The sequence below is a fragment of the Rutidosis leptorrhynchoides genome, chromosome 5 (genome assembly GCF_046630445.1).
Source record: "Rutidosis leptorrhynchoides isolate AG116_Rl617_1_P2 chromosome 5, CSIRO_AGI_Rlap_v1, whole genome shotgun sequence".
NCBI classification, from domain to species: Eukaryota; Viridiplantae; Streptophyta; class Magnoliopsida; order Asterales; family Asteraceae; genus Rutidosis; species Rutidosis leptorrhynchoides.
In genome coordinates, this window is record NC_092337.1 from 309,342,794 (window position 1) to 309,414,882 (window position 72,089).

Below are 72,089 nucleotides of genomic sequence, written 5' to 3' on the forward strand. Positions count from 1 at the left end.
CAAAATGAAGATCAACTTCAAAGTGTTTTGCTCTTTCATGAAATACAGGTTTTTTTACTTGTTATCACAAAAAACTTTTACATGTAAATCAGTTTTTAACCTTCAAGTTAATTGAAAACTTTTAATACTCAAATAACCTCACAGGTAACAGAAGCAAGAACCCTATATTCTACTTCTGCAGAAGACTTTGAAACAGTAGATTGCTTTTTTTGCTTTTCCATGAAATAAGAGTATTACCATATTTAAACACAATAGCCTGTCTCTAAGCTTCCAAGCATGTTAATTTTAGCATTGTCAGAATCAACATAAGTAGTGACAACAAACTCATTACTTCTTTTAACAGTAATGCCTTTTCCAGGGCATCCTTTTAAATACATCAAAACTCTAAATGCAGCTTTCAGATGTAAATTTGATGGTGCATGCATAAATTGGCTGAGGCAATATGGAGTAAGCAATATCAGGTCTAGTAAGTGTGATGTAAATCAACTTATCTAAAAGATTTTGATATTCACTAACATTTTTCAAAGGAAAATCAGTGTTATTATGATCATTAGTATTAGCAAAAACAATCTCAGACTCCATGAGAGTAACTACTAGCTTGCTACCTAGTAAGCCAAACTTAGATTACATTTCAAGAGAGTATTTTGTTTGAGATAAAACCATATCATTATCATTTTTAAAGAGTTCTATCCCTAAAAATATACTTAAGTTCACCCAAATTTTCAATTTTAAACTTAATTTTCAAAAACGATTTACATTTATCAACATTTTCAATATTACTACCAGTTATAATTACGTAATCAACATATACTAACATATACAAGCATTCGAAACTATTGCACTTAACAAACAAGGAATAACCAATAACAATTTGAATAAAATCATATTCAAACAAAGCATTACAAAACTTTTCATTCCATACTGTTTTAGAAGATTTAGAAAAAAAATTGACTATTGTAAACCTTTTCATATAAAGAAATTACAATCCAAGTAAGAACAACAGAATTACATATTTCCCATTGACCTAACAACACATCATCATCTTCATAACTGAATCTAGGACAAGTGCCGTTAATAAATCCTAAATTATTCTTAGTTTGAAGTGCCAGTTTGATTGCACAACACCATATATTGTAATTATCAGTTCCTTTTAATTTTTGTGTAATTAAAGATTCACCAGATGTGTCATTTGGATGTAGATATAAAGGATCATTAAATTCAAGTTTACTTATCCTAGTTACATGATCAACAGAACTATCATCACCACTAGACATAATGACAAATGCAAACAAATCAACTAAACATACAATAAAAGCAATAACACAATTAGGATGCAGTGGAAGACAGTAAATTCAAATTGCATTCAATTAAAGCAATAAAACAGTTAGCACACAAACATTATTAGTTCACTATTCAAACACCGGGTAAGAAATAACCTACCAACTCCAGCAACTGATTAGTAGTCAGGCACCCTGCAAGGTTAAAGTAGAAAACAAAACAATTGTGTATATAAAAGACTCAAAAGTCAGAATATAGTAATAATGTCAAGAAGGTTGGCCTTCTTGACTACTCAAATGCTTGCAAGAAATCTGGATTGAGGATGTAAGGGCCATAGTTTCACACCAGTCAAGTTAGTAGAATAACTAAACAAGGATGACAACCTCCCAAGATTCTCACAAATATAACTCAGATTCAAGTTGGATAATGAAAGAGTAATTACAGTGGGAGCGTTCTTTTACTAAAGAATAAAGAAATAGAACACCAGAACAGTAGCAACAGCGGAAGAACCAAATTATGTTTGAAGAAACCTTGATTTTATCAGATCTTGGGTTTTAAGAAAGAAACCCTAGATCTAATCATGATGATTCTGAACTATCACCCGCAGATCCTTGTCGAACACAAACATTGTCAAGAACACGATTTAATCAAGTAAACTTGATCGAATCTCAAATCCCTAATTTCTTCAATCATAATCGTGAAGGAATAGAGAGCAAAATGAATCAAAATCAGAATCTACGCTCTGATACCATGAAGAAACACATGATATAAACCTTTTAATCACATGAAGTAAATCTTCAAATCACATGAAGCTAGAAATCGATAACAAAAGATCCATAATCAAAATGATTATGAATCAAAGTACAAAGGTTGACACAGTACACAACTTCACCAACAAGTTCAATGAAATATGAACTTGTTATGCACTCAAGGTTTGCATGAATCAAAGAATGAAGATGAAGAACAACAAACCCTAAATTAGGTAATGAAGCAGATGATAAAAAACCGTGTAGGAACCAGAGGGGGGGGGTGAATAGTTCTAAAAATCGATTTATTAAAACTTTTCCAATTTAGGATATCATACGGTCGACCGTAGATGCGACCTTGGATGTTGTGTTCAACGATGATATTGTTTTCAAGTCCAAGGAACTAGTGTTAGCAAAATAGTATGCTTGTGTTTGTTAGACTATATATGAAATAAAGTAAAATGCATAAACACAAGGATTTATAGTGGTTCAGGTGGATGTTAACTAATCCACCTTAATCCACTCCCCAATTCTATGAATTGAGAGTTTTCTTCACTATGATACCCCAAACCCGGTGGAGTTTCCGGATACAACACTAGCTCCTCGATAAGCCGCTACTTATGAACCCTTACGTCCCTTTGAATAATTCACAATCACCAAAAGCTCTTACCACAAGATCCTAATGCTCTAACCTAGTGAAATCACAACTACCTTCTAGATCCTTTTAAGAAGATAGCTCACAAGTAAACTTATAGCTATGCTTACAATCACCCATAGTTCTTCAATAGGTCACACCAACATTACTTAGATCAAAGTTATCTTTACATTGGACAAGTACTAATTTCCAATGAAATTAATCAATTTCCTAGATCCCTTTAATGAAGTTGAATCATTAAGTAAGATAGATATTTCCTATCACAAGAACCATTTAACTTCCTTAACCCCTCCAAGGAAGTATCTCACAATGTAAACTTAAAGATACAAATGTTAAGCATAAACTTTACATTGCACATTTACTTAGTGTAAGTAGAATCTCTCTTTCTCTCTTGTAATCTCTCCATAGATTTATGCTTGAGACTTGGGAGATTAGTTGATATGACTTTGAAAATATGTTGGAAAGAGGTAGGCTTCAAGTGTCTTCATGCCTTGTTTAAATAGGCAAAATAGAATTGCATGAAGTGGTACACATAGCCGTTGAAACAACTAACCAAAGATTCAAAGTTACTTGTAATGGTCTTGGAAGCATTCTACAAATAAGGATGGCATCTTTTCCTTGGTTTACCATTATCATAAACTTGCTTATCCAAGAGAGGTAAGTATGCATGTGATACTTGACAAATAGCAACCTTCCAAAATTCTTCTTGTAAGACTTATATGCATGTGTCAACATCTAATCTTGTGACAAACTATAATACTCCAACCTTCATATCCCAAGTCTTCAATAATTTGTCAATACATGGATGGAAGTATTAAGCTCCATTGGTTGCTTGCAAATGAGGAAAGCATATTCTCTTGAGACTTTTTTCATTGATTCTAAAAGAGGTAAAAGCCGAATTTTGCTCCATGTCAATTAGAAACCATCCAAACTTCATAACCCATGACTTTAACCATTTGTCTTTTCTTTGATGGAAGTATCTAGCTCTTTAGGACCTTGTTACATCCTAATTGAACTAGTTTGGATCTAGTTGGAACTTAATGATCCGTGTTACAACCTTGATTAGCTTGAACTAATTACATTTACATACATACAATGGTACTTAAAACTAATGGGAGAGCACCTCTTTAATTGGGACGTTAATGACCATTATTAGTATGTTTAAATGACATTATGTAATAGGATAAAAAGATATAACACTTGTGTGTTTAATCTTATTTCAAGTTAGATTGTCATTAAGGTGTCCTTATGTGTGATTAATCAAGATTAACATCTTTTGGTTTAAAACTCTTTTGAAAACAAAAAAGGCAACTATTATAAGTATGTTTAAAACGGTTTTGCAAATTATGGATGCCTCAAAATGGTCTAACTTAAAGTGGATGATTTTGGTAACAGAGAAAACTGCGGTCGAGCTGCGGTCGTCCATGAGGTTAGCCGTAGATTAAAAGTTTTAGAAAAACTTGAATTCGTTGGTACAGGACATACACGGTCAGTTTCACGGTCGACCGTAGTGCAGCCGCGTAACATTTTTACCAAGATAATTACTTATGTATTGGTCTTTTGCTAGAGATAGTTTAGGCTTATGAACCCATGTCATCCTACATATGATTAATAACTTATCTGTTGTGTGTCATCATCAAAACAAAGTGATTAACCTTTGAATATTATGATTGGAATCTTAACCAACATTCTCCCCCTTTTTGATGATGACAAACATATGAGTAAGTGTTAACTATGTAAGCCGGCATAAGTGTTAACATCACTTACCATACACTTTCTCCCCCTTTTATCGAAGCAAAAAGGTTAGTCCCCCTTGCAACTAAGCGCACCCTAGAGTAATGCTCCCCCTTAAATCGTACATAGCAAAAGATAGTATCGCTCCCCCTTGAAACATACATAGTCATAAGATCGAGTGAGGAATGATATGAACTTAAAGAGCTGGATAAACCTTCAATCAAGGGTTAGTGCACACACATAATAATATATAGCCAGCATAAGAATCATTGTGTTTCATAGATAACAAAGATAGTGGAGTGAACACTTTGACCAATACATGTGATCGTTAGAAAGCATGTAAGATCAAAAGTGCATATGAACCACCACATATCAGAGTTAATGAATAGTATAGCATGCGTGTGTGACATAACAGGTAGTGAGCAGAAGCCTTAGTGTAGCATGCAACATTATCATTAAGTACCAACATTACCTTACTAGTTCTTCCAATTTCAGGAATGTATATAAGCAAGTAGGTTTAAGCAAGCATGTAGAACCATATAGCATAGTATGGTATACATATTGCACATAGCACAATGTGAAAACATAAGTGAGAGTAGCATGCAAATACTAATATACATTAGATCAATTGTCAAGCAACCAATCATGCATAACAATCATATTTAAGCTTAGATGCTAGAGCATAAGAGTAAGTTCAAACAAGCATGTTAAAACATAAGCATAACATAGCATGGCAAAAAATTAAGAGCATCACACGTAACCATATCATGCAACACTATAGATACTAACATAGTAGTTTCAACAATCATGTAAGGACACATGCATGGAACATATAACATAGTAGTTTCAACAATCATGTAAGGACACATGCATGGAACATATCATAAGCATAGCATGTCAAGCAATAGTGATCATTAAGGCATATATGATAAGTCGAAACGTTATCCACATGATAAGTTATCACTGAAAAATCATACACTGAGTTTCAAGTTATTCAACTAAGAGCATATGTCTTTGTATACTTAGTGATGAACATATGTATAACCTAAACATATAGAGCATGGTAATATTTTACTTGTAATGATCAAAGGTAAATTGGTGTTCAAATAATCACTTATTAGGTTGACTACTCCAAATTTAGCAAGAGGATGCACACATATATGAGTTTTGGAAGAAGTGGTACCTTAATCGAGAAAAGTTTGTTTCATCCATAAGCCTTGAGCGCATGATATTTCAATTGCTATATACTCGACTTTGATTGTAGAGAGAGAGAGAGCTACAAGTGTTTGTTCCTTTGAGAGCCAAGAGGTTATGCATAAACCAACTAATGCACATACACCACTCTTCTAAATAGTAGCTATCCATCATTATCCAAATCTCCAAGGCACATGATATTTATGATGCATAGAACCCTTTAGATTTCTCTAAAGATCCTTTTAATGGCTTGAAAGTGTGACATATTTGGACTTTCCTTTGCTTGGGTGATGAGCATAACAGTGCGTTTGAAGTCTCACAAGCATTGTTAGAAATATATGCATACATAGAACTCAAGAATAATTATAGTAAACATATATCACATCAAAAACAAGCAATCATACATAATAAGCTCAATTAGAATTCACACTACAAGTTACAATCATGCATAGTAAGCAAGTAATCATGATAATCAAATAGAGGCATGTTCCATAGCATGAATTTTGATGAGCATATTCATAACCTAAATAACAAAACCGAGTAGGCATTTAACTCACAATTGATATCAAAATATGATATATGTTAAATCATTACTTATTTAGTTATCTATTCAAATATAGCCCCAGAGTGTACTTAAATGATATAACATAACAAGCAATCACAGAGTTCATGGCAAACAAGCTAATATCCAATTACTTATCAAGCACTCAAAAATTATGATCTAAGATAATTATCATCATGTCAACATAATGTTATTAACTTGACAATGAATAATGTTAACCGGTTAACATTGTCGATGTATTTTAGTTAACAATTTGGAGTGTTCTATGTTCACAAAAATATCCAAGCATAATTTTTCAACATGTTAATGAATCATAAGCATGTAAGCACATAAGCATGATGAAATATATATAGCATGTTGGATGTAGCAAATATTAAGCACAATGCCCTCACAAATAAAATTCAATTGGCACGTTAAAATTCGAAAGAGATAACTCAAGTTGTCAAGCGTGAAGAACATGTGAGCATGCGAGTATGACAAATAGATTTGCACATATAAGAACATATAAGCATACAAATATGGTAGGTAGATATATCACACACACTTATACAATTAATGAACACATATATGGCACATGTGAGAGATAAAGAGAAAGATTATGCAGTTTACACCTATTGTATAATGAGCGGAAGCCTAGAGTTAAGCCTAGAGTGTAATTCATACAATAAAGCATTCAAGTTTCTCTATCAAGTATATTTCAAACTTATCATCCGTGATTTCAAAGAACTTTTCACAAGAAAAATGGTTAATTGGATCAATAACCAAGTCATGAACATCTATTAACATTTTATTCTTACTTTTCTTAGCAAATAATGTATTTCCAACTTTTATAATTTTACACACATGATCAAGCAAGTATGTCCTAAGTTTATCAAGACATTCAAGACACAAAGATATAACCTTTTCAAGTATGTTCGATTATTCCTTAAGGCTACTCGGACGTCTATTTAGACCTAGTTAGGTTTTTCTTTCTAAATACTATCCTAGAGATGTACACATACACCTTTGAATGATAATCTAGCATTGATTTCCATAAGTGTGTCTAATGCCTTAGAACTTATCTAAAAGGATAGTGAAACTTTTCATTTTACTTGTTTGTTCTAGGTGTTAGTTTGACGCAAACCTAATTCTAGGTTAGAAATTAAGAGCATGAATTATTCTTAAAGCTTTCTAACCTCAAAGATTTAGAATCATCCGTCCTAATATGTCTAAGTGTGTTTTAGACATTTTAACAACTCAACAAACGCTTATGCGTTTAACTAACAATTTTTATTAATGACTACTACTCTAGCAAGTTAGACAAGAATAATATCATTTTCTTTTTGTACTTTAGGTATAAGCCTAGAATGAGTCTTATCATCACGAATATATCTCCTTAAGCATAGATGATGGAAATCATATATAACTCCTTTACTAAGACTACAAAGTTGAACTTTGGAAATCTTTAATATACCTAGAAAACGAAGAACTTAGACTACACACTTCAAATCTAATTTGACTCCTATTGATGTCTCCTAAGATTTGTTTAACATGATTCTATTTGCTATCATTGTTTATCAAATATTAACTTTGTTGAAGCAAACTAATGAGAATGATTTTTTTAACACTTTAGCTCCCTTAGTGATCATCATATATTACTTTTAGGTAGATCGCTAATGATTAGTTTCATGGTCGTGTGATCTAATATTATGTGCCATTTAAAAACATGTATTGATGCAACGCACATATTGACATGTTCTTATCTTTTCACCAATTTCACTTAAAAGCATATAAGACATTCTACCTAATTGTATGCATAACATGTTTCTACTTTCAAATAAGTTGTGACCTAACTAGCATGTTAAGATATATGCACATAGAAAGCTAAAACTCAAGTAGCACATTTACTTGCAAGAGATGTTACCTCTACCGATAATGGTTCTTCAAATATGTCCATTACGTCATCATGTTCTTTGTGATCGAGGTGACATATTTATCATGGACATGTGTTTTGAGTACTTGTGATTACATCTTCTTCCACCTACAACTTGTTAGAAAAACAAAAAGTGGTACCCAATGTTTGTTGGGTCCGGGGTTGTTTGCATTAAATATTCTCACCCTAACCTATTTTAGTACCTTTCTCAAACACTAGAGTTTATCCTTTTAGACATGTTTATATTATAAGATTTGATAAACCAAGTTCATGTCTTGAGTGAGAATAATTTATCGTGTACACTTATAGTTGTTTGGGAATCACTATCATTTATATAAACAAGTGTCATTTGATGACAATAAATAGCTTTACATTTAGCAAATGTTTAGATCTTTTCAATAAACAATGTAAAAGTAATGTTATAACCAATTTACAAAGAATCAACATCTAAAAGTATCAGATCATGGCCGATCTTAAAATTGCAAAAGCACATTTTGATCAGAGCCTATGCGGTCGATCCACGGTTCACCATAGGCTCGACCGCCGACTAATTTGGCACTATTTTGAGTTTTATGAAGTGTGTTTTAAAAAAACATGTGATAGGTTTACTCAAGGTGTCTTTTATAGCCAAGTATTGGTTTATCATTTAGAATCTTTGACTTTAAAAATCACTTTTACTATATCACCACTTTTTATCATTTTTGAAGAAAGGCAATTCTTTTTCTTTTTCAAAATAGTCATAATCTAGTAATTTTTGGTTTCAAGTTATAATTACCTCTAAGTAACTTTTTGTTCGAGAACACTTATATAGATGCTTAGAGTCTAATCTTAGATATTATATATATCACTTAAGGCTCTAAGTTGTGTGACAACCTAAGTATTCTAGCATGTAAGATCAACTAATCAAGCACACATTAAGCAATAACTCATGCAAGGATTCAAGGCACAAGTAATTTCAATTATCCCATACGTTGCATTGACCTAAGTTTCATGGCAAGTTTCTAGGTGCTTCTATTATGTACTTATAGTTGTGATCTTGTCTCAACCCCACATTTTTCTTTACATACTTAAATGGAATCGGGTGTGATTTTACAAAAATTTGAACAGAACAAGATCCCATAGTGGGATGGTTGAGATCCCATAGTGGGATTAATTTTTTTCCTTTTTCTTTTTTAATTAGCTTGTTTATTTAAAGAATATTTCTTTGTTCAAGTTTGTTTCATTTTAATCAATGTTTTGTTAATTATCACAACATTTAGAGTACACAATATTTGTTCACCTATTAATTTATGGATTCTTACTAAACGCAAACAAGCTTACCTCACCATATGAATGGTGGTATTTTTCCTCAATGTAATGGATGTAAGTTTGAGCATTCATGTTCCTTTCTTGACTCTCGCTATCGTGTTGTCATAGAAGGCAAGCTTCATCATATTCACCATCATTCCATGTTGCATTTGTATTTGATGTAGCTTGAGTTGCCATGACACTTTTCCTTTGAGGTTCTTCTTGAGACCCATCTTTAATTTTTCAAACCCATACTTGACCCTTGTCGTGTTGAGAACTTTGTATACACAAACTCCCCATTTCAATAAAGTTCCATGGATCAAGATTCCCCCAAAGTATGAAGAGTTTAGTTCCAAGACCTTTTAGCTCAGGTTTTTGCATAAACTAATTTTTGACACAAGCAAAAACATTTTTAGAGCAAAGGTTCGAGTAACCGCTCTAAAACCAATTGTAGGAACTAGAGGGGGGGTGAATAGTTCCAAAAATCGATTTGTTAAAACTTTTCCGGTTTAGGATATCCTACGGTCGACCGTAGATGAGACCGTGGATGTTGTGTTCAACAATGATATTGTTTTCAAGTCCAAGAAACTAGTTTTAACAAAATAGTATGCTTGTGTTTGTTAGACTATATATGAAATAAAGTAAAATGCACAAACACAAGGATTTATAGTGGTTCGGGTGGATGTTAACGAATCCACCTTAATCCACACCCCAATTCTAAGAATTGAGAGTTTTCTTCACTATGATACCCCAAACCCGGTGGAGTGTCCGGATACAACACTAGCTCCCCGATAAGCCGCTACTTATGAACCCTTACGTCCCTTTGAAGAATTCACAATCACCAAAACCTCTTACTACAAGATCCTAATGCTCTAACCTAGTGAAATCACAACTACCATCTAGATCCTTTTAAGAAGATAGCTCACAAGTAAACTTATAGCTAAGCTTACAATCACCCATAGTTCTTCAATAGGTCACACCAACCTTACTTAGATCAAACTTGTCTTTACATTGGACAAGTACTAATTTCCAAGAAATTAATCAACTTCCTAGATCCCTTTAAGGAAGTTGAATCATTAAGTAAGATAGATGTTTCCTATCACAAGAACCATTTAACTTCCTTAACCCCTCCAAGGAAGTATCTCACAATGTAAACTTAAAGATACAAATGTTAAGCATAAAGTTTACATTACAATTCTACTTAGTATAAGTAGAATCTCTCTTTATTTCTTGTAATCTCTCCATAGATTTGTGCTTAAGGCTTGGGAGATTAGTTGATATGACTTTGAAAGTATGTTGGAAAGAGGTAGTCTTCAAGTATCTTCATGCCTTGTTTAAATAGGCAAAATAGAATTGCATGAAGTGGTACACATAGCCGTTGAAACAACTAACCAAAGATTCAAAGTTACTTGCAATGGTCTTGGAAGCATTCTACAAATAAGGATGGCATATTTTCCTTGGTTTACCATTGTCATAAAATTGTTTATCCAAGAGAGGTAAGTATGCATGTGATACTTGACAAATAGTAACCTTCCAAAATTCTTCTTGTAAGAATTATATGCATGTGTCAACATCTAATCTTGTGACAAACCATAATACTCCAAACTTCATATCCCAAGTCTTCAATAATTTGTCAATACATGGATGGAAGTATTAAGCTCCATTGGTTGCTTGCAAATGAGGAAAGCATATTCTCTTGAGACTTATTTCATTGATTCTAAAAGAGATAAATGCTGAATTTTGCTCCATGTCAATTTGAAACCATCCAAACTTCATAACCCATGACTTTAACCATTTGTCTTTTCTTTGATGGAAGTATCTAGCTCTTTAGAACCTTGTTACATCCTAATTGAACTAGTTTGGATTTAGTTGGAACTTAATGATCCTTGTAACAACCTTGACTAGCTTGAACTAATTACATTTACATACATACAATGGTACTTAAAACTAATGGGAGAGCACCTCTTTAATTAGGACTTTAATGACCATTATTAGTATGTTTAAATGACATTATGTAATAGGATAAAAAGATATAACACTTGTGTGTTTAATCTTATTTCAAGTTAGATTGTCATTAAGGTGTCCTTATGTGTGATTAATCAAGATTAACATCTTTTGCTTCAAAACTCTTTTGAAAACAAAGAAGGCAACTATTATAAGTATGTTAAAAAGGTGTTGCAAATTATGGATGCCTCAAAGTGGTCTAACTTAAAGTGGATGAATTTGGTAACAGAGAAAACTGCGGTTGAGCTGCGGTCATCCGTGAGGTTAGTCGTAGATTGAAAGTTTTAGAAAAACTTGAATTCAGTTCCTTCTCCTAAAGAACATTCTCATGTTCCATGTAATTCTGGAAATTCTTCTAACAATTCTGCATGTGAATCTATAGTTTGAATATTATAACATGTATCATCTGTAGATTGTGGTTGTTGCATGGCTCTATTAACAGAAAAGGTAACACTCTCATCCTCTATACTTAGGGTCAGTTTCTTACCAAACACGTCTATTATTGCTTTAGCAGTATTTAAGAATGGTCTTCCTAATATGAGAGGAACTCGAGAATCTTCTTCCATGTCCAGAATAACAAAATCTACTGGAAATACTAAAATGCCAACTTTAACTAGCATGTTCTCCATTATCCCTCTAGGATATTTTACTGATCGATCGGCTAGTTGTATGCTTATTCGTGTTGGTTTCAATTCTCCAAGGTCTAGTTTAACGTATAATGAATATGGCATTAAATTTATACTAGCACCTAAGTCTGCCAGTGCTTCTATTGAACTAAGATTACCCAGAAAACATAGAATTGTGAAACTTCCTGGATTTGATAATTTTTCTGGTAGTTTATTCAACAGCACTGCAGAACAATTAGCATTCATAGTAACAGCCGAGAGTTCTTCCATTTTTCTTCTATTTGTGATTAGATCTTTTAAGAATTTAGCATATCTTGGCATTCCTGAAATCACATCAATGAAAGGAAGGTTGACATTTATTTGTTTAATCATATCCAAGAATTTGGATTGCTCGGCTTCAAGTCTTTCTTTTCTCATTTTACTCGGGTAAGGAAGTGGTGGTTGGTATGGTTTAACATAAGATTTAGCCTTAACTGTATTATCTTCATTAACCTTTTCAACTACCGGTTCTTTTTCCTTATCTTACTCAGGCTGTGGTGACTGTGTAGTGGGAATAGAGTCATCAGAAATTACAGGTATTTCAGGTGGTTTGAGTGTAATACCACTTCTCGTGGTAATGGCTTTAGCTGTTTCATTTTCGGGGGTTAGCATTTGTATCGCTAGGTAGACTCTCCGGTTTTCTTTCACCTATCATCCTTGCTAGGTTACTTACTTCTTGTTCTAGATTTTGAATAGAAGCTTGTTGATTTCTAAATGCTTGAGCATTTTGTTCATTCGTTTGTTTCTGAGATGTGAAAAACTGCGTTTGAGATTCAACTAGCTTAGACATCATATCTTCTAAATTTGGCTTTTTATCATCGGTTTGTGGTAGTTTATTTGGAAAAAATAGGTCTTTGCTGATTCTAAGTATTGTTAGATACTTGTTGATTGCTAGGACCTTGTTGGTTGTTGTATGGAACATTTCGGTTATAATTCTGATTTTGATTGTAAGTTGGTCTTGGCGGTTGATAATTATTCTGATAATTATTTCCAGGCCTTTGGTTCATGTATGAAATATTCTCTCTTTGTTCCATTGTTTGTTCAATACTGAGACAATCTTTTATCAAATGTAGTCCTCCAAACTGCTCACAACTAATTCGTATTGCGTGAATATCTTTAGTCATCTTTTCCATTCGTCTCTCGAAAGCATCTAACTTTGCGAAAATGGAATCAAATTCATGGCTAGAATCGGCTCTAGCCGCTTTAGATGAACGAAGAATATCTTTTTCCTGGTGCCACTCATGTGAGTGGGAGGCTGTGTTATCAATAATTTTGTAAGCTTCAGTTGCGGTTTTCTTCGTAATAGAACCACCAGCTGCTATGTCGATGTCTTTTCATGTAGTAATGTCGCATCTTTGATAGAATATTTGTACTATTTGATAAGTGTCTAAACCATGTTGAGGACATCCTCTCAACAACTTTCCAAATCTTGTCTACACCTCATATAGAGTTTCATTTGACTTCTGTGTGAACGTAACAATTTCTCCTTGAAGTCTCATGGCTTTAGATGCCGGAAAGAATCTTTTAAGAAATTTCTCAACTAAAACATCCCATGTATCAATCGCCCCTTCAGGTAACGATTCTAACCAATCTTTGGCTTCTCCCTTTAAAGTCCAGGAAAATAACATGAGATAGATCTGTTCATTCTCAACTTCTCTGATTTTGAATAGAGTACAGATCCTATTAAAGGTACGAAGATGTTCGTTTGGATCTTCTTTTGGTGTACCACTAAATTGGCATTAATTAGTTACCATGTGTAGGATTTTTCCCTTGATTTCATAATCTGGCACATTAATGTCTGGTTGAGTAATGGCATGACCTTGGCCAGTGCGTGTAGCTCTCATTCGATCTTCCGTACTTAGATGTTCCTGATTTTCCATGATTGAATTTGTTGAATCTGAATCATTAGAGGATTCTGATTTAATGGTTTCTTCCTCAACAATCCCCGGATGAATGATTTGTGGTTCAGGAGGAATGGTTAGTGGTTCAGGATCTCTGAATTGTCCTTGAATATCCTCCGGGTTCTCAATTGTGAGGTTGGGTTCAAAAAATGGATTATTGAAAATTTGAATCGGAGTACTTGGTCGACTTGATGATGATTCTAAAGAGAAATCAACGGCGACAATGTTGGCTAGATGTCTTGATCTCGTTACGGGAGGTGAACGTATGAAAGGTGGTGAACGTTTTGCTCGGTGCATTCACTGAATATCCTATTAGTTATAAAAATAAAAAAAATTATATAAGTTATCAAATTAATAGACTTTTCTGATTTTGCCCACATTTCGAATAGCCAATAGATGCAGCAGGTAGCCAGGACCCTTTAAATCTGAAGCCCACAACTCGCCACTAACAAATCCAACTTACGAACCAGAAAATTTTGGATGTCTATCAATTTAAGCGCTAAAAATAATTTTTCGTCGAAATTTTGAAGATAAAATCTATGTCCTAAAAACTAGAGCGTAAAAATGAGAAAGAAAAAGAGTGCGTCGAAAAATGTCAAAAAATAAAAGGTCCAAAAATAATAATAAGAAAGTAAACGTCGAAACTTAAAAGTCTAAAAACTAAATATTAAATATTGCGTCTAAAGGAATTAAAGCTTAAAAGGAATTCTATATCCAAAACGGCAATAACTTCATTAGGCACTAAAATCTATTAAAAATTAAAGCGATAAGCGACGTCGTAAAATTCTAAAGCGCCTAAATCTTAATCTAAAGAAAAAGCACTTAAGGGATTTTACGGCAAAGCCTAAAAATCTAGGAATATAAAGGAACTACGGCAAAAAACTAATCTTAAAACTAATTACGAACGATAAAAATACAAATTACGAATTATATGTTTAAAATATACAATTTATAAAAAGAAACAAAAATGATAAAATTACTTATTTTTATAAAAATATTATTTTTATATTATTATTTTATAAAAGTATTAATTTATAATTAATTAAAACTTAAAATACAAACTTAATTTAAAACTAAACTAATATTAAATAAACTAAACCCTAATTAACTAATTAATTAATAATAATAATAATATCCGTAACCCTAATCATACGTCTGAGGTTTCAGACCTGTCACCTCACTCCATGCGATCGCATGGAGTGTAGGTTGTTATGCCATGCGATCGCATGGCCCATAATTCCAGATCAGATGTTGGGCTGCTACAGTTGGTGGCCCGAATTTAGTTTTTTTCTTCTGATTTTTAATAAAATAATTTAAATAAAACTTATAAAAAAATTAATTTACTTATTAGTTTTTATAACTTTTAACTATAAAAATATAAACTTTTTTTTATTTAACTAAACTTTAAAAATATAGATATATATTTTTTTTCTTTTTCTTGTTTTTATATTTTTGTTTTTAATATCTAAAACTTATGTAAATATATTTTTACAAAAATAGCTTAAAAACTAATTTTTTTTATTATAGAGGCATTCTCCGGCAGCAGCGCCAAAAATACTTGATGTGTGCGAGGTGTAGTACGTAATACTATTATTTTTGCTACAAAATACTATTAAATACGATACAATTTTACACAACTTATTTATTTATTTATAGAATGGGAGATACCTAAACCTTGCTGCAACACTTATAGGTAGTGTACCTAATCATAGAGTAGTGTAGTTTTTAGTAAGTCCTGTTCGATCCACAGGGAGCTAGCTGAGTTTAACGCTATATATATTTTAAACTATATTTTTATAAATATATATATATATATATATATATATATATATATATATATATATATATATATATATATATATATATATATATATATATAAGTAGTATTATTATTATTATAAAGGGGGATTTTTTACCGTTTATTGACCGGTTTGTTGATTTTACACTTAAGTCACAATTAAAACCTAATGTAAAATATTAAATATAAAAATAACTTAATTTAAAGCGTAAAGTAAATGACGATAAATAAAAGTGCGATAAATAAAATTGCAGTAATTTAAAATACGATAAATAAAAAGACGGTAAATAAAAGTATGATGAGATATAAATTAAAGAAATTATGTTTATTTAAACTTCCGTAATCATGATGTTTGACGTGTTGATTTTAATTTACTACCATGGGTTAATTGTCCTTTATCCTGGATTATTCGATATGTCCATCTGGTTTTTGTCCATAATAGTCCATCGGTCATAAATATAAAGTGCGAGTGTCCTCGTCAAATTACCCTTATACCCGAAGTCAAATATTCCAACTAATTGAGGACTTAAACTGTAACAAGGTTTTAATACGTTGTTAACAATTACACCAAGTGCCCTTGTATGTAATCCACCCCTGTTTTAATGAGTCCATGGACTATTAATCCATTCCCGTGTCTGGTTAAATGAACGATTATTAGTATTTATAAATATCTCGCCCATCGTGTCCGATCGAGTGTATGTGGTTATTTATAATTACCTCAAATTGTAAATCTTTATATTAAATTAACGAACTATCATTCAGTTAAATAAATATAAAGCCCATTAATAGCCCATAGTCCAATTTCCACAAGTGTCGGGCTTTTGTCCAAACCCCAATTATGGTCCAAAGCCCAATAACCCCGTCTTAATATTTATTCCAACATCACGATTACTTCGGCTTAAATAAACATAATAATAACTTAGCTACGAGACATTAATTTAAGAAGGTTGAACATAACTTACAATGAGTATTAATCGCGTAGTGTTACACGGACATAATTTCTACTTACAAACTTAAAACATTCGCCACTATAACCTTATTATTATTAACTTAATATTAAAATTAAAATTATAATTAAAATATAAATATATATTGAGGGAGAGCAGAGAGTAATTGATGAAGGTGTGTTAAACTCGTCTCCCAAACTTGCAATTTATAGGACCTGACCAAGTTTTTGAGGCCATGCGATCGCATGGGATATGTGCCTTCTGGCCATGCGATCGCATGGATATCTGGGACAGCTCACATTACTTTGTTTTTTTGTTTGCCGACACATTTAAATAATAAAATATAATATATATAATTTTATATAATTATATATATATTATATTATATTCATGTGCATAGTTGACTTGTAATTTTAGGCCCTGTGCGTCGCGCGTTGATAGTTGGTTCAGGTCCCAGTTCTGGTTTTTCGAACGTCCTTTCGTACGATTTAATATCTTGTACTTTGCGTTTCACGGCTTGTACTCTTGTAATTTCTAGACGTTTCTCATCAATAATTTGAACCACTTGGATTGTACTTTGTACTTTTTAGCTTTTTGGTCGTTTGCGTCTTCAAATCGTCGAATCTGTCGTTTGCCTTCACCTTTTATTATTTAAACGAATATCACTTGTAAATAGAACAATTGCAACTAAAAGCTTGTCTTTCTTGAAGGATAATGCTATGAAATATATGTTCGTTATTAGAATTATCAAATATTCTCACACTTAAGCGTTGCTTGTCCTCAAGTAATATAGAACTTGAATATAACTATACTAGAATCACTTCTTTATTCTTCACACTATGTACATCAATGATTTTGATACAGCGGTATGAATAATGGTAGTAACGATGTGGTTTACAGTCCCACATGACTATAAAAATTTAGATCCTTTTGGAAATTGGATCTTTATGAAAACATTTGATCTTTTGAAAATTCAATCTAGCTTTTACCCTTGATAAGTTTTCAGGAATAACCCTTCACCGGTGTTTGCAAAATGTTTTTGTGGGTTTTATGGGTTTCAGATTTTAAAATTTTAGCTCAAAACTTATGGTTTTGTGTCACCCACTTGCTAACCTTGTATTAGGAAAGCAACACATCCAGTATACTTGCTCTGTATATTACCTTTCGGTAAACTACCGTCCAGTTGTAAAGGAAAGCGTTGAACAAGCAACTGTTAAGGCAATGTCTAATGACATGCTTTTGATTATGGTCTATAACGTGTCGGATGCAATTACTATCCTTTGTAGGAGCAATAGTAAAGATCACCCTATAGTTTTTTAGTCTGGCACATGGTCCTATTTTTGACCATGCTATGCAACCACTGTTCTTACGATTGACACCCGATTTGGTTCAGGTGACCTAATGAATTCCATGTAAATTCCTAGGATTTTACGTTCAATGGTAATGAACGCATTGAAAATGGGTTTTCAGAAAACAAATTGGTTTGTAATTTGATCAAAATATTTTCTCGTTCAAGCTCGAGTTTAGATATCATCGAATTCCATGAGTTTGTAATTCTCAATCTTTAAGGTCAATCTCAAGGATTGAGTAATATCAGGCTTAAAAGCTGATTTTTGATCTTTTAAGGAGATTATCCTTTCTGGGGATCTGATTCATTAGTCTTATAAGCTAATTTTCTCGGTGCTCCCCATTGTACGAGACAGATCCTCTCATGATTAGGATAAGTCTGACCACTTGGCGACCTTGTTTGATGCTGAGGTCCGTGGATTTCCAGCTGATTTTCGAGAAAACTTTTCAAGGTTTTTCGTAGACTCTGCAACTAGTCTGGACGACAAATTCCTGACCGAAATCAAGAAGTGCGTGTCTTTTTCTCGGAAGACTTTACTTCCTTTTACATTCCGTTTATATTACAATAAACTGGGTAAAACTGATTAATATCGTCCAAAACAAAAGTATCTTCAATTATTTGTACAAAAATATGTGATATGTTTTAAATAACTTGGTAAATTTTTCCCACACTTGGCTTTTATATTTCTTTATTTGCTTTTTATTCTCTTCTATTCCATTTAAAATGAATTCAAGCGTTTTGGGTTGTTTTTCAATTTATGTCCTTTCCGAGGTAACAATAATTTCGGTGTTAACACCTAAATTTATCGTTCATAAATATGTATGAACATGATTTTGAGTTCATTTAGTTGAAATTTTTTTAAAAATTTTACTAGAAGTGGGTAGTCAGTATATAAGACTAGGGCTGTTCTTTATTATCAGAGAGCACTAGATTCTAATACAACTACTGCGTTACTAGTAAAGTTTAACGGTGGCTATTAAACCAAGTGTATAAGTCAATTTTTTTTTTAAATCCGAAAGAATTTAATCCCTTCCCACACTTAAGATCATGCAATTCCCTCATTTGCAAGAAATCAGTAACAATTTAAATTATTGAGGGTGATTAGCATAGAAAAATGATTAAATTTTACCAAAGTTTCCAAACATATTGTTGTTTGTTTAAATGATAAATGATGCACATCATTTGTTCATTCATGCAGTTGTTATATCACATTTATTTTGCATCTTGTCGTCAAAATTAGTTGCTTTTGCTGAACTTAATGCCAGTCGTTGAAAGTTCGCTGTTTTACCCTGTTGTGTTCATGAAATAAAATACATACAATACAAATATAAACATGCATGGTATTTTGAAATGGGACTTAATATCCCACTTTCAAATTACAAAAATAAAATATTAGTACAAAATAATAAAAATGTTAAACATTACATAAAAGTATCAAAATGTTAAATGTTTAACATAAATAGATAAAAATAATAAAAGATAAGAAATCACCAATGGAACACTATTGATTTGGATAGGGATTCCAGTTCATATCATCGCTCGGGTTCCATGGTTGGTGATAGGTGTCCTGGTAGGCTTGATTAGAGTCGTACAGGTCAAAGGGTGGTTGCATGTCAGGCTGATGTGGTGGATAGTAAGCAGGTCGAGTCGGGATGTAGTTATGTAGTACCCGATATGATAGCTGGCTCATGATTTGGTGCTGATGAACTTGCCAGCTATCGTGTTGGCATCGCCTGGAGTGCTCATACTCATCCGCGGCTCTCCACTGCTCATACTGATGATGCCTAGCCTGGTTATTCATTTCCACCTCATCTACATGCTGGAAGACATCAGTATAACTATCCTTAATGACATCCCTAATGTCATCTGCTTCCTCCATCTCCTCATCCGAACCCCTCTCTACCTGTGGATGGGTGCCCTGATATGGTATTGGCATATTATGCCTCCGTTTTAGTACCTTTGCACTTTGATAACCTGCAAGCCAATGCACTCGTCTTGTTCCTCAATCTCTACCATCGGACCCCCATGCTCTTAATCTACACCTAAGTACTCTTCAATGAGAGTAACAAAAATACCTCCCCTATAATACTTCCTGCTTGCATACCCTCAACAACTTTAGACAAATAGTGGCCTACGCAATAAGGAATGTTAACAAAGCTCCTCGGGTCTCGAATACACTTAAGGTAAAATAAATCGTTTAGGGTCATTTTTTCCTTGTTTCTACCCCGTTGTGTAATCGAGTTCGCTAAGAATCTATGTATTATCCGGAGCTCTGCTCTATCAATATCTAAGTAGGAGTGTCTTTCACCCCGTGTAAATTCCCTAAATCTTGACATACGCCTCCATATGGCGTTAGCGTCAAAATTCTATCTACTCTTTCACCTTCAGCAATTAAACTATTACAATCAGGTGTAATAATCTCAGCGGGAGTGTAGATCAGTAAAGCACTAGCCATGTCTAACATGGACATTCTGTACATTGTACCTCCTAAAAGAAATTTAATAAAACTTTTATCTCCTATCATAGTAACTTCATTATTTAACTCTATAGTGTTAAGCATTTCAGCACACCATTCTCTATATATAGTTCTACGTGTAGTAAATAAGCGGATCTAATCGTTAAATGCAGAGTTATCATACCTCTGAACTAGTAAATCCCTAACCGGTTCGGCTAGTTTAACCGCTTCCAAAGGCTCCTAATCGATTACCCGAGGCATTTCAATATTTTTGTGGTAAAGAATGTGCATGTTCTTTTGAAATTTCGGGTATTCTGTCCAACAACAATCGAATCTTAGGTTGGGATGTATCTATTGGTCATCGATAAGTGGGTGCATAATCCTCGGGTGAGGCTGAAATTGACGATAATGAGCGTAAAACAGTGGTTCCGGCTCATAATATAGCATGTGTTGATCATAATGTTGTTGTTGTTCAGGTTGTGGTTCCGGTTGTGGTTCTTGATCAGGTTCTTGTTCAGGTTCTTGTTCATGTTGTCTAGACGATGATGCACCGTCCGTATCTGTATTTCTCTGCAAAACACATTAAACACAAAATTTGTGCATCCAAATATGCATTAGTGTTAGCAAAGTAATAAATTAAAACAATTACAATATCATGTTTAATCCATATTAAACTTATACTCATTTTCATATTTTTATCAATTCTACAATTTTTCAAATAAGCATATATGAAAAGGTATACAAAGTTCATAAGCATTCAACTCAAATAACATGTTAAAATAACCATTACTAGCAATTAAACAAGTTTCAAATGGCAATTACATCAATTTAATCAAGTTCATGAATTTTAGACTTAAAAAGTCCACGTTGATGTTCAAAAATCATGTTTAGGATCAAAGTTTGGATCATTTAGCAACCTAAACATGTTTCACTACTTAATTTAGCAATAATTCATAACAAAAATTGGCCATAACCTATTTATATCAAAAAGCCCCAAATTGCTCAAGAACACAAACCCCAGATTTCTAAAAATTTTGAAGTTTAAGGCTTCAAATCATGACAAATAGCATCAATCTAGGTTATAAAAGCATAATATACTAACAATTTAACTCTAATTAAGCTAGAAATCATCAAAATTAAATTTGAACAATTAATTATAATTATCACAAAAATTAGAAAAATTATGAGTTTAGGGGTGAAATTTCTACCTTTTTGCTTCCCCATCTGAAGAAAGGCATGATTGGAACGGATTATAGCAAGAATTTGGAGAGATTTGATGAAAAATTGATGATTTTAGATGTGTTTTTGGGTGTTTGCTCGTGAATATGTGTGTGTAAAAGTGGGGAACAGAGAGCAGCTCGTGCCCTTTTGATTCTGACCGGATTTCCCAGCCCACGCGATCGCATAGGGTATTTTTTTTTTTTAATAAAAACCTTTTACTTATAAAACAAATAATTAATTAATTTAAAATTTGTTTCTTTTTAGATTGAGGGCATTTCGGTACATTGACCTAGTTCGTCCCTCTACTAAATTTTTAAAATTTGTCATTTCAAAGCGATTGTTATAAAAGCAAAGATTTTTGGGTTTTTTAATGTTTTTGGCATACTTTAAATCAATAAGATTAAAAATAATGATAATAAAATTTCTCGTCCCGCCCTCGGGTAAAGCAATTTCGGTTCTATAACCTAGTCTTCAACTTACGACGAATTTTAAATATCAAAATTTTAACTTAATGAAATAAAGTACATTTTTGTTTTTAAATTCACACCAAACTTAAATTTAAAATGCATATTAAAATTTCATATAAATATTAATAATATTTATACATTTGTTTTACAACTTTATATTTAAAATATTATAGTTATATATTAATTTTAAAAACAAGGTAAAAATAAAAATAAAAATCTTTTTGGTCTTTTATCCCACTTTAATCAATCAAATATTATCAAAAATATACGTCCCTCTTTTGGTTAAAGTAATTTCGGCTATATTACCTAGTTTTACTCCTGACGAATTTCTGAAATATTTTAAATTGATTGATTAAAGATATTTATACCTTATGAATAAACGTTAAATTTCGCAGTGATGAATTAAATTTTCGTATGATATCAATAATTTCGGTTTCGCATACCTAATTTTATTGAATATCAATTTAATACTTTATAGCGAACGATTCAGCGTTTATTATCAAAAGGTTAAAAGCAAAAAAAAACAAATAAAAACTGTACATACTTACCTGTGAGATAGAATTCTCAGAGACCTGCTTTAGCCGACTCATAGGAGAGTCGTTCGATTTGGTTTTCCATAGCTACATAAGCGTAACCTCGATTTTTCAATAACTTTTCTTCTAAACATATGAATGGTCCTTCTCTGCATAGAGTAACGAATTCAGAATTGGAATGTGTTTGATTGTTTGAACATTTAGCTTCGTGTGACCATTTTCCGCATTTATGACATCTTTCAAGGTGTCGTGCTCTTCTTTTTGTTGTAGATTTTGATTTTCCTTTACCAAAATATGTCTTATGATGATCTTTCCTGAGTTCTTTCCTCACTTCGTCCATTTTGCCTCTTATGAATGATACCAGTTCACTCGGGAAGATGTTATTATTACGTTTAGTAATCATAGCGTGTAGTAGTAGACCATGGTTCAAATCATAGGAATTCTTCATTTCGTAAAACCTAAAAGAAATAAAAATTCAGAATGGAGGGAGAAGACTAGTTCTTTAAGGTCTGCTAGGGAAAGACCATTCGGATTCCATTTTCGAAAACTACACGAAAACAGAACATCTAACTCTAACAGAAATTCATATTACCCTTAAAAGATTCGAATCTTCCCACACTTAGTTAGCTGTGGTGTCGAAATTGTGATTAACTTCATCTTCAACTTCCATTGGATTATCTATGTAATGTTTAACTCTGTGACCGTTAACTTTAAATTCAATCCCATTTAAATTTATTAACTCTACTGTTCCGTACGGGAAAACTCTTTTTACTATGAATGGTCCAGACCATCTTGATTTCAATTTTTCAGGAAATAGCTTGAAACTTGAATTGTAAAGAAGAACTCGTTATCCTTCCTTGAATTCTTTTGAACTTCGGATTCTTTTATCATGCCATTTCTTCGTTCTTTCCTTATAGATTAATGAATTTTCATATGCCTCATGTCTTAATTCTTCTAATTCGTTTAGTTGACTTAATCGTAGATGTCCGGCTTCATGTAAATCAAGATTACACGTCTTCAAAGCCCTAAATGCTTTGTGCTCAATTTCTACTGGAAGGTGACATGCTTTTCCGTAAACAAGTTTAAAAGGTGTGGTTCCAATTGGAGTTTTGTAGGCTGTTCTAAAAGCCCAGAGTGCATCCTCCAATTTCATGGACTATTCCTTCGAATTTGATCCTACGGTTTTCTCTAGAATACGTTTTAAAGCTCGGTTGGTATTTTCAACTTGTCCACTTGTTTGTGGATGATAAGCGGTTGAGATTTTATGAGTTACTCCATATCTTTTGAGAACTTTCTCAAGTTGATTATTACAGAAATGAGTACCCCGATCACTTATTAAAGCTTTCGGTGTTCCGAACCTTGCAAAAAGACGTTTTAAGAAGTTGACTACAACTCGTGCATCGTTAGTCGGGAGATCTTGTGCTTCCGCCCATTTAGATACATAATCAATGGCAACTAGAATGTAGAGATTATTATGAGATTTTGGAAATGGACCCATAAAGTCAATACCCCAAACGTCAAATACTTCACATACTTGAATGACATTTTGTGGCATTTCATCATGTTGACTTATTTTTCCGGCCCTTTGACAAGCATCACAGGATTTACAAAGAAGGTGTGCGTCTTTGAAAATTGTAGGCCAATAGAATCCAGCATCGTAGACTTTTCTTGCTGTGAGTTGAGGCCCATAATGCCCTCCTGTTGGTCCTGTGTGACAATGGTTTAAGATTTAACTAGCTTCATCTTCGAATACGCATCGGCGAATTATTCCATCGGGACAACTTTTGAATAAATGTGGATCTTCCCAAATAGTGTTTTATATCACTAAAGAATTTCTTTCGTTTTTGGTACGACAACCCTTTTTTCAAGGAATCCAAATACTAAGTAGTTTGCATAGTCTGCAAACCATGGGATTTCATTATAATCAATTTTCAAAAGATATTCATCAGGAAAGTTATCTTGTATAGCCGATTCAATTAGAACTTCTAATTCAGGATTTTCAAGACGAGAAAGATGATCAGCTGCGAGATTTTCTGCTCCCATTTTTTCTCGGATCTCAATATCAAACTCTGGTAAGAGTAAGATCCAACGGATTAATCGTGGTTTGGCATCTTGTTTCGAAAATAGGTATCTAAGAGCAGAATGGTCGATATAGACCACCGTTTTAGCTAGAACGAGATATGAACGAAATTTGTCAAAAGCAAAGACAATAGCAAGGAGTTCTTTTTCAGTAGTTGTGTAATTCGTTTGTGCTCCTTGTAACGTCTTACTAGCTTAATAAATAGGTTGAAATTATTTTTCAATCCTTTGACCTAAAATGGCTACCATTGCAAAATCACTTGCATCGCACATGAGTTCAAATGGCAGATTTCAATTTGGAGTTATCATGATCGGCTCATTAGTGAGTTTTTCTTTAAGAATATTAAAAGATTTGATGCATTCATCTGAAAAGATGAATGGAGCATCTTTTTCTAGGGGTTTATTCATAGGAGTGGCAATTTTAGAAAAGTCTTTTATGAAACGTCGGTAAAAACCGGCATGCCCTAGAAAACTCATAACTCCTCTAACATTGGTGGAATGTGGAAGTTTAGCAATTACATCTACTTTAGCTCTATCCACTTCAATTTCTTCCTTTGAAATTTTATGACCAAGAACGATGCCTTTTTTAACCATGAAATGGCATTTCTCCCAATTAAGTACTAGATTTGATTGTTCGCATCTAATAAGAATTCGTTCAAGATTAACTAGACATGTTTCAAAAGTATCACCGAAGACTGAAAAGTCGTCCATGAAAACTTCCATGCATTCTTCTATCATGTCGTGAAAAATCGCCATCATGCACCTTTGAAAGGTTGCAGGGGCATTGCAAAGTCCAAATGGCATGCGTTTGTAAGCAAAAGTACCATAAGGGCACGTGAACGTGGATTTCTCTTGGTCCACTGGTGCGATTGGAATTTGAAAGTATCCGGAGAAACCGTCAAGAAAACAATAGTAACTATTCCCAGCTAACCTTTCCAACATTTGATTAATGAAATGTAAGAGAAAGTGATCTTTTCTGGTGGCATCATTTAGTTTTCTATAATCAATATAAACACGTCATCCCGTTACAGTCCTAGTAGGAATAAGCTCATCTTTTTCATTTGTAATGACAGTCATGGCACCCTTCTTAGGTACGCATTGAACTGGGCTTACCCATGGACTATCAGAGATTGGATAAATTAAACCTGCATCGAGCAGTTTAATAATTTCTTTCTTAAAAACATCTTGCATATTAGGATTTAGTCTTCGTTGGAGTTGCACATATGTTTTATGACCTTCTTCCATAAGGATTTTATGTGTGCAATACGAAGGACTTATACCTTTAATGTCATGAATCTTCCATGCAATAGCTGGTTTATGAGCTTTTAGCACAGAAATGAGTTGAGATTTTTCATTTTATGTAAGAGAAGACGATATTATTACATGTAATTCAGATTCACCATGTATATAAGCGTATTCCAAATGGTTTGGAAGTGGCTTTAACTCTAATATCGGTGGTTCTTCTATCATTGATTTGTATCGATATCTGTCTTCCTTTTTCAACATTTGAAGTTCTTCCGTTGTTGGTTCGTATTCATTAGCCATAAGTGTAGCTAACATTTCAGCTTCATCAATTGATTCAGTTCCTTCTCCTAAAGAACATTCTCCTGTTCCTTGTAATTCTGGAAATTCTTCTAACAATTCTGCATGTGAATCTATAGTTTGAATATAATAACATGTATCATCTGCAGATTGTGGTTGTTGCATGGCTCTATCAACAGAAAAGGTAACACTCTCGTCCTCTATACTTAGGGACAGTTTCTTACCAAACACGTCTATTATTACTTTAGCCGTGTTTAAGAATGGTCTTCCTAATATGAGAGGAACTCGAGAATCTTCTTCCATGTCCAGAATAACAAAATCTACTAGAAATACTAAAGTACCAACTTTAACTAGCATGTTCTCCATTATCCCTCTAGGATATTTTACTGATCGATCGGGTAGTTGTATGCTTATTCGTGTTGGTTTCAATCCTCCAAGGTCTAGTTTAGCGTATAATGAATATGGCATTAAATTTATACTAGCACCTAAATCTGCCAGTGCTTCTATTGAACTAAGACTACCCAGAAAACATGAAATTGTGAAACTTCCTGGATCTGATAATTTTTCTGGTAGTTTATTCAACAGCACTGCAGAACAATTAGCATCCATTGTAACAGCCGAGAGTTCTTCCATTTTTCTTCTATTTGTGATTAGATCTTTCAAGAATTTAGCATATCTTGGCATTCCTGAAATCACATCAATGAAAGGAAGGTTGACATTTATTTGTTTAAACATATCCAAGAATTTGGATTGCTCGGCTTCAAGTCTTTCTTTTCTCATTTTACTCGGGTAAGGAAGTGGTGGTTGGTATGGTTTAACATAAGGTTTAGCCTTAACTGTATTATCTTCATTAACCTTTTCAACTACCGGTTTTTTTTCCTTATCTTGCTCAGGCTGTGGTGACTGTGTAGTGGGAATAGAGTCATCAGAAATTACAGGTATTTCAGGTGGTTTGAGTGTAATACCACTTCTCGTGGAAATGGCTTTATCTGTTTCATTTCGGGGGTTAGCATTTGTATCGCTAGGTAGATTCCTTGGTTTTATTTCACCTATCATCCTTGCTAGGTTACTTACTTCTTGTTCCAGATTTTGAATAGAAGCTTGTTGATTTCTAAATGCTTGAGCATTTTTGTAACGACCCGAATTTTTCCGATCATTTTATACATATGAGATTAATATTTACATAAATTAAATATTACCAACATGATAAGCAATCTAAATTGTTGAGTCTTATGTTTTTGAAAAGAGTTTTACACAACGTTTGACCGTCCAATTTGACCGATGATATCACGAACTATATAACATACGATAATTATACGATTGTGTACATATACGTATTTATACATATTTAACATGATCTAAGGATGGTTTAACATATCATTGTGTACTAATAACAATGAGTTATAAGTATACTTTGAGACTACTAACTTAAGTTTTCAAAACGGTAACTATACGTAACATTCTTTGACATATATACCTATAACCTATAATGCTTATACAAGTATCATATGAATACGCATTATCACTTTTAAAGGGCTTAAATACATAAAATAATATAAGTATATTCACAAAAGATAGTTATATTTGAATTCTCGTTCCGTTCCCTCAAGATTTCTACACGTATACTTAGGGTATATGTACCCGTATTATATGCAGCTTCTAGATGTATTTACTATTGGTATATACCAATAGAAAATACCAATGATCAGCCATGAATGATTAAGAGACATGATAGCAACTTGTGGGAACCATCCTTTGTCATTAATCAAGACTTATGAACTAAAAATCAAAATAAAAATCCTTATATATACATACATATACACTTTCATATCAATTTTCTTCAAGCTAGATTATCTTCTAAACTCTCTCATCTTTAACCTTCATGTGTTCCTCAAGATCTTCATAAGTTTCTAGCTTCATAATCAAGGTAAAACTATGTTTCAACTTTGATTCAATTCATGTAAGTTAATTATCTTAAATCAAGATATAAACTTACTTACAACCTTTGTTTCTTTCATGATTTCACTTCTTAATCTTCCAAGTCATCACGAATAAGTTCATATCTTGTTTATTCAGTAACTTTCTTCATCATACTTGAGGTATAACCTTTGTTCATCATCTTGTTCAATTATAACTATCTTATTAAAAATATACAAATCATAACAACAAGAACATAGTTTGAATGATTTCAAACTTGTTCGCAAACTAAATAGATCCTTCTAACTTGACTTTTAAAATACTTCAAGACCTGTAATATATCATAATGATATGCTAACTTAACAAGATACAACTTGATTTTACAAAGAACACCTTAAAACTGAATCTACATCGTTGGAGTGCAATCGGGGGCTGTTTTGGGTTGGATAATTAAAAATCATCTTAAACTTTGAATTGGAAGTTTATATTCTGGAAAAATGATATTTCTTATGAATATGTTAATATATAAAAATCTCATGGTGTAACTCAAAGTGTAAGTATTTTTGTAAAAATGATCGTCTAGATGTTGTTTTTACGACGGAAATGATCACTTTCATAAGATTCACCAAAGTTTGACCTATAAAATGTGATTTTGAATGCAAACTAAGGTATTTACAGTTGATATTCATAAATAATGGCTCGATCCAAGGAAGTGGCAAGTTGAACCAACAAAAACGGAGTTGTATTGAAGAAACTATGGCTAAAACAAAATTGGGTATCCGAAGCTAGTTTAGCTACGAAATTAATTGGAGTAAAACTATACTAATCATATCTTGGCTAATTAACATGATATTTCATATATATTTACTCATGATTTGATTCTACATATTTCAGGACTACCCGTAAACAACACGAGAAGATTAATCATAAGACCTCATGATTGTACGCAACACGTCATTTGACAACACGGTACTTTATGTACGCAACACGTCATTTGACAAAATGGTACCATGGGTCGAGATTAATTCCAATCAATACGAATACGATGGGGTCTTTATTTATTTTATTGAGCAACTAATTGTGGACCACTAACATCGGACTACTTACTACGGACTAATAGATATTAAAAGTATTATAAGTATATATGAAACGATTATTTGAAAAGAAAATATGTTGATATATTATATATATGGTTAGGATCGTGATATCTATCGGAGACCAGGTTGTGTTATATATCTTCAAGGCAAAAGTGAGTATATAGTCCCACTTTTAAACTCTAAATATTTCGGGATGAGAATACATGCATTTTATGATTTACGTTATGGACACAAGTGATTAAAAATATATATTATATGTTGAGTTGTACCACTGGCATACTTCCATGTAACTTGGTAACTACTATTTACATGAGGTATTGTAAACACGAATCCTGTTGATAGATCTATCGGGCCTGACAACCCCAACCGGACTGGACGACCAGTATTCAACGGTTGCACAGTACTTCATTTCGGTGACTACACTTAGTACGGTGTAGTGAGATTTCATAATAAAGGGAATATGCGACGTTGATTAAATGTTAAGTATGGTTATCAAGTGCTCAACCACTTAGAATATTTTTATTAAAACGTTTATGTATATGAAATCTTGTGGTCTATATTTATAACGCTGCTAGCATTAAACCTATATCTCACCAACTTTATGTTGACGTTTTAAGCATGTTTATTCTCAGGTGATAATTAAAAGCTTCCGCTGCATTATGCCGAATTTAAGCAGGATTTGGAGTATGCATATTTGTGTCAAAAATAAAACTGCATATCGGAAGATTTGTAATGTGAAATATGTTGGAAATCGTATTGTTATTATCAAATGTAAAGTTTGTAAAACTAAGATTATCGCTAAACGATAATCATTATTATGCTGTTTGAACCTTTGATTATAATAAAGGTTATGGTTTGTATTATAAAAACATATGCAGATTTTGAAAAATGTCACATATAGAGGTCAATACCTCGCAATGACACCAATGAGTACATGACGTTTATATTCGATATGAACGGGATGCTTCAGGTGGTATCAGAGCGTTGGTCTTAGAGAACCAGAAAATTTGCATTAGTGTGTCTTATCGAGTTTATTAGGAGACATTAGTGAGTCTGGACTTTGACCGTGTTTGATTATGAAAACTATTGCTTATCCTTGTTGGTTAAAAATTAATATGTAAATATTATGTGGTACTAATGTGCTAGTTGTTGTGTGATAGATGTATGGCTTAGAACTTGTTATCACATTCAGCGACTTTGAACCAGAATCCTCAGATAGTGTTCCAGTCATTAACCTATTCGATGATGAAAACGACACCTTTGGGGAAGACTCACAATTTTCGGATGAATCAATTGAAGAGGAACCAGAAAGTGATCCTGAGGAGGAAGAAATACAGGAAATTACGAAAGACAAGTTTGAACGCGGAAAGAAATGAAAGGCTATTGAATTGGAAAATCCAAAACGCTGGGCCTCAGCCAAAACGCTGGGAGACAGCCAGGATAACCATTAAGCGATTTCTTTGAACACAAACGTTTTGGGTTAGATGATGCGCTGTTGTTTTAAACCATGGGATCATATAACATTTTGTATAATATTACTAGTGTGGTTTACTTAATGTTTGATGTAAGATAAGCATATGTAAAATAGTGAAGTGTGAAATGCAATAATTTTCCATGGTGGATTATTATTTGGATGGTAGTAATTAATTTCTATACTAAGCTATTAAGTATGAACTTTAACGGGTAGGTACTACCCTAGATATAATTATAAAACGCTAATAAGAAGAAAAGGCTTTTATAATAATAACTAGTTCATATTATTAATAAGCTACGATGTACTGTAAATACACACTACATCTATAATATTCCATGTGAATAATTTTTTTTTTCATTCTTATTGAAGATTATGGCGCGATTGAACCGAAGGACGGAACAAGAAATCGAGGAACTCATCAATCAGCGAGTGAATGACAGAATGTTATGGGTCGAGGCTGCGAGAGGTGCTGCAGTTAACCCAAATCCTGGTGTGGGATGTACTTACAAAACTTTTCAAGGTTACAAGCCCTCATCATTCAGTGGAACAGAAGGACCGGTCGGTTTAACTCGGTGGATCGAAAAGATTGAGTCCGTGTTTAAAATCAGTGGTTGTATTGAGAAGGACATGACCAAGTATGCATCGTGCACCTTACAAGATAGTGCACTCACGTGGTGGAAAAACTATGTGAAGGCCGTAGGAGGAGATGTAGCTTATGATACTCCATGGGAAGAATTCAAAACAATGCTAATCAACGAGTATTGTCCAAGGAATGAGGTTAGGAAGTTGGAAGCTGAACTACGAAACCTGAAAGTTGTTGGTACTGAACTCACCAACTACAATCAGCGATTCATGAAATTAGCTTTGCTATGTCCCGAATTGGTACCAACCGAAGAACGGAAGATAGAACTGTACAAAGATGGTTTGCCTAAAAATGTCAAGGCAAATGTTACAGCATCGAAACCCAAGACTATTCATGAAGCCATCACCATGGCAAACGAGTTGATGGACCAGATTATTCTGGATAAGAACACCGATGTCAGGACATCGGAAAACAAAAGAAAGTGGGAAGGTAATCAACAATCCAACAAGAAACAAGAAACCACGCAAGGTGTGGGTAGTGGTTCAAGCTCAGGTTACAAAGGACGAAATCCTTTATGTAACAGATGCCACAAACATCACTCTGGTTATTGTAATGTGGTGTGTGATAATTGTAATCGAAGAGGTCATCTTGCTGAAGATTGTAGGATTCCTGTTACAAATACAAATAGCACCAAGACTCCTGCCACCACTGCAAATAGAACTGCCTTGGCCAGTGTTACTTGTTTTGGATGTGGGAAACAGGGTCATTATAAGAGCCAGTGCCCGAATCCAGAGAAGAATAATGGACCTGCATGTGGAAGAGCATTTATTATTAATGCTAGAGAGGCGTGTGAAGACCCGGAGCTTGTTACGGGTACGTTTACCATTAATAACTTATCAGCATCTATTATATTTGATACTAGTGCCGATAGAAGTTACGTGTGTAGAGACTTTTACGCTAAATTGAATTGTTCATCATTACCTCTAGATCCTAAGTACATGATTGAGTTAGCTAATGGTAAACTAATTAAAGCCGATAAAATTTGCCGTGATTGTAAAATAAATTTAGCCGGAGAAACATTTAAAATTGATTTAATACCTGTAGAATTAGGAAGTTTTGATGTAATAGTCGGCATGGACTGGATGTCCAAAATAGGAGCTGAAGTTGTGTGTGCCAAGAAGGCATTTCGCATTCCTCGTAAGGATAAAACGCCAGTAATGATTTATGGAGAGAAGGGTAACTCAAAGCTAAAACTCATTAGCTGTTTGAAAGCCCAAAAGTTCTTGAAGAAAGGGTGCTATGCTATCTTAGCACATGCTAATAAAGTCAAGATGAAGGAAAAAGAGAAGAGCATCAACGACGTGCCTGTGGCAAGAGATTTTTCTGAAGTCTTTCCGGAAGAGTTGTCGGGATTACCTCCATTTAGATCTGTAGAATTTCAAATAGATCTAGTACCAGGAGCTGCACCAGTGGCTCGTGCTCCATACAGACTTGCACCATCTGAGATGAAAGAGTTACAAAGCCAGTTACAAGAATTACTGGACCGTGGTTTCATTCCACCGAGCACTTCACCGTGGGGAGCTCCGATTTTATTTGTCAAGAAGAAAGATGGATCCTTTCGAATGTGTATAGATTACCGTGAATTAAATAAGTTAACTATCAAGAATCGGTATCCACTACCGAGAATTGATGACTTATTTGATCAACTGCAAGGATCATGTGTTTATTCGAAAATTGACCTAAGATCGGGCTATCATCAACTACGCGTCAAAGAAGAAGATATTTCGAAAACTACTTTCCGGACATGCTACGGTCATTACGAATTTTTGGTCATGCCGTTTGGATTGACGAATGCGCCAGCTGTATTCATGGACCTCCTGAATCGAGTTTGTAGTCCGTATTTAGATAAGTTTGTTATCATTTTCATTGACGATATTCTCATCTATTCCAAAAATGAGCAAGAGCATGAGCAACATTTAAGGTTGGTATTATAATTGTTAAGAAAAGAACAGTTATACGCCAAATTTTCCAAGTGTGCTTTTTGGTTGAAAGAAGTGCAATTTCTTGGCCACGTTGTTAGTAGCAAAGGAATTCAGGTTGATCCAGCTAAAATTGAGGCCATTGAAAAATGGGAGACTCCTAAGACACCAACGCAGATACGTCAATTTTTAGGCCTAGCCGGTTATTATAGAAGGTTTATTCAAGATTTTTCCCGAATAGCTAAACCATTAACAGCGTTAACGCAAAAAGGGAAGAAGTACGAATGGACTTCTGAGCAGGAGAGTGCATTTCAATTACTGAAGAAGAAGTTGACTACGGCGCCTATTTTATCATTACCTGAAGGGAACGATGATTTTGAGATATATTGTGACGCTTCGCGACAAGGTTTTGGTTGCGCCCTTATGCAACGAAAGAAAGTTATTGCGTACGCATCCCGACAATTGAAGATTCACAAGCGAATTTATACGACGCATGATCTAGAACTAGGAGCAGTAGTGTTTGCATTGAAGATATGAAGACACTACTTATATGGGGCTAAATGCACTGTGTTTACCGATCATAAAAGCCTTCAACATATTTTTGATCAGAAATAGCTGAACATGAGGCAACGTAGGTGGGTCGAGCTGATAAACGACTATGATTTGAGATTCGCTATCATCCCGGGAAGGCGAATGTAGTGGCCGACGATCTAAGTAGAAAGGAACGAGATCCAATTCGAGTACGAACGATGAACATAAAAATTCGCATGAATCTCAACTCACAAATCAAAGAGGCTCAACGAGAAGCTCTTACTAAGGAAAACATAGGAAATGAAATAATGAAGAAGTATGAGAAGCAACTCGTTATACGGGAAGACGGAATTCGATGTTTTGCAAAACGTATTTGGGTACCAAAGTTGGGTGGATTAAGGAAGTTGATATTGAACGAGGCACATAAGACAAGATACTTGATACATCCTGGAGTTGGAAAGATGTATCAAGATCTTAAGACGCATTATTGGTGGCCTAATTTAAAGACAGACGTTGCAACATATGTCGGGGAATGTTTACCTTGTTCCAAAGTCAAAGCAGAACACCAGAAGCCGTCAGGGTTACTTCAACAACCAGAAATCCCAGAATGGAAATGGGACGGTATTACCATGGATTTTATCACAAAGTTACCCAAGACTGCATGGGATTATGACACCATTTGGGTAATAGTTGATCGTCTCACCAAATCTGCACATTTCTTGCCTATAAAGGAAACGGATAAAATGGAGAAACTATTACGATTATACATAAAGGAAATTGTTTCAAGGCATGGAATACCTATTTCCATTATATTCGATCGTGATAGTAGATTTACATCAAAGTTCTGGCAATCACTACAGGAGGCCCTAGGAACTCGTTTGGATATGAGCATCGCATATCATCCGCAAACTGACGGGCAGAGTGAAAGAACAATTCAGACTCTTGAAGACATGCTCAGGGCATGTGTGATCAATTTTGGAAACGGATGGGATAAATATCTACCATTAGCAGAATTCTCGTATAATAATAGTTATCATGCGAGCATTAAAGATGCACCATTTGAAGCACTGTATGGAAGGAAGTGTAGATCCCCTATCTGTTGGAATGAAGTAGGAGATCGACGATTAACTGGTCCCGAGATCATACACGAAACTACTGAGAAGATAGTACAAATCAAGGAGAGATTGAAAACAGCCCGTAGTCGCCAAAAGAGCTACGCCGATGTCCGAAGGAAACCATTAGAGTTTCAGATCGGTGATATGGTTATGCTAAAGGTGTCACCTTGCAAAGGTGTAATACGTTTCGGCAAAAGGGGTAAACTGAACCCAAGGTATGTAGGCCCGTTCAAGATCATTGAACGCATTGGACCGGTAGCTTATCGACTCGAGTTACCACAACAACTCACCGGAGTACGTAATACGTTTCACGTTTCAAACCTTAAGAAGTGTCCTGCAAAGGAAGACCTCACCATTCCTCTTGAAGAAATCCAAGTCGATGAGAAACTACAATTCATAGAAGAACCAGTCGAAATCATGGACCGTGAAGTTAAACAACTCAAGCAGAGCAATATACCAATCGTTAAGGTTCGTTGGAATGCTCGAAGGGGTCCCGAGTTTACTTGGGAATGAAAGGATTAGATGAAACAAAAGTACCCACATTTGTTTCCCGAGAACGCAAAATAGGTACAACTTTAAAATTTCGGGACGAAATTTATTTAACGGGTAGGTACTGTAACGACCCGGATTTTTCCGATCGTTTTATACATATGAGATTAATATTTACATAAATTAAACATTACCAACATGATAAGCAATCCAAATTGTTGAGTCTTGTGTTTTTGAAAAGAGTTTTACACAACGTTTGACCGTCCAATTTGATCGATGATATCACGAACTAAATAACATATGATAATTATATGATTGTGTACATATATGTATTTATACATATTTAACATGATCTAAGGATGGTTTAACATATCATTGTGTACTAATAACAATGAGTTATAAGTATACTTTGAGACTACTAACTTAAGTTTTCAAAACGGTAACTATACGTAACATTCTTTGACATATATACCTATAACCTATAATGCTTATACAAGTATCATACGAATACGTATTTAATCACTTTTAAAGGGCTTAAATACATAAAAAAAAATATAAGTATATTCATAAAAGATAGTTATATTTGAATTCTCGTTCCGTTCCCTCAAGATTTCTACACGTATACTTAGTGTATATGTACCCGTATTATACACAGCTTCTAGATGTATTTACTATTAGTATATACCAATAGAAAATACCAATGATCAGCCATGAATGATTAAGAGACATGATAGCAACTTGTGGGAACCATCCTTTGTCTTTAATCAAGACTTATGAACTAAAAATCAAAATAAAAATCCTTATATATACATACATATACACGTTTTTTTTTTTACACATACATACACTTTCATCTCAATTTTCTTCAAGCTGGATTATCTTCTAAACTCTCTCATCTTTAACCTTCATGTGTTCCTCAAGATCTTCATAAGTTTCTAGCTTCATAATCAAGGTAAAACTATGTTTAAACTTTGATTCAATTCATGTAAGTTAATTATCTTAAATCAAGATATAAACTTACTTACAACCTTTGTTTCTTTCATGATTTCACTTCTTAATCTTCCAAGTCATCATGAACAAGTTCATATCTTGTTTATTCAGTAACTTTCTTCATCATACTTGAGGTATAACCTTTGTTCATCATCTTGTTCATTTATAACTATCTTATTAAAAATATACAAATCATAACAACAAGAACATAGTTTGAATGATTTCAAACTTGTTCGCAAACTAAATAGATCCTTTTAACTTGACTTTTAAAACATTTCAAGACCTGTAATATATCATAATGATATGCTAACTTAACAAGATACAACTTGATTTTATAAAGAACACCTTAAAACTGAATCTACATCGTTGGAGTGCAATCGGGGGCTGTTTTGGGTTGGATAATTAAAAATCATCTTAAACTTTGAATTAGAAGTTTATATTCTGGAAAAATGATATTTCTTATGAATATGTTAATATATAAAAAATCTCATGGTGTAACTTAAAGTGTAAGTATTTTTGTAAAAATGATCATCTAGATGTTGTTTTTACGACGAAAATGATCACTTTCATAAGATTCACCAAAGTTTGACCTATAACCTGTGATTTCAAATGCAAACTAAGGTATTTACAGTTCATATTCATAAATAATGGCTCGATCCAAGGAAGTGGCAAGTTGAACCAACAAAAACGGAGTTGTATTGAAGAAACTATGGCTAAAACAAAATTGGGTATCCGAAGCTAGTTTAGCTACGAAATTAATTGGAGTAAAACTATAATAATCATATCTTGGCTAATTAACATGATATTTCATATATATTTACTCATGATTTGATTCTACATATTTCAGGACCACCCGTAAACAACACGAGAAGATTAATCATAAGACCTCATGATTGTACGCAACACGTCATTTGACAACACGGTACTTTATGTACGCAACACGTCATTTGAAAATATGGTACCATGGGTCGAGATTAATTCCGATCAATATGAATACGATGGGGTCTTTATTTATTTTATTGAGCAACTAATTGTGGACCACTAACATCAGACTACTAACTACGGACTAATAGATATTAAAAGTATTATAAGTATATATGAAACGATTATTTGAAAAGAAAATATGTTGATATATTATATATATGGTTAGGATCGTGATATCTATCAGAGACCAGGTCGTGTTAAATATCTTCAAGGCAAAAGTGAGTATATAGTCCCACTTTTAAACTCTAAATATTTCGGAATGAGAATACATGCATTTTATGATTTACGTTATGGACACAAGTGATTAAAAATATATATTCTACGTTGAGTTGTACCACTGGCATACTTCCCTGTAACTTGGTAACTACTATTTACATGAGGTATTATAAACGCGAATCCTGTTGATAGATCTATCGGGCCTGACAACTCCAACCGGACTGGACGACCAGTATTCAACGGTTGCACAGTACTTCATTTCGGTGACTACACTTGGTACGGTGTAGTGAGATTTCATAATAAACGGAATATGCGACGTTGATTAAATGTTAAGTATGGTTATCAAGTACTCAACCACTTAGAATATTTTTATTAAAACGTTTATGTATATGAAATCTTGTGGTCTATATTTATAACGCTGCTAGCATTAAACCTATATCTCACCAACTTTATGTTGACGTTTTAAGCATGTTTATTCTCAGGTGATAATTAAAAGCTTCCGCTGCATTATGCCGAATTTAAGCAGGATTTGGAGTATGCATATTTGTGTCAAAAATAAAACTGCATATCGGAAGATTTGTAATGTGAAATATGTTGGAAATCGTATTGTTATTATCAAATGTAAAGTTTGTAAAACTAAGATTATCGCTAAACGATAATCATTATTATGCTATTTGAACCTTTGATTATAATAAAGGTTATGGTTTGCATTATAAAAACATATGCAGATTTTGAAAAATGTCACATATAGAGGTCAATACCTCGCAATGACACCAATGAGTACGTGACGTTTATATTCGATATGAACGGCACGCTTCAATTTTGTTCATTCGTTTGTTTCTGAGATGTGAAAAACTGCGTTTGAGATTCAACTAGCTTCGACATCATATCTTCTAAATTTGGCTTTTTATCATAGGTTTGTGGTAGTTTATTTGGAAAAATAGGTCTTTGCTGATTGTAACTATTGTTAGATACTTGTTGATTGCTAGGACCTTGTTGGTTGTTGTATGGAACATTTCGGTTATAATTCTGATTTTGATTGTAAGTTGGTCTTGGCGGTTGATAATTGTTCTGATAATTATTTCCAGGCCTTTGGTTCATGTATGAAACATTCTCTCTTTGTTCCATTGTTTGTTCAATACTGAGACAATCTTTTGTCAAATGTAGTCCTCCACACTGCTCACAACTAATTCGTATTGCGTGAATATCTTTAGTCATCTTTTCCATTCGTCTCTCGAAAGCATCTAACTTTGCGAAAATGAATCAAAGTCATGGCTAGAATCGGCTCTAGCCGCTTTAGATGAACGAGGAATATCTTTTTCCTGGTGCCACTCATGTGAGTGGGAGGCTGTGTTATCAATAATTTTGTAAGCTTCAGTTGCGGTTTTCTTCATAATGGAACCACCAGCTGCTATGTCGATGTCTTTTCGTGTAGTAATGTCGCATCCTTGGTAGAATATTTATACTATTTGATAAGTGTCTAAACCATGTTGAGGACATCCTCTCAACAACTTTCCAAATCTTGTCCACACCTCATATAGAGTTTCATTTGGCTTCTGTGTGAATGTAACAATTTCTCCTTGAAGTCTCACGGCTTTAGATGCCGAAAAGAATCTTTTAAGAAATTTCTCAACTAAAACCTCCCATGTATCAATCGCCCCTTCAGGTAACGATTCTAACCAATCTTTGGCTTCTCCCTTTAAAGTCCAGGGAAATAACATGAGATAGATCTGTTCATCCTCAACTTCTCTGATTTTGAATAGAGTACAGATCCTATTAAAGGTACGAAGATGTTCGTTTGAATCTTCTTTTGGCGTACCACTAAATTGGCATTGATTAGTTACCATGTGTAGGATTTGTCCCTTGATTTTATAATCTGGCGCATTAATGTCTGGTTGAGTAATGGCATTACCTTGGCCAGTGCGTGTAGCTCTCATTCGATCTTCCATACTTAGAGGTTCCTGATTTTCCATGATTGAATATGTTGAATCTGAATCACTAGAGGATTCTGATTTAATGGTTTCTTCCTCTACAATCTCTGGATGAATGATTTGTGGTTCAGGAGGAATGATTAGTGGTTCAGGATCTCTGAATTGTCCTTGAATATCCTTCGGGTTCTCAATTGTGAGGTTGGGTTCAAAAAATAGATTTTCGAAAATTTGAATCGGAGTACTTGGTCGACTTGATGATGATTCTAAAGAGAAATCAACGGTGACAATGTTGGCTAGATGTCTTGATCTAGTTATAGGAGGTGAACGTATGAAAGGTGGTGAACGTTTTGCTTGGTGCATTCACTGAATATCCTATTAGTGATAAAAATAAAAAAAATTATATAAGTTATCAAATTAATAGACTTTTCTGATTTTGCCCACGTTCCGAATAGCCAATAGATGCAGCAGGTAGCTAGGACCCTTTAAATCGGAAGCCCACAACTCGCCACTAACAAATCCAACTATTACTACGAACCAGAAAATTTTGGATGTCTATCAATTTATCCGCTTAAAATAATTTTTCATCAAAATTTTGAAGATAAAATCTATGTCCTAAAAACTAGAGCGTAGAAATGAGAAAGAAAAAGAGTGCGTCGAAAAATGTCAAAAAATAAAAGGTCGAATAATAATAATAAGAAAGTAAAGCGTCGAAACTTAAAAGTCTAAAAACTAAATATTAAAAATTGCGTCTAAAGGAATTAAAGCTTAAAAGGAATTCTATATCCAAAACAGCAATAACTTAATTAGGCACTAAAATCTATTTAAAATTAAAGCGATAAGCGACGTCGTAAAATTCTAAAGCGCCTAAATCTTAATCTAAAGAAAAAGCACTTAAGGGATTTTACGGCAAAGCCTAAAAATCTTGGAATATAAAGGAACTACAGCAAAAACTAATTACGAACGATAAAAATACAAATTACAAATTATATGTTTAAAATATACAATTTATAAAAAGAAACAAAAATGATAAAATTATTTATTTTTTAAAAAATATAATTTTTATATTATTATTTTATAAAAGTATTAATTTATAATTAATTAAAACTTAAAATACAAACTTAATTTATAACTAAACTAATATTAAATAAACTAAACCCTAATTAACTAATTTATAATAATAATAATAATAATAATAATAATAATAATAATAATAATAATAATAATAATAACCGTAACCCTAATCGTATGTCTGAGGTTTCAGACCTGTCACCTCACTCCATGCGATCGCATGGAGTGTAGGTTGTTATGCCATGCGGTCGCATGGCCCATAATTCCAGATCAGATGTTGGGCTGCTACAGTTGGTGGCCCGAATTTAGTTTTACTTATTTTTTCTGATTTTTAATAAAATAATTTAAATAAAACTTATAAAAAAATAATTTACTTATTAGTTTTTATAACTTTTAACAATAAAAATATAAACTTTTTTTTTATTTAACTAAACTTCAAAAATATAGATATATATATTTTTTTTATTTTTCTTGTTTTTATATTTTTGTTTTTAATATTTAAAACTTATGAAAATATATTTTTACAAAAATAGCTTAAAAACTAAATTTTTTTATTATAGCATTCTATGGAGTTCTCCGGCAGCGGCGCCAAAAATACTTGATGTGCACGAGGTGTAGTACGTAATACTATTATTTTTGCTACGAAATACTATTAAATACAAAAATTTTACACAAGTTATTTATTTATTTATAGAATGGGATATACCTAAACCTTGCTACAACACTTATAGGCAGTGTACCTTATCGTAGAGTAGTGTAGTTTTTAGTAAGTCCGGTTCGTTCCACAGGGAACTAGCTGAGTTTAACACTATATATATATTTTAAACTATATATATATATATATATATATATATATATATATATATATATATATATATATATATATATATATATATATATATATATATATATATATATATATATAAGTAGTATTATTATTATTATTATTATTATTATAAAGGGGGTTTTTATCGTTTAATGACCGGTTTGTTGATTTTACGTCTTAAGTCACAATTAAAACCTAATGTAAAATATTAAATATAAAAATAACTTAATTTAAAGCGTAAAGTAAATGACGATAAATAAAAGTGCGATAAATAAAATTGCAGTAATTTAAAGTACGATAAATAAAATGACGATAAATAAAATGACCGTAAATAAAAGTACGATGAGATATAAATTAAAGAAATTATGTTTATTTAAACTTCCTTAATCATGATGTTTGACGTGTTGATTTTAATTTATTACCATGGGTTAATTGTCCTTTGTCCTGGATTATTCGATATGTCCATCTGATTTTTGTCCATAATAGTCCATCGGTCATAAATATAAAGTGCGAATGTCCTTGTCAAATTACCCTTATACCCGAAGTCAAATATTCCAACTAATTGAGGACTTAAACTGTAACAAGGTTTTAATACGTTGTTAACAATTACACCAAGTGTCCTTGTATGTAATCCACCCTTGTTTTAATGAGTCCATTGACTATTAATCCATTCCCGTGTCTGGTTAAATGAATGATTATTAGTATTTATAAATATCCCGCTCATCGTGTCCGATCGAGTGTATGTGGTTATTTATAATTACCTCAAATTGTAAATCTTTATATTAAATTAACGAACTATCATTCAGTTAAACAAATATAAAGCCCATTAATAGCCTATAGTCCAATTTCCACAAGTATCAGGCTTTTGTCCAAACCCCAATTATGATCAAAAGCCCAATAACCCCGTCTTAATATTTAGTCCAACATCACGATTACTTCGGCTTAAATAAACATAATAATAACTTACCTACGAGACATTAATTTAAAAATGTTGAACATAACTTACAATGAGTATTAATCGCGTAGTGTTACACGGACAAAATTTCGACTTACAAACTTAAAACATTCGCCACTATAACCTTATTATTATTAACTTAATATTAAAATTAAAATTATAATTAAAATATAAATATATATTGAGGGAGAGCAGAGAGTAATTGATGAAGGTGTGTTAAACTCGTCGCCCAAACTTGCAATTTATAAGACCTGACCAAGTTTTTGAGGCCATGCGATCGCATGGGATATGTGCCTTCTGGCCATGCGATCGCATGGCTATCTGGGACAGCTCACATTACTTTGTTTTTTTGTTTGCCAACACATTTAAATAATATAATATAATATATATAATTTTATATAATTATATATATATTATATTATATTCATGTACATAGTTGACTTGTAATTTTAGGCCCGTTGCATCACGCGTTGATAGCTGGTTCAGGTCCCGGTTCCGGATTTTCGAACGTCCTTTCGTACGATTTAATATCTTGTACTTTGCGTTTCACGGCTTGTACTCTTGTAATTTCTAGACGTTTCTCATCAATAATTTGAACCACTTGGATTGTACTTTGTACTTTTTAGCTTTTTGGTCGTTTGCGTCTTTAAATCGTCGAATCTGTCTTTTGTCTGCACCTTTTATTATTTAAACAAATATCACTTGTAAATAGAACAATTGCAACTAAAAGCTTGTCTTTCTTGAAGGATAATGCTATGAAATATATGTTCGTTTTTAGCATTATCATTCATATTTTTTTGTGATCTTAATGCCTGAAATTTTTTTTCAAAAAAACGAATTTTTTTTTTTTGCTTCCCCCCGCTTCTCCCCGATTGGTTACTTCCCCATTGATTCTGCCCATATATATATATATATATATATATATATATATATATATATATATATATATATATATATATATATATATATATATTAAATTAGAAGTCACCACCACTACCATTCAACTTAAAATTAACACACGAACCAAACAAGCCTGGTTTTGCCATTGTCGGAGCTCCGACGTGCCACCAGGAGTTAGCGTCGGAGGTGGGTTTCTCACGACAAATAAACTACTTTTCCGGCCAATCCCCGGCGAGTGGGTTATCACCGCTTACGTATCGGGCTTAGGAACATTCTTACTCACAGAAATCAACCTTTTTGGCTTCACCAACAACGCCGTTTTCTGTTAACCGCTGACGGCAGTACCGGAAATTAACATTTCCGGCTGGTTACCTCTTACTTCTTTCCTTCTGTTTTGGCTAACTGTTTTTGTGATCTTGCTTGTTTACATAATATCTTCCTTTAACTCCATTATTAGTATTAATAAATAATAATTCCTACCATCTATCATTAATAGTATTAATAAATATTTATTATTTATTTTTACCACTATTATATTTTTTATTATTTTTTGGCAGTATCACCACTTTTTGTTTTGGTGGCTATTATAGTTTAGTGTTGGATAGATACTATATTTAGATATATTTATTTATTTTAGTCCCTCTGGTGCTTGCTTATCTTTTGTGTAGCATATAAAATAAGATTGACGCTACCCTTGCTTTTTACTACTTGCTATTACGTGTTGCTACTTTTGGATAGAAACGTTCTTTTACTCGTTTTTGCTAGCTTTTTACTTCGACAATAGTAACTCTTTTCTACTATTAGTGTGTTGTTTATAGGGTAAGATTAACTCGACACATACGCATGGTTACTTGAGGTCATGTCCTATTAGCTAAGGGGCGGGTAGGTCTAGAGGGTGTAGAGACACTCGCGCTAGGATTAGAGTAGGTAGTTGGAATATAGGAACTTTGACTAGCAAATGCCGTGAACTTGTAGACTCGTTAGTTAAGAGTAAAGTGGACATATTGTGTGTTCAAGAGACCAGATGGAGGGGTGAAGAGGCGGTTGACATTGGCGACTACAGGTTGTGGTTTTAGGGTTCTAGAGTAGCTAGAAACGGGGTAGGGATTTTTATAGGACTCCTTTATAAGAATTATATTGTGGGTGTGGATAGGTGTAGTGATAGGATTATGTCGGTTAGGGTGGTTATCCAGGAGGAGACATACATGGTCATTTGCACTTACGCACCTCATGCTGGTTTAGGAGATGAAGAAGAAAGTCGCTTTTGGGAATCGTTAGATGAAGTTGTGAGGAGTTGCCCCGTTGACCATCGTTTGCTTATTGGTGGAGACCTTAATGGACATATAGGAACAATTTCGGACGGTTATACGGGCGTCCATGGGGGCTTTGGGTACAGAGTTCGAAATGAAGAAGGACGCTCTATTCTCGAATTCGCGGTTGCCCACGATTTGGTTGTTGCAAACTCTTTTTTTAGGAAGACGGAAGCACAGCTAGCAACTTTCCATAGTGGGGGACATAGTACCTAGATTGACTATTTGCTGCTTCGTAAAGGGGACCTTAGGGCTTGCAAAGACTGTAGAGCCCTGACTACCTGGACCTGTTCCACCCAGCACAGATTATTGGTCATGGACTTGGTTCTGCAAAGGCGGGTTACTAGGAGAGTGAGACCTGCCCAACCTAGGATCCTTTAGAAGAATCTGAATGAAGGGCAAGCCGAAACGTTTAAAGCGTCAGTTTTGGAAAGAGTAGAGGCAGGAATGGATATGTTACTCAAGTGGACGCAGACCAGATGTGGAATAGTATGGCATCAACTATTAGAGATGTTGCTAAGGAAACCTTAGGGGTAGCAGTAGGGACATCGAGAGGACATAAGTCTGGTAGAGAATCATGGTGGATTAGTGATGAGGTTCAAACCAAAGTTGCGCTTAAGCAACTGAGGTTTAGGGAGCTCATTACGTGCCGTGACGGGACAAGTGATGAGAGAACTAGGGCAGAAGAGAGGTATAACGAAGCCAATAGAGAAGCTAAGAAGGTCGTTGCCCGTGCAAAAGATATAGCGTATAAAGACTTGTATAGGAAACTAGACTCTAAAGAAGGAGCAAATGATATATTCAGGATTGCAAAAGCTATGGAGCGTAGGAGGATGGATGTAGATAACATTAAGTTTATCAAGGATGAAGCCGGTCAAACCATAGTGAAGGAATAAGAAATTAGGAAAAGATGGGAATGGTATTTTTCATCTCTTTTCATGGGTGAAGGACCCGAGAGCCAAGAGGACCCGCATGACTTTGGCAATAGGACAATTCCAGAACAATAATTTATGTAGGAGAATCAGTCAGGAAGAAGTAAGATCAGCATTACGAAAGATGGGTAGAAACAAAGCTGTAGGACCAGACCAGATTTCAATAGAGACGTGGCGGTGCCTTGGCGAGGATGGTGTCAGGTGGTTGACGTGTCTTTTCAATAAGACACTTAGATGTTACAAAATGCCTACAGAATGGAGACTCAGCGAGATTATCCCCATCTACAAAAATAAAGGGGATGCCCAAATCTGCGGTAATTATAGAGGCATAAAATTACTTAGTCATACTATGAAGCTTTGGGAGAGAGTGATTGAGACTAGACTTCGACGTGTAACTACGGTTTCAGAAAACCAATTTGGTTTCATGCCAGGTCGCTCTTCGATGGAGGCAATTCATATTTTAAGAAGCGTTATGGAGAAGTATAGGGAGAAACGGAAGGGTCTAGAGATGGCCTTCTTAGACTTAGAAAAGGCCTATGATAGCGTACCGAGAAAGCTGATTTGGAATACCCTTAATGTTAGGGGTATCCAAAGTAGATATATTAGAGCTATTATGGATATGTACGATGGGGCGAAGTCCTGTGTTCGAACGCCTGTGGGAAACACATAGTATTTCCCTATAGAAGTAGGCTTGCACCAGGGATCAGCCCTTAGTCCTTTTCTTTTTGCTTTGATCCTCGATGAGCTGTCTCGAGGAATACAAGAGAACATCCCTTGGTGTCTGATTTTTTCCGATGATATCGTGCTGGTATCGGAATCAAAGGATGAGCTTAATAGAAGACTAGAACAATGGAGGGAGGCCTTAGAACAAAATGGGCTACGGATCAGTAGAAAAAAGACGGAATATCTTAGGTGCGATTTCAGTAGGACTGAGGATGAACTAAATGTTGGAGGGAATATCAGCATTGGAGACCAGATCTTGCATCCACAACAGTCGTTTAGATATCTAGGTTCGATCCTCCACAAATCAGGGAGGATAGACGTGGACGTGACTCATCGTATTAAGGTAGGTTGGTTGAAGTGGAGAGCAACGAAAGGGGTCTTGTGTGACAAGAAGATACCGCTCAAATTGAAAGGGAAATTCTTCAAGGTGGCAATTAGACCTGCCATGTTGTACGGATCAGAATGTTGGCCTATGACGAAGGCTCAAGAGAGAAGGATGGAAGTGGCAGAAATGAGGATGCTTAGGTGGACGTGTGGTAAAACCATGTTAGATATGATCCCAAATGGTGTGTTTAGGGAAAACCTTGGAGTGAGTAGCATCATTGACAAGCTAAGAGAAGAACGGCTTCGATGGTTTGGGCATGTGATGAGGCGACCACATACTGCCCCGTGTAGTGATCCGAACTTTTCCATGTTTATATATATTAATTAAGATTGATATTTACATGTGTGACGCCCCATACCAAATCATCATGTACGGACCATCAACAACAGGATCATTACAAGGTTAAGTACTATATGCGTTTTCAAAAAGAGTTTGCACCATAATTAAAAGTGATGTCAAACCAACATCGAAAGTTTTACATTCCAAAAGTATGCTTCACTAAGTAGAAGCAATAATTAAGTGTACGTGACCCCAAATGGTCGTTACAAGTCATAGTTCAAAAGTACTAATGTTTGAATGCAAAATAAAGTAGTTCATGCGATAGCAACTCTAAGCAGCGGGTGTCTACAGCACGAATAGTACACAGCGGAAGCTAACCTCAAGCACCTGAGAAAAACATGCTTAAAAATGTCAACACAAAGGTTGGTGAGCTATAGTTTAAGTATAACAGTATGTAAGGTAGGCCACGAGATTTCAGTGCTACAAAGAGCGTTTCAAAATAGTATGATAAAGTATATGTTAACCGTGGGCACTTGGTAACTAACTTAACGTTTATACCCCCTGAAAGTACACTTGGCAAGTGCGTATGTCTATGAAGTATTAAACACTCGTTAAATGCTAGCGCTACTAGCTCGAGTGGGGATGTCAAACCCTATGGATCCATATCTAAGATTCGCATTCACGGTTCAAAAACCAATGATTAAACGTTACCGAGCTAAAGGGAATGTTTATGCCGTTGTATAACCCACACATATATAAGTTTAAGTACTCGTGCCTAGTATGTAAAACATAAAATTCGCATGTATTCTCAGTTCCCAAAATAAGTTAAAGTAAAAAGGGAATGCTATAACTCACAATGATATGTAGCGGTAAAGTAGTAGTCGGGAAAGGTGTGCAAGTAAACGGTCCGAAGTCCTCAACCTAAGTAAAATAGTACTAAGTCAGTAAATCGTCTTAATAGGTTTAAAAGTATGTAATTAAGGTCTTAAGGGTCATCATCATTCATCATTAAACAAAAGGCGTAAAGTAGGTTTCGTTTATGAAAGTAGTTTAAAACAAAGTCTGACTTCAGTCAGTCACCACGGCCTCTAACCTTACTGAATTAAGGTGAGACCAGTGGCCATGGCTCCGTCTATGAGTCCCTTAAGTGTGATAAAATTTACAGAAGCAAACTCGTCTTGGTTTGACCGTGGCGACGGTCTAAGTGTGAGTAGGTCAGAAATTTCTGCACAACGTTAAAGGACATAGTAACGATCGGAGGGCCATAAATCCTAAACCGTAACTCGGATTAAGACGAGTCCTATATGAAAAGTTATCTACTCGAAAATTTCTATCTAAAAATCAAGGTTAGAACAGCCCAGGTCTACTGGTATGTTACAGAATCACCAGACCAGTAGCTTTTGGACAGAACAGTGAGTTTAAAAGGGTTCCGGTGGTCTTGGTGCTTGATGTTCATCATGGTTCTCATCCTTGATGCATATAGCTTCAAGTGTACAACTCATGGGTGTGTTTACGTCATCTTAACCAAGTCTTGACCATCATAACCCTAGTGCAAGTCTAAGACATGAAGCACAACTCACTTAAGAGTTGCATGTAGTTTGATGAACCAAAGTTACATCAAAGTCTTAGATCTAACACATACATGAACTTTAAAAGAAATATTGAACTATAAACTTGAAAGTTAACTAACTAATCAAGATCATAAGTAGTAGAACATAGTTCTTAGTTTGATCTTGAAGATCCAAGACTCAAAAGTCTAGATCCAAAGTTATATTTAAAGAAAACTTATTTGTGTGTTCTTGAACCTTCAAAGTTAACTTAATTTGTTCAAGAGATATGAGATCAAGACTAACTTATAGTACTTGACCATATAAACTAACTACATGAAATTAAAGTGCATAAATTGAAGAAGTAAACTTAAATAAACAAGAAAAGATTCATGGTTGTTCATACTTTTAAAGATTCAACCAAAGTTGATCTTTAAGTAAAGTAAACTTTAAGTTTACTTCCATGACTTACAAGTATGTCTTTAATCAACACAAGAACTTTATAATCTTTGAAACATTATATGTAGAACCTAAACTAGAGAGTTTAGTTCTTGATTGTTCTTGTTAAAACAAGATAAAGGATGAATCAAACTAGAAAGTTAGATTCTTGAAACATGTAAGTAAATAACAACAAGTAATTAACTAATCAAAGACTAGTAACAATAAACAAAAGATGATGATGATTATGTTCATGTAGAAATCGGTTTTTACAAGAAAAGAAGAAGAGAAAAATTGCTCTAGTTACTTACAAGAAAGGGAGCAAAAGAGAGAAAGAAATGAAAGAAAAGTTGAGAGGATTTTTGCAAGTAAAGTGTGTGTGTAATGAATGAAGGTTACAAGTGAACAAGTAGTAAGTAAAAAAAAATATTTTGACTCCCTCCATCCCTAAAAGCTACGGCCAGTAGAAAAAAAAAAGGGAGGAAGAAGTTTGCACACTAGTCACTTGTATGTTAAAGCCTTTAAAGTTGGTTAAAATGGGTGCATGCATGGGAATGAACAAGTAACTTGATTCCTTACTAAGTTAACTAACTAGTTTGCTTCTAATTGATACTTACAAGTGTTAGTGGGCTAACTAAGTCCACTTAAAATGTAGGGTGGGCTTGGAAGTCCAATAACATGAGTCCATTACACTAATAAAGCCCAAGTTCAAATAAATCACAAGTTAAACCAATTAAAGCCCAAGTAACTAACTAAGAGCCTTAGTTAATTAAAATGATTAATAAATTTAATCATGAATGTAAATAATACTTGAAAATATTATTCGTGCAAGTTTCGTGTGTCACAAAGACGTTTCGGGCAATTAAAGTCAAGTTCGGGCAATCATGGCAACATGTAAATGTAATAACGTACATTCGTTTAAACACGCGTAATAATAATAATAATTATTAATTAAATAATGTTGGAAATTCCAGGGTCGTTACAACATGACTAAATATTTCCAACGTGTTAAGCAATCAAACTTGTTAAGACTTGATTAATTGAAATAGGTTTCATATAGACAATTGACCACCCAAGTTGACCGGTGATTCACGAACGATAAAATTTGTAAAAACTATACGATGACATATATATGGTTATATGTATAGTTAACATGATTTTATTATAAGTAAGTATCTGGTTATATATATAGTTAACATGATTTTATTATAAGTAAGTATCTCATTAGGTATTTTAACAATGAGTTATATACATAAAAATGAGTCTATTAAATTAAGAAACTCGAAAACGATATATATAACGATTATCGTTATTACAACGTCTTACTAGGTACATATGAATCATATTAAGATATTGATACACTTGGTTAATTATGCTAAATGATAAGTAAATATATCATTAAGTGTATTAACAATGAACTACATATGTAAAAATAAGACTACTAACTTAATGATTTCGAAACGAGTCATATATGTAACGATTATCGTTGTAACGACATTTAACTGTATATATATCAAACTAAGATATATTATATATCATAATATCATGATAATGTAACAATTTAACATCTCATTTGATATAATAAACAATGGGTTAACAACATTTAACAAGATCGTTAACCTAAAGGTTTCAAAACAACATTTACATGTAACGACTAACGATGACTTAACGATTCAGTTAAAATGTATATACATGTAGTGTTTTAAAATGTATTCATACACTTTTGAAAGACTTCAAGACACTTATCAAAATACTTCTACTTAACAAAAATGCTTACAATTACATCCTCGTTCAGTTTCATCAACAATTCTACTCGTATGCACCAGTATTCATACTCGTACAATACACAGCTTTTAGATGTATGTACTATTGGTATATACACTCCAATGATCAGCTCTTAGCAGCCCATGTGAGTCACCTAACACATGTGGGAACCATCATTTGGCAACTAGCATGAAATATCTCATAAAATTACAAAAATATGAGTAATCATTCATGACTTATTTACATGAAAACAAAATTACATATCCTTTATATCTAATCCATATACCAACGACAAAAAACACCTAAAAACACTTTAATTCTTCAATTTTCTTCATCTAATTGATCTCTCTCAAGTTCCATCTTCAAGTTCTAAGTGTTCTTCATAAATTCCATAAGTATAGTTTCATAAAAATCAAGAATACTTCCAAGTTTGCAAGTCTACTTCCAAGCTTTCTAATCCATTCCAAGTAATCATCTATGATCAAGGAACCTTTGTTATTTACAGTAGGTTATCTTTCTAATTCAAAGTAATATTCATATTCAAACTTTGATTCAATTTCTACAACTATAACAATCTTATTTCGAGTGAAAATCTTACTTGAACTGTTTTCGTGTCTTGATTCTGTTTCAAGAACTTTCAAGCCATCCAAGGATCCTTTGAAGCTAGATCCATATTTCTCATTTTTAGTAGTTTTATCCAGAAAACTTGAGGTAGTAATGATGTTCATAACATCATTCGATTCATACATATAAAGCTATCTTATTCGAAGGTTTAAACTTGTAATCACTAGAACATAGTTTAGTTAATTCTAAACTTGTTCGCAAACAAAAGTTAATCCTTCTAACTTGACTTTTAAAATCAACTAAACACATGTTCTATATCTATATGATATGCTAACTTAATGATTTAAAACCTGAAAACACGATGAACACCATAAAATCGGATATACGTCGTCATAGTGAAACCGGGGGCTGTTTTGGTTTGGATAATTAAAATCTATGATAAACTTTGATTTAAAATTTATTCTTTTGGGAAAATGATTTTTCATATGAACATGAAACTATATCCAAAAATTAAGGTTAAACTCAAAGTGGAAGTATGTTTTCTAAAATGGTCATCTAGACGTCGTTCTTTCGACTGAAATGACTACCTTTACAAAAATGACTTGTAACTTATATTTCCGACTATAAACCTATACTTTTTCTATTTAGATTCATAAAATATAGTTCAATATGAAACCATAGCAATTTGATTCACTCAAAACGGATTTTAAAATGAAGAAGTTATGGGTAAAACAAGATTGGATATTTTTGATCTTTTTAGCTACGGGAAATGTTTAACAAATCTATACAAATCATATCCTAGCTAACTTATATTGTATTATACTTGTATTCTAATATATTATGTAATCTTGAGATACCATAGACACGTATACAAATGTTTTGACATATCATATCGGCCCATGTATATATATTATTTGGAACAACCATAGACACTCTATATGCAGTAATGTTGGAGTTAGCTATACAGGGTTAAGGTTGATTCCAAAAATATATATACTTTGAGTTGTGATCTAGCCTGAGATGTGTATACACTGGGTCGTGGATTGATTCAAGATAATATATATATCGATTTATTTCTATACATCTAACTGTAGACAACTAGTTGTAGGTTACCAACGAGGACAGCTGACTTAATACACTCAAATTTTTAAAACATAATAAAAATGGTTGTAATTATATTTTGATCATACTTTGATATATATGTACATATTTGTATAGGTTCGTGAATCGATCCGTGGCCAAGTCTTATTTCCAAGGAAGGAAATATCTGTGAAAGTGAGTTTCATTTGCCTTTTTACCCTTTATATTTTTGGGACTGAGAATACATACGCAATTTTTATAAATGTTTTATGAAATAGACACAAGTAATTGAAACTACATTATATGAGTGAATGATTGAAATCGAATATGCCCCTTTTATAAAGTCTGGTAATCTAAGAATTAGGGAACAGACACCCTAATTGACGCGAATCCTAAAGATAGATCTATTGGGCCTAACAAACCCCATCCAAAGTACCGGATGCTTTAGTACTTCGAAATTTATATCATATCCGAAGGGTGTCCCGGAATGATGGGGATATTCTTATATATGCATCTTGTTAATGTCGGTTACCAGGTGTTCACCATATGAATGATTTTTATCTCTATGTTTGGGATGTGTATTGAAATATGAAATCTTGTGGTCTATTGTTACGATTTGATATATATAGGTTAAACCTATAACTCACCAACATTTTTTTTGACGTTTAAAGCATGTTTATTCTCAAGTGAATACTAAGAGCTTCCGCTGTTGCATACTAAAATAAGGACAAGATTTGAAGACCATGTTTGTATGATATTGTGTAAAAACTGCATTCAAGAAACATATTTTGATGTAATATATTTCTATTGTACACCATTATGTAATGGTCGTTTGTAAACAGTATATTTTAGATTATCATTATTTGATAATCTACGTAATATTTTTAAAACCTTTATTGATAAAATAAAGGTTATGGTTGTTTTAAAAATGAATGCAGTCTTTGAAAAACGTCTCATATAGAGGTCAAAACCTCACAACGAAATCAATTAATATGGAACGTTTATAATCAATATGAACTGGACATTTCAGTTGGTATCCGAGCGTTGGTCTTAGAGAACCATAAAATTTGCATTAGTGTGTCTTATCGAGTTTGTTAGGATGCATTAGTGAGTCTGGACTTCGACCGTGTTTTCTTTAAAAATGATTGCTTAACATTTTTGTTGGAAACTATATATTATTAACATGTAAATATTATGTGATATATTAATCTCTTAACATGTTTGATATTGTGTGATAGATGTCTACCTCTAGCACAAATCCCATTGACTCACCCAATAATAACGAAGAGTCGAATATATATTGGCAAGATTCACAAGTTCCCGAAGAACCGGAAGAAGAGGAAACGGAACCGGAAGAAGAAGAACCAGAAGAAGTGGAACCGGAAGAAGAAGAGGTTCCGAAGGGGGGAATAGTAGGAACCACAGAAAATCGGTCAAATAAAAGAAAATCCTCAACTAATGGACCAAAGTTAATAATGGTCAATGGTGTTTCCGCTAAGGAAGCAAAATATTGGGAAAATTATCAATTTTCCGATGAATCAGATCCTGATGAGGATTCCGATGATGTTATAGAAATTACCCCGAACCAATTTAATGAGGCAAAAGAAAATAATAAGGGAAAAGGCATCAAAATAGAGAAATCTGATTCCGACCCCGATAAACTTTATATGTACCGTCAACACCCGTATTTTCAATATCGTGACAATAACCCGGGAACCTCTAAACCACCAAGTTTTTCTAAACCAATGTGGAAAATGACGACTCGTATTAGAGGAACATCATATATCCCTAGAAGATTAGGAAAAAGAACCAAGTCCGAAGAAGAAGAAACCAGTGATTCAGATTAGAGGGGTGTGAGCATGTTGTGTAATAAATGTATTGTAGTGTGCTTGTACTTTTATGTTCTATGTAAAAATTGCTCGTATTGTTTATTTTTACGAATCTAATCCTTGTCTATTTTACAGTATAAAAACAAAATGGACGTTAAGGGTGGACATCCAAATATTTTAGAAGACCTACCAGAGGATATGATTGAGGAAATCTTGTCTAGAGTCGGTCAGAATTCATCAGCACATTTAGTTATGGCGAAATTAACTTGTCAAACATTTGAAATACTTTCCAGAAATGCCTTAGTTTATAAAAGGCTTTCCTTTGATAGGTGGGGTATATCACATTGGGGAGACCCAAATGCAATTTTACGCTACGGGTTAAGAACCTATTTTGACTCAACATATCCCAACATAGGATTTCATGAATTAGAAAGAGCTTCTAACATGCAACATAAAGAAGCATGTTATGCTTACGGGTTAGTGATGTACGCTTCTTACCAAAGTGAGAAAAAGAACATCGGATTGCAGCTTTTAAATAAAACTTTCCCACAAGTGATAGATTCAGTAGTTGGGGTGAGAAACAAGGTTTTTAGATTATTACAGTGCTGTTGGACATTACAAAACCCTCGTCCTTTTGACGACATTACAACATGCTGCCTAGCTAATGGTCATAACGGTTATTTTCCATAAGACCAAGGATGGGAAGTCGTCTTAGTAACACCAGAATGCATGACTTGTTTCTGGACTTATGAATTACGTGTCTTTATTTCCTTTGCTGAACAACTTGCGTATTAACTAGATTTATCTTCAAAGCTGTCCTGTATCATAGTGTACTATATTTCATGTTATATGTAATATAGCGAAGTTGTAAGTTTGAAGAATATTTGTATGTGATATATTATTATAATCAGTTTTTCATATAGAATTGTAGTAGTTGAATTGTATATTAGCTACTAAGTATGAACTTAACGGGTAGGTAGTACCCGAATTTAAACTTATAAAACGCTAATATGAAGAAAAAGCTTTTATAAATGAGTTCATATTATGCTACGAGATACTATTGACTACTCTTAATATTCTGTATGATTAAATTGTTTCATTTGACTATTTTGAAGGAAATGGCACCGACTACTCGACACACCTTGAATATGAGCGAAGAGGAATTTCGTGCCTTTCTTGCTTCAAACATAGCCGCAGTACAGGCCGCGCTACATACCAACAATAACTTTGAATCTAGCAATACAGCTAACGGCGCAACAAATCGTGTAGGATGCTCCTACAAGGAATTCACTGCCTGCAAACCTTCAGAATTTGATGGGACCGAAGGACCAATCGGATTGAAACGGTGGACCGAGAAAGTTGAATCGGTGTTTGCCATAAGTAAGTGTGCTGAAGGAGACAAAGTGAAGTACGCTACGTATACCTTCACAGGTATTGCGTTAACATGGTGGAATACCTATCTAGAGCAAGTGGGACAAGATGCTGCTTACGCGCTACCGTGGTCAGCATTCAAGCACTTGATGAACGAGAAGTACCGTCCTAGAACCGAGGTCAATAAGCTCAAGTCAGAACTTAGAGGGTAACGAACACAGGGATTTGATATTACTTCGTACGAAAGACGATTCACAGAATTGTGCCTATTGTGTCCGAGAGCGTTCGAAGATGAGGAAGAGAAGATCGACGCGTTTGTGAAAGGGTTACCGGAGAGAATCCAAGAAGATAGAAGTTCACACGAGCCTGCCTCCATACAAAAAGCATGTAGAATGGCTCACAAACTAGTGAACCAGATTGAGGGAAGAATTAAAGAACAGGCGGCCGAAGAGGCCAACATGAAGTTAGTAAAAAGAAAGTGGGAGGAAAACGGTGATAAGAGTCACCAAAACAACAACAACAACTATCCCAACAATCGCAACATCAATCGCAACTACAACAAATGGCACAACAACAACAACAACAATCATCCCAACAACGATAACAACCGCAACAACAACAACAACAATCAGAAGCAGCTATGCCAAAGGTGTGAAAAGTATCACTCGGGGTTCTGCACCAAATTTTGCAACAAGTGTAAAAGAAATGGTCATAGCGCGGCGAAGTGTGAGGTCTACGGACCAGGGGTTAACAGAACGAAAGGAACAAATGGTGTCGGAACGAGTAATGGCGGAGCAAGTAGTGTCGGAGCAAGTTATGCCAATGTAGTTTGTTATAAATGTGGAAAACCAGGCCACATTATTAGAAATTGCCCGAACCAGGAGTACACGAATGGACAAGGCCGCGGAAGAGTTTTCAATATTAATGTGGCAGAGGCACAGGAAGACCCGGAGCTTGTTACGGGTACGTTTCTTATTGACAATAAATCTGCTTACGTTTTATTTGATTCGGGTGCGGATAGAAGCAATATGAGTAGAGATTTTTGTGCTAAATTAAGTTGTCCATTGACGCCGTTGGATAGTAAATTTTTACTCAAATTAGCAAACGATAAATTAATTTCAGCAGATTATATATGCCGGAATCGAGAAATTAAACTGGGTAGCGAAATATTTAAGATTAATTTGGTACCAGTAGAGTTAGGGAGTTTTGATGTAATAGTTGGCATGGACTGGCTGAAGGAGATGAAAGCAGAAATCGTATGTTACAAAAATACAATTCACATTGTACAAGAAGAAGGAGAACCCTTAATGGTGTATGGAGAAAAGGGCAACACGAAGCTACATCTTATTAGGAATTTGAAGGCACAAAAACTAATAAGAAAAGGTTGCTATGCTATTCTAGCACATGTCGATAAAGTATAAACTGAAGAAAAGAGCATCAATGATGTTCCCGTCGCAAAAGAATTTCCCGATGTATTTTCGAAAGAATTACCGGGACTACCTCCACATCGATCTGTTGAATTTCAAATAGATCTTGTACCAGGAGCTACACCAATAGCTCGTGCTCCTTACAGACTCGCACACAGCGAGATGAAAGAACTACAAAGCCAACTGCAAGAACTATTAGAACGTGGTTTCATTCGACCAAGCACATCATCATGGAGAGCTCCTGTTTTGTTGTCAAGAAGAAGGATGGTACATTTAGGTTGTGTATTGACTACAGAGAGTTGAATAAACTTACCATCAAAAACCGTTATCCACTACCGAGAATTGACGACTTATTTGATCAACTACAAGGCTCGTCGGTTTATTCGAAAATCGATTTACGTTCTGGATATCATCAAATGCGAGTAAAGGAGGATGATATTCCAAAAACTGCTTTTAGGACGCGTTATGGTCATTACGAGTTTATGGTTATGCCGTTTGGATTGACTAATGCACCAGCTGTGTTCATGGACCTTATGAACCGAGTGTGTGATCCATATCTTGACAAGTTTGTCATTGTTTTCATCGATGACATATTTATTTACTCAAAGAATGATCAAGAGCACGAAGAACATTTGAGAAAAGTGCTAGAAGTATTGAGGAAAGAAAAACTGTACGCTAAATTTTCAAAATGTGCATTTTGGTTGGAAGAAGTTAAATTCCTCGGTCACATATTGAACAAAGAAGGTATCCAGGTGGACCCGGCAAAGATCAAAACCGTTGAAAAGTGGGAAACCCCAAAAACTCCGAAGCATATACGTCAATTTTTAGGATTGGCTGGTTACTACAGAAGATTCATCCAAGATTTCTCCAAAATAGCAAAACCCTTGACTGCATTAACGCATAAAGGGAAGAAATTTGAATGGAAGGATGAACAAGAGAAGGCGTTTCAGTTATTGAAGAAAAAGCTAACTACGACACCTATATTGTCATTGCCTGAAGGGAATGATGATTTTGTGATTTATTGTGACGCATCAAAGCAAGGTCTCAGTTGTGTATTAATGCAACGAATGAAGGTGATTGCATATGCGTCTAGACAATTGAAGATTCACGAGCAAAATTATACAACTCACGATTTAGAATTTGGTGCTGTTGTTTTTGCATTAAAGACTTGGAGGCATTATTTATATGGGGTCAAAAGTATTATATATACCGACCACAAAAGTCTCCAACATATATTTAATCAGAAGCAACTGAATATGAGACAACGCAGGTGGATTGAACTGTTGAATGATTATGATTTTGAGATTCGATACCACCCGGGAAAGGCGAATGTGGTAACCGACGCTTTGAGTAGAAAGGACAGAGAACCTATACGGGTAAAATCTATGAATATAATTATTCGTACTAACCTTACTACTCAAATAAAGGAGGCGCAACAGGGGGTTGTAAAAGAAGGAAAGTTGAAGAATGAGATACCCAAAGGATCAGAGAAACATCTTAATATTCGGGAAGACGGGACCCGATATAGGGCTGATAGAATTTAGGTACTAAGGTTTAGAGATGTGAGAGAAATGGTACTTAAAGAAGCACATAAAACCAGATATTCAATACATCCCGAAGAGGGGAAGATGTATAAAGATCTCAAGAAACACTTTTGGTGGCCGGGTATGAAAGCCGATATTGCTAAATATGTAGGAGAATGTTTGACGTGTTCTAAGGTCAAAGCTGAACATCAGAAACCATCAGGTCTACTACAACAACCTGAAATCCCGGATTGGAAATGGGAAAACATTATCATGGATTTCATTACTAAATTGCCAAGGACTGCAAGTGGTTATGATACTATTTGGGTAATAGTTGATCGTCTCACCAAGTCAGCACACTTCGTGCCAATGAGAGAAGATGACAAAATGGATAAGTTTGAGTGATTGTATTTGAAGGAGGTTGTCTCCAGACATGGAATACCCGTCTCTATTATCTCTGATAGGGATGGTAGATTTGTTTCAAGGTTCTGGCAGACATTGCAACAAGCATTGGGGACTCATCTAGACATGAGTACTGCCTATCATCCACAAACTGATGGGCAGAGCGAAAGGATGATACAAACGCTTGAAGACATGCTACAAGCATGTGTTATTGATTTATGAAACAGTTGGGATCGACACCTACCGTTAGCAGAATTTTCCTACAACAACAGTTATCATTCTAGCATTGAGATGGCGCCGTTTGAGGCACTTTATGGTAGAAAGTGCAGGTCTTCGATTTGTTGGAATGAAGTGGGGGATAGACAGATTACGGGTCCGGAGATAATACAAGAAACTACCGAGAAAATCATCCAAATTTAACAATGATTGAAAACCGCCCAGAGTCGACAAAAGAGCTACGCGGACAGTAAAAGAAAAGATATAGAGTTTGAAATTGGAGAAATGGTCATGCTTAAGGTTTCACCTTGAAAAGGCGTTGTTCAATTTGGTAAACGGGGGAAACTAAATCCAAGGTACATTGGACCATTCAAGATTATAGATCGTGTCGGACCAGTAGCTTACCAACTGGAGCTACCGCAACAACTCGCGGCTGTACATAACACTTTCCACGTCTCGAATTTGAAGAAATGTTTTGCTAAAGAAGATCTCACTATTCAGTTGGACGAAATCCAAATCAATGAAAAACTTCAGTTCATTGAAGAACCCGTCGAAATAATGGATCGTGAGGTTAAGAGACTTAAGCAAAACAATATACCAATTATTAAGGTTCGATGGAATGCTCGTAGAGGACCCGAGTTCACCTGGGAGCGTGAAGATCAGATGAAGAAGAAACACCCGCATCTATTTCCAGAAGATTCGTCAACACCTTCAACAGCTTAAAATTTCGGGACGAAATTTATTTAACGGGTAGGTACTGTAGTGACCCGAACTTTTCCATGTTTATATATATTAATTAAGATTGATATTTACATGACTAAATGTTTCCAATGTGTTTAGCAATCAAACTTGTTAAGACTTGATTAATTGAAATAGGTTTCATATAGACAATTGACCACCCAAGTTGACTGGTGATTCACGAACGTTAAAATTTGTAAAAACTATACGATGACATATATATGGTTATATATATATATATAGTTAACATGATTTTATTATAAGTAAGTATCTCATTAGGTATTTTAACAATGAGTTATATACATAAAAATGAGTCTATTAAATTAAGAAACTCGAAAACGATATATATAACGATTATCGTTATAACAACGTCTTACTAGATACATATAAATCATATTAAGATATTGATACACTTGGTTAATTATGCTAAATGATAAGTAAATATATCATTAAGTGTATTAACAAGGAACTACATATGTAAAAATAAGACTACTAACTTAATGATTTCGAAACGAGTCATATATGTAACGATTATCGTTGTAACGACATTTAACTGTATATATATCATACTAAGATATATTATATATCATAATATCATGATAATTTAACAATTTAACATCTCATTTGATATAATAAACAATGGGTTAACAACATTTAACATGATCGTTAACCTAAAGGTTTCAAAACAACATTTACATGTAACGACTAACGATGACTTAACGACTCAGTTAAAATGTATATACATGTAGTGTTTTAATATGTATTCATACACTTTTGAAAGACTTCAAGACACTTATCAAAATACTTCTACTTAACAAAAATGCTTACAATTACATCCTCGTTCAGTTTCATCAACAATTCTACTCGTATGCACCCGTATTCGTACTCATACAATACACAGCTTTTAGATGTATGTACTATTGGTATATACACTCTAATGATCAGCTCTTAGCAGCCCATGTGAGTCACCTAACACATGTGGGAACCATCATTTGGCAACTAGCATGAAATATCTCATAAAATTACAAAAATATGAGTAATCATTCATGACTTATTTACATGAAAACAAAATTACATATCCTTTATATCTAATCCATATACCAACGACCAAAAACACCTACAAACACTTTCATTCTTCAATTTTATTCATCTAATTTATCTCTCTCAAGTTCCATCTTCAAGTTCTAAGTGTTCTTCATAAATTCCATAAGTATAGTTTCATAAAAGTCAAGAATACTTCCAAGTTTGCAAGTCTACTTCCAAGCTTTCTAATCCATTCCAAGTAATCATCTAAGATTAAGGAACCCTTGTTATTTACAGTAGGTTATCTTTCTAATTCAAGGTAATATTCATATTCAAACTTTGATTCAATTTCTACAACTATAACAATCTTATTTCGAGTGAAAATCTTACTTGAACTGTTTTCGTGTCATGATTCTGTTTCAAGAACTTTCAAGCCATCCAAGGATCCTTTGAAGCTAGATCCATATTTCTCATTTTTAGTAGTTTTATCCAGAAAACTTGAGGTAGTAATGATGTTCATAACATCATTCGATTCATACATATAAAGCTATCTTATTCGAAGGTTTAAACTTGTAATCACTAGAACATAGTTTAGTTAATTCTAAACTTGTTCGCAAATAAAAGTTAATCCTTCTAACTTGACTTTTAAAATCAACTAAACACATGTTCTATATCTATATGATATGCTAACTTAATGATTTAAAACCTGAAAACACGATGAACACCATAAAATCGGATATACGTCTTTATAGTGAAATCGGGGGCTGTTTTGGTTTGGATAATTAAAATCTATGATAAACTTTGATTTAAAAGTTGTTTTTCTGGAAAAATGATTTTTCATATGAACATGAAACTATATCCAAAAATCAAGGTTAAACTCAAAGTGGAAGTATATTTTCTAAAATGGTCATCTAGACGTTGTTCTTTCGACTGAAATGACTACCTTTACAAAAATGAAATGTAAGTAATATTTCCGACTATAAACTTATACTTTTTCTATTTAGATTCATAAAATAGAGTTCAATATGAAACCATAGCAATTTGATTCACTCAAAACGGATTTAAAATGAAGAAGTTATGGGTAAAACAAGATTGGATATTTTTGATCTTTTTAGCTACGGGAAATGTTTAACAAATCTATACAAATCATATCCTTGCTAACTTATATTGTATTATACATGTATTCTAATATATTATGTAATCTTGGGATACCATAGACACGTATGCAAATGTTTTGACATATCATATCGACCCATGTATATATATTATTTGGAACAACCATAGACACTCTATATGCAGTAATGTTGGAGTTAGCTATACATGGTTGAGGTTGATTCCAAAAATATATATACTTTGAGTTGTGATCTAGCCTGAGACATGTATACACTGGGTCGTGGATTGATTCAAGATAATATATATATATCGATTTATTTCTGTACATCTAACTGTGGACAACTAGTTGTAGGTTACTAACGAGGACAGCTGACTTAATACACTCAAATCTTTAAAACATAATAAAAATGGTTGTAATTATATTTTGATCATACTTTGATATATATGTACATATTTGTATAGGTTCGTGAATCGATCCGTGGCCAAGTCTTATTTCCAAGGAAGGAAAAATGTGTGAAAGTGAGTTTCATTTGCCTTTTTACCCTTTATATTTTTGGGACTGAGAATACATGCGCAATATTTATAAATGTTTTACGAAATAGACACAAGTAATTGAAACTACATTATATGGGTGAATGATCGAAATCGAATATGCGCCTTTTATAAAGTCTGGTAATCTAAGAATTAGGGAACAGACACCCTAATTGACGCGAATCCTAAAGATAGATCTATTGGGCCAAACAAACCTCATCCAAAGTACCGGATGCTTTAGTACTTCGAAATTTATATCATATCCGAAGGGTGTCCCGGAATGATGGGGATATTCTTATATATGCATCTTTTTAATGTCGGTTACCAGGTGTTCACCATATGAATGATTTTTATCTCTATGTATGGGGTGTGTGTTGAAATATGAAATCTTGTGGTCTATTGTTACGATTTGATATATATAGGTTAAACCTATAACTCACCAACATTTTTATTGACATTTAAAGCATGTTTATTCTCAGGTGAATACTAAGAGCTTCCGTTGTTGCATACTAAAATAAGGACAAGATTTGGAGTCCATGTTTGTATTATATTGTGTAAAAACTGCATTCAAGAAACATATGTCGATGTAATATATTTCTATTGTAAACCATTATGTAATGGTCGTGTGTAAACAGTATAGTTTAGATTTTCATTATTTGATAATCTACGTAATATTTTTAAAACCTTTATTGATAAAATAAAGGTTATGGTTGTTTTAAAAATGAATGCAGTCTTTGAAAAACGTCTCATATAGAGGTCAAAACCTCGCAACGAAATCAATTAATATGGAACGTTTATAATCAATATGAACGAGACATTTCACCCCGATTAGGAGAGTCGAGTCACTCATGGTCGATGGCGTAAGGAGAAGGATTAGACCTACTCGTAGGTTGATGGATAGACTAAAGCTCGACATGAGGGAGCTTTCGTTGACTGAGGACATGACTTCTGATAGGGGTGAGTGGAGGGCTAGAATTAGAATAGGCGAGTAGGGTTACTTTCTATTATTTATTATTATTATTAATATTTTTATTCGTAGTATTATTAGGATTATTATGTTTTGTTACTATTACTATTATTATTATTATTATTATTATTATTATTAATTATTATTATTATTATTATTATTATTATTATTATTATTATTATTATTATTATTATTATTATTATTATTATTATTATTATTATTATTATTATTTTTCTATATTATTATTATTATTATTATTATTATTATTATTATTATTATTATTATTATTATTATTATTATTATTACTACTACTACTACTATTATTATTATTATTACTATTAGTTTTAGCATTATTTTTATTATTATTATTACTACTACTACTACGATACTACTCTTAGCAGTACTAGTACTTGTAATATTAGTACTATTACTATTACTATTATTATTTACTACTACTATTTCTATTATTATTATTATTATTATTATTATTATTTGTATTATTAATAATAAAACTATTAACTATTACTTACCACTATTAATATTATTATTATTATTATTATTATTATTATTATTATTATTATTATTATTATTATTATTATTATTATTATTATTATTATTATTATTATGTAGGTTTATTATTACTAGTACTATTACTAGTTGACGAGTAGGTTTGGTTTTTGGCGTATGTATGTAGGTTTGTTTGTCTGTATGTATGCATGGTATGTACGTAGTTATGGATGTATGTATGTAGGTTTGGTAGTGTAGGCATTTATGTCTATGTATGTATGTCTTGCCTATGCATGTATGTTAGGTTGTTTTTGTAGGTATATATGTTTGCTTTGAATATGGATGTATGCTTGTTTTGGTTGTTTTATTGGTGTATGTATGTAGGTATGGTTTCTTGTAGGTATGTAGCTATGTTTATGTACGGATGTTTGTTGGCATGTATATAGGTTTATGTATTTTTATGTGTGTGTGTGTGTGTGGGGGGGGGGGGGGGTATGGGAGGGGGCGTGTGTGTGTGTGCGCGTATCGTTCGGTGCATCCTGGGGTCATTATGGCTGAGGACGATCTTTCTTTGCTCCTAAGCTTGATTGGTATTATTCTAGTTGTGTGTCTTCGGGGATGTCTACCGTAATGATGCATGAGTGGTGTTTGGTTTGTTACGGGTGGTTGGCCCCTTGCTTGCGCAACAACGCCCACCTGGCATGCCTTTCGTGTTTCTGTTTCTGTTTTCAATGCCCCTTGGCTCTATTTATTGAGGCAACACCAAGCGTCGATTAAGTGGCGTCTTGACTGCCGCTTAGAGCCTAAATTGATTTTCAGGCAGACTTTTAAACCCATGAAAATCTGATTCTACCATTTTCATGGCGTCTTTATTTTATTTTCATTTTCATTTTTATTTTTATTTTCTTTTTTATTTTTATTTTCTTTTTTATTTTTATTTTTATCCTTACTATTTTTTTTTTCCTACTATTTCTTAGTTTTTATTTAAAAAAAAACAAATTTCCTACTTTTTGGCCGGAGGTTCACTCGGAAGCAATCTTTTTATCCGTCGAAGAAAGACAGGGATGACTTTCTCTACTTTTCTGGGTGGTGAAATGACCTGTTTTTATTCTCGAGTAGGGGAATGATTGTCTACATCTCACTTCCCCTATACACCACTCAGGTGGTATTGGATTTTGTTGTTGTTGTTGTTGTTGTGATAACACACGAATACATCAAGTCAATTATGAATGAAAATTCTCACCATACATGAGTCATTCTCCAAACTTCTCTAAACATGGTGTACACAAAGAACTAATTTCACCTAACATATATATCTAGCTGTTGATTGATTGTCATGCTAATTTTTTATTCATATTTTCTTTTTGGGAAAAAAACAATAATTATATATAAACTAAAAGGGAATTTCATTATAAAGATAAAACCCTACCAATCTACAAAACGCAAACATTATAAAAAAAAAAAAAATCTACAAAACGCAAACATTCGAGCTAATTCTTCATATACTAAAAGGCTCGTACATTGTTGTGTGTCGTTCCATTGATGGAACCGACTACACTTTTTCCCTTAAAATAGTATGTGTGATTACTCCTTAATATTTAAATGAAAGTTAATGACTTTTTAAAGTTTAATATTTGTTATTTGATATAAGTAACATAAACTTCACTCGTAATACACCAACTTTGAATTATGTGTGATTACTCCTTAATATTTAAATGAAAGTTAATGACTTTTTAAAGTTTAATATTTGTTATTTGATATAAGTAACATAAACTTCACTCGTAATACACCAACTTTGAATAACCGCGAAGTTTAACCTATTTTCTTCAACATTGAAGCTAATTGTTGTCGTGGACAAAAGTGCCAACTAAAGTACTTCATTCTTCTTCTTTCTACTCCGTATTTGATATTAAATAGATTGTGAAATCATAAGGTTGTTTTTGTTGATCCCAAATCATTGTAATGACGCTAACTACATTACTAATTTCCTATATACCAAGAGTCAAAGACCATGAGACATGATAATTTGGATGGGTCGAATCGTAAACCGTAATTATCAATATTTGTGTTCTTTTTGTAAATTAATTCAACTTATTATATTATTTTGACAACCAGACATAACATCATATTGGCAGTCATAGAGGTTCACGAGGTCCACAGGGCTAAAATATTGGTTGTCGTAGTGATTACTTTATTCAATCATAAGATGTTAGGAGTAGTTAAAATGTAGCTATCGTTAGACATATTTTCGGACTTGTATTTGTAAACGCACAATTTCTTCATACTGTCTAGATCGTAATTTCATGTCATTTTTTTTTTCTTCTGATACACGTCCTAAGCTTCAGGCGGAGACACTTGATAGTCAGTGGGTGTACATTTGATACTAGTGAAAATGGATTTGAAGTGTAAATTTTGGAGGCTTTTAAATTAGTCACACGCATTAATGGCCCAATTTTCTATCAATAGCCCAATAACAACGTAAGGGTATGAATAGCCATTAAGCCTATTCTCTATTAATGGGAAATGACAAGTTGTATAAAAACATGACCAACATTTTCAAAAATGTTTAACTTTATGTCTTCAAAAAATCGTAAGTGCAAAATTGTCTCATGATCAAGCCTCCACGCACCACGCAAAATGCCTACAAATAAATGCGTTATGCGTGTCACTAAGGTTTTCAGCACCACCGACTTTTTCTGGCTTAATACGCTCAATACACCATGTAACATGCATCGTGCGCGGTGGTCTTGCTTGGTGCGTATTGCAGTACTCGATAAGAAAAGATTTTCAACTACCAACTGGTTATTAAATGGAACTTTAATGAATTTGTAAGTAACTAGAAGAAGGGGGGGTGAATAGTTACTTAATACGTTTTTAACACTTTTTCGATTGAGCACCAAATTTGATTCAACTTTGATCAATCTACTCAACTCAAACTTGATGTGTGTAATGTATATGTTCAAAATGATAAATGAAGTAATGTAAAGAACAGACACAAGGAATTATAGTGGTTCGGGTGGATGTTAACTAATCCACCTTAATCCACTCCCCGATTACACTAATCGGGATTTGTTGCTTCACTAAGCACTTTTCTCCACACTCGGTGGAGATCCGATTTACAAGTCTTCAACTTCTTTGGTAGATAACAAACCTAATCTTTCTATCCCTTTGAAAGATCAACTCTAACCTAGATCAACTTGTCTTCACCTTGGACAAGTATTAATCTCCAAATAAGATTAATTAACTTCCTAAGTCCCTATAAGGAAGTAGATCACTAAGCTAGCCTATGCTTCTACTAATTGAAGTTACAAGACTTATACACTTTGCAATGATAATCCTAACACAATACTAGGACATACATTACATTAAGTAAACTCACAAGATAAATGATTTTGATTAGTAAGTTTACAACAACCCAATTCTATATCTATGGAATCTTCTCTTGCTTGATCACATTTGAGTAGTAATTGATGCACTTATGATCACTGGAAATAAGCCTTTGAAATATGCAAGATGGTCAGCTTCAAATGCTCTTAAATGTTTGCCTTTTATAGTGAGATTCAAAAAGTAGCCGTTGACACACGGTTGACATCACGGTCGAACGTGGTGCGACCGTGCGTACTCCAGTCCAAATTTGGTATCCGTTGTATAGTCGTTTGACTCAAATTTGAACACCACATTTTGGCACCTTTACTCCTTCTAGCACCTGCAAAAGAAACCAAACATCCTATACAAGTACTATATGCATTAAGTGTGTGAGATTTGGTCTTAATGCATGAAAGTGACTAATCATTCTAAAAGTGGCAAACTCAACATTCTTGGAGAAGTGTCTTGATTGATATTTTGGGAAATCTCAGTTTGGTCAAGACTTAATTAGTTACTTTAATGCCCTTGGTTCAATTCTAAAGACTAGTCACTATGTCATTAACTTCCTAGTTTCAATTAATCACAAGTCATGTTCTTTTTAAGTTTAGTTAGAGATTAATTGAATAATGTCTCTATAAGATAATCATGAAGTATGTAGAGACATCAAAGTTAAGTCATAAGCATTCACCCTTAGTTACTTAGACTAGACCAAATAGACAATTGACTATACTTTCATTGTGAACCATTTTACACTTAATCTATTGGAGTAGGTTATTCAATTGAATCCTAACTAATGAGCACATAGCAAACATATTAATCAAGTTGACAAGCTTATGAGTATTAACCATATTGACAAGTAGCAAGTAATACTCACATAGCAAGAGATAGTTATTCTAGGATCAATCATATAGATACTTGCACAACTTATAATTCAAGCACTTAATAAGTTTAATTTGCAATATAACATATTGCATGATTAATGTGTAACTACACATTAATGTCCAACACATGCACAAGGGAAGAGCAATCTCTAGTTGGGATTTGGTGACCATCCTAAATGTATCTAAGTGTGTTTTAGGATTACAAGTCATTACTAGTTAACCTTGAGAGCATTGTTCCTCGTTTAGCCTTAATTAATCACTAAGTCATTTCTAATAGCAATCATTGTTCTAGTGACATTGGCTTAAGTGTGTTGGTACTTGATGATCATACTAAGGATATCTAGATAAGAATTAAGATCATAAGTTATTATTTAACACTTATGTGTTAAGCCTAATCTGGGTTAATTTGTCATTAAGATATTATTAGGCGTTTTTATGACCAAAACTCATTTGAGTATGGAGAAGGCATCTATTCTAAACATGTTGAGAAAGGTTTCATGAATTATAGGTGTCGGGAACTAGTCAAACTTTATTTGGTCGAAAATGGTAACAGAGAAAACTGCAGTCGCACTGCGGTTGACCGTGGTGGCAACCGTGCAACCTGTTTTCACAAAACTGCGTTGCAATTCAGTTTGGGGTTTCACGGTTGACTATGTGGTCGACCGTACCTCGACCGTGTGTTTAGCTGAACTTTTGATTTCATTCTTTAACCTATGTTTGACTTGGTCATTTGCAAGATAAAGTATGGATTAGTGACCTTGTGTGTTTTATGTTAAGATGTTAGTCATCGCTTATGCATATGTATGTGTCATCATCAAAACATATTCTTTGGTTAATCATACTTAAGTTTATCATTTAGTGCATTAACCCACATTCAACCAACATTCTCCCCCTTTTTGATGATGAAAAACATACAAGTGATGAGGGAAATTTTGCTATAAATACGCAAGTGTTAACAATCACTTGTATCCATCTTTCTCCCCCTTTTGTCGAAGCAAAAATGTTAGCTCGCTCTAGAACTAAGCTCGCCCTTAGAGCAAAACTCCTCCTTAAATTGTGCACATTGGAAAAACATATATATTAAAACACAACAAGCACACATTTTATTCAATGTAAGCACGAAACATAGTGATTCATATATGAAAATATGCATGGAAGATACAGTAGATCAATCCTAAGTTTGTTGTACATGGGATGAGATGTGCTTGGGTGAGATGAGCATTTTCCACAAACAAGATTGTTCAGAAAGTGACGCAGGATCTTGTGAGTTTGACGATTCTGATGATGAAGGATGGACATTTGAGTGGAGGATAATAGTGCAATGAACTGGTCATCTTCCACACTATCATCAGATCACGTAACACTCCAGGTAGGTGTGTTCTCACCTTCTGTTTCTTCATTAAAAGGTCAAATCGAATCATAATTGATTGGGAGGGAGGTTAGACCAATAGGATCTACGTCACGAACGCACAGTTGTGTGAAGAGCTTTGTTAAGTGTGCTCTATAGGGAAGGCAGAGAGATTCATTGTACACCAATCCATTCATCCTCTTTGCCATGAATAGTGCCATGTTGACATGAATTCGGTGTTGGAGACACTAGAGTAGTGAGGCTTCACATGCATGAACATTTGTGGATAGTGTTTCCCCCTTGCAGTAGATATTTTGACTTATAACTTTGAGGCAAAGGTCAAACTTAGGCGCAAGATGATTTGCCTTAAGACCATCACTTTGGATTTCAATGTGATTGATGGGCCTTTGACAAAAGGTGTTGATGATGTCACCTTTTGTGACAAATTCGGGAAGAAGAGGAGATATGGACTATAGGAGAAACATTCCACGCCTTCATCGGGAACATGCATAAATTTTCCAAAGTCTTTGAGAGACATGGAAAATCCTTTATCAAACAACCGGAATTTGATGGTATTTGGGGGAGTGAATTCATAGTTAGCGTAGAATTCACGAACAAGAATGGAGTGAATGGGACCTTTCAAAGTCAGAAATGAATCTCATTTTATGTAAGCAAAATTTTCGAGAAGCTCTTTTGAAAAATGCTCAATAGTGACCATACAACCTTCGACAATTGGTCTAGTGCTAACCATTTGTTAGTTACGATTGACCACATCTCGTTCTTCTTGAGAGTTATGAAAGAGATTGTCAAAGGAGTCAGAAATTGAAGAAGATAAGTCAATCACAAAAGGATTGTTGGGAGAGTTGTTTGCTTGACTCATTTTGAGTGAGATGGTGTAGTGAGTTTTGCATCATAATCTTCTCAATTTAAAGGGAAAAAGATGAACCTTCATTTAATCTTTCATTCTCTTTTGGAGTAATTGAATCTTTTGAGAATTTTGATCATATTCAAGTATGCTAGTTTATGAAGGATACTTTGAGAACATATCCAACTAGATTTGAGAGGTTCAATGTGCATTTATTTTTCAAAGAGAGAGAGAGAAAGAAGTGTCAGACCGATACACGGTTGATGCTACGGTCGACCGTGTAGTTGACCGTGTGAGAACTGTCAAAAATATAAATTAACTGACTCAAATTAAACAGATTCTAATCAAGAAATATTCCAATAGTCACACATTCAATTAATACAAACAAGTTTATTCAACCAACATTTTAACTTCTCTCACTTCCTTCGCCTTCCACTTCTCACATCGCTACTACTCCAACATGAAAAAGCCTTTTTCGCTTTCTTTAGTAGCAGGCTGATCTTGGATTGATACTTCTTTATTTTAGCTTGATTTAGGTAGATTCGTTCAGCTTTTGAATCACGGTCCAAGCCATAAAAAGGATCATTAGCTTCATCCGGAAACTGTTCTTCATCACTGTCGGATATATCTTCCAAGTTGATTTGAGAGTTGTTCTTGGCTTCATAAACCGTTTCAATCTCATCAGAGTCATCTTCATCATCTCACCCCATCAATGTTAATGTATGACGATTAAATATTTGATAGGTTGGATTTATGCGAATGTCATCTGTTGCCCTTAATTTGTCAAATAACTTCGTAAGAAGCATTCCATAAGGAAGAGCTCTTGTTGAGTCCTTTGGCACATTGCTCATTCGTATGGCCATAAAGTATGCCATGTTTACTGGGATTTTCATTTCTAGGCACCAAAGAATAGCCATCTGAACAGCATGGATATATGAGCGATTTTCCATTCTACATTACACATTGTAGTCAATCATTGAGTTCCATATTCGGAACTTCTTCAGCAGGTGTTTGCTCAACACTCCTTGATTGAGAATTTCTCCTCTCGGAGCATTGTCTTCACACAGTGTTCGAATAGCATCATCTTTATTGATGAAATCAGGAAGATAGGTCAGACTGTGTCCTGTGTGGAAGAACCTTTCTCCACTTGCTGGAACTTCTAGAAGTTTTCCAAAATCTTGTAGTGTTACTGTAGTTCTTGAAGCTTTCAGCCTAAAGGTAACTGAACCGTAGGTATAGAAGAAGCTAGAGTAAAATTCTCGAACGAGTGATGGATAAATTGGTCCATTTAGATCAAGAAATACATCTCAGTTTAAATCTGAGAAAGCTGCCACCATTTCAGAAAAATCTTCTGCTTCAATTCTCCTTTCTTCTGCTATTGTTCGATTTTTCACTCTTTCTCTGTTAAGTGTTGATTGGTGTGGGCGAAAGTTGGATGAGCTTTCTCCTCAATTTGCCATTTTCTACGCATGGACACTTTTAATTAATTCAAAGTGCATAATTCAATTGTAGGCAACAAGTTTTGCAAACTTTAATTATCATCAATACTTAGACGTTTTGATGTTAATGTTCTTCAC

At 33.9% G+C, this 72,089-nt stretch overlaps 2 protein-coding genes across 2 annotated transcripts; both read left to right on the forward strand.

Annotated features, from left to right (window-relative positions):
• Window positions 1-3,484: 3,484 nt before the first annotated feature.
• LOC139849487 (uncharacterized) lies at window positions 3,485-44,909 on the forward strand. Its single transcript, XM_071839141.1, has 3 exons — window positions 3,485-3,566; window positions 44,359-44,446; window positions 44,537-44,909. Exons 1-3 carry the CDS (start codon window positions 3,485-3,487, stop codon window positions 44,907-44,909), a joined length of 543 nt encoding a protein of 180 aa, XP_071695242.1.
• Window positions 44,910-45,184: 275 nt separating this feature from the next.
• Window positions 45,185-45,589, forward strand: LOC139849488 (uncharacterized). Its single transcript, XM_071839142.1, has one exon. It carries the CDS (start codon window positions 45,185-45,187, stop codon window positions 45,587-45,589), a length of 405 nt encoding a protein of 134 aa, XP_071695243.1.
• Window positions 45,590-72,089: the final 26,500 nt, after the last annotated feature.

What these genes read in the sequence shown, in the direction of transcription:
- LOC139849488 (XM_071839142.1), top strand. Translation starts at nt 45,185, where the DNA reads ATGGCATCAACTATTAGAGATGTTGCTAAGGAAACCTTAGGGGTAGCA.
- LOC139849487 (XM_071839141.1), top strand. Translation starts at nt 3,485, where the DNA reads ATGGAAGTATTAAGCTCCATTGGTTGCTTGCAAATGAGGAAAGCATAT. An exon ending in TTTCATTGATTCTAAAAGAG is followed by an intron (nt 3,567 to 44,358) that starts GTAAAAGCCGAA and finishes GTGAACTTGTAG; the next exon opens with ACTCGTTAGTTAAGAGTAAA. An exon ending in GTTGACATTGGCGACTACAG is followed by an intron (nt 44,447 to 44,536) that starts GTTGTGGTTTTA and finishes GGGTGTGGATAG; the next exon opens with GTGTAGTGATAGGATTATGT.